This window comes from Hevea brasiliensis, chromosome 3 (assembly GCF_030052815.1).
Source record: "Hevea brasiliensis isolate MT/VB/25A 57/8 chromosome 3, ASM3005281v1, whole genome shotgun sequence".
Lineage (NCBI taxonomy): Eukaryota > Viridiplantae > Streptophyta > Magnoliopsida > Malpighiales > Euphorbiaceae > Hevea > Hevea brasiliensis.
In genome coordinates this window covers 112,815,304-112,867,568 of record NC_079495.1, presented here as the reverse complement: position 1 = coordinate 112,867,568, position 52,265 = coordinate 112,815,304, and the positions used below count along the sequence as shown (strand labels likewise).

Sequence of the window (52,265 nt, the reverse complement as noted above, 5' to 3'; positions counted from 1 at the left end):
CAAATGAACACAAACCTAGAGCTAAACTTTCTATCATCGATATCTGATTGGAAATCAGAATCAGTATAACCATCCAATTACAAGTCACCACCTCCATAAACCAAGAATAAATCCTTAGTTCTTCTCAATTACTTAAGGATGTTCTTGACAGCTATCCAGTGTTCCAAACCTGGATTGGATTGAAACCTGCTAGTCAAACTAACAGCATATGCGATATCCGGCCTAGTACACATCATTGCATACATCAAACTTCTAATAGCCGAAGCATATGGAATCCTTGCCATTTTTTCTCTTTTTTCAGGTGTCTTTGGAGACATCTCTTTAGAAAGGTGGATACCATGTCTCACTGGTAATAATTCTCTCTTGGAATCAAGCATGTTAAACCTCTTTAATACCTTTTTCAAATATAGACTTTAGTATCACGACCCAACCTATGGGCCAGACCGGCACTAGGACCTGGGCCAGCCTAAAGCCCCCGAGGCCCGTAGTAAGCCTAACTATTCCTTAACCCAACTCTAAGGCCCATTTAGGCCCAATTTCAAGAATTCAACCGGACAGAGTCCGGCCATAAAATGGACCTTTCAACGGGGAGTTTTTGACTCACTCGACCTGTAAACACATTATATAATCAATTGGGGAGCTCAGCTCCCTCATCCAGTCCATCAACATGCATAAAATAATAAGTTTACAGGTCTAAAATAACAATATATATTACAGACCCAATTTAAATAAATATTTCTAACACATGCGAAAATTCTAAGAGTTAACAGGTTTATAGAAAAATAAATAAACGACCTGCGAGGGAGAAAAGCAGGTTAACCTCAAAAATATCCTCCTGTGGCCTGAAAAAATATTGAACAGAAGTGAGCGTTCGACTCAGAGAGTAATATATCAATTTTAACCATAATCTCTATAACTATCAAAAGCTAATGCACCCTGTAGAGTGAAATGCAACATTAGCAATAATTTCACATCATAATAGCAAAAAGGTAATTTGGAGCACTCACACACCCAACAATGTCAAACAATACATATATGAGAGCTAATCCCCTATACAGCTCTCTTAATCCAACCTGTGCCAGCGAAGAACTCAGCTCGGACTTCCACTTAATAATCGTATCGAGGTCCCAGCGAAGAACTCAAGCCGTGTCTACCCCAAAGGATCGAGTCCCAGCGAAGATCTCAAGCCGTGTCTGCCCGTCCTATCCATAGTCAACACCACATCTCACGTACACCAACGCACGCACACTACTCCAAATTACCACAATAACATCCATGGCACTTTAACAGTTATGAATGCAACATAAAACATGCCTAGAGTTTAACTACATAGATACAAACATATAAGTGATGCATGGGCATGCTTAAACATATAATAATATCGAAATTACAATTAAAATTAATATTTTACTCACGGACTTGATAGCAATCACTGTGGCAGTTGGGCAGAGGAAGAAGGCTGTCCTGGCTCACCTAATAATTTTATTACAATTATTTAATAAATTTGACTCAATACAAACTAAGAAAAGACTAAATATGTCCTAAGTCATGTCGAAAATCCGGCAGAGTCTCCCCTATACCTAGGACCTATCCAACCTGCAAAAGGGCTCAAAACGCACTTCTATATTCACCAACCATACACCCACAACTCAATCATATCACACAGCCCCTCTTGGGCCCATCCAAACAGTCGTCAATTACAATATGTAAATTTACAGTTTAGTCTTTATAATTGATCATTTTTGCAAAAACTACCCAAATAAGCTCTAAAAATTCTAAAACTTTGCCCCGCGGTCCTTTGTAATATTATTAGGCTATTGCAAAAAGAATCATAATTTTCTGAGCTACCACGAATATTTTATGGATTTTTAATCCCATTTAAGTACTAGAAAATTACGAAAAAGTAAGATTCGGGTTTACCTATGCCCATTCCAACTTCAGGGATGCGCTCGGGACGTCTGACAATGGTAGGGTAGCCAAAACCTCGATCCAATTCAGAGACTTTTTCGGTAGCCGGTCTGGCTGGCCGGAAATTCACAGATCCGGACAACTGTCGAATTTCTGCGAATTGAAGATACCTACACGAAGCCCACAACACGGGGGTTAGTACATAAATTTTACAGAATTTTCTAAGCTCATTTAATGCTCGGAAAAATACTACGAAGTTCCGTGGGACCCACTGAAAACGATGTAGGAAAAATTTGAAATTTATTTCGCCGTGAAGCTCTTTACGAGTGGAGCACTCTGGTACTCTCAGTTTTCTCGTGGGGTTCACTGTTTGCGAGAAATCTAGCCCAAAAGTCAAAATGGGCTAAAAATTTCCAGGCAAAAATTGGACAAACCGCTCGATGGATTTCGATGTTCTTGGTGTCTATGGAAAGCTCTCGATGAGTAGATGGGTTTAGACACAAGACCCGGCACAATCGGTGGCCGGATCGACCAAATTTCGATCGGGAATACGAAGCGTCGCCCGCTGCGCGTCGCGTCGCTTCGAGCGACGTTTGCCGATGTTCCAAGCGGTGGCCGACGAGCTGGGGTGGCTGGGGAGGCGTGCCAACGGGCTGGGATGGCTGGGGAGGCAGCTAGCCAGTGAGGGGAGGTGGGAGGAGAGAGAAAATGGGAGAGAGAGAGAGAGAGAGAGAGAGAGAGAGAGAGGAAGGAGAACGCACGTGGGAAGAGGAGAGGAAGAAGAAAAGGAGCCGGCCCGATTCGGCCGATCCAATCCGGTCCAGTCCGATTCGGCCGGTTCAATTCAAGATACAAAATTTTAAATTTTTACTCTGCCTTAGAACCGAAAATGAGGTCCAAAAATTCTTAAAAAATTCTAGAAAACTCAGAAAAATTTATAGACTCCAAATATATTTTTAGTTTTACCACGTGGTCTTTAAATTAAATTTTAAAAATCATCAAAGTTTTTATTTTCGAAAAATCAAACCCGATTTCTAAAATCCAAAAAAATTTCAAATAATTTCCTAAAATTCAAATAAACCCCGAACTGTGATCACTGTTGGATCCATACCCTGGTCTGAATCCTCGAGATTTGTGTCTAAAACCACTCCTCTTATTCCTGCTTCTTCCTCTGTAATTAGTTTGGCCACCACTATCCGTAGTACCCATGTGGGGAACACCTGAGGAACCCTCTGCTCTATTTTTCTTTGCCCTTCCGCTATCATCCACAGCATAGCTAATCTCAATCTATCTGGCTCGATCAACTACCACATCAAAAGACTGATCAGACATCATGGTCAGGTTTGCATACCTCCTGTCAAGCCCTTTTAAGAACCTCTTCACCTTCATAGTTTCTGTAGCTACTGCTGTAGGGGCATACCTACTCAATTCCAGAAATTCTGTAGCATATTCATCTACAGACCTGCCATTCTGTCTTAAGGCCTCAAAGGCCCACTGCTTTTGATCTCTGAAACTTTCTGGTACAAACCGGTTGATGAACAGGGTGTTCAAGCCATTTTTGGACCATTTTGTCATTGTATTCATAGATGACATTTTGGTATACTCTCGGATCGAGGAAGAACACATGTGGCACTTGAGGATGGCATTGCAGACTTTGAGGGAGCACTAGCTATATGCCAAATTTTCAAAATGTGAATTTTGGCTAAAAAGCATCTCATTCTTAGGACACGTGGTTTCTAGTGAAGCCATTCAAATAGATCCCAAGAAAATTGAAGCAGTAACTGATTGGCTTAGGCCTACAACAGTCACTGAGGTGCGAAGTTTTCTGGGCCTAGCTGGCTACTATAGGCGTTTTGTGCAGGATTTTTCTAGGATAGTGGCTCCCCTAACTAAGTTGACTCGGAAGAATGTTCCATTCATTTGGACAGATGACTGTGAGGAGAGTTTCCACAAGCTTAGGGAGTGTCTAACCACCGCCCCGGTGTTGACACTACCGATGAGTGGTGAAGGATATACCGTGTATTGTGATGCCTCCAGAGTTGGCTTAGGGTGTGTTTTGATGCAGAATGGAAAAGTAGTGGCTTATGCTTCAAAGCAGCTGAAGAGGCATGAGTAGAACTACCCCACCTATGATTTGGAAATGGCGGCTGTAGTCTTTGCACTAAAAATCTGGAGACACTACCTGTATGGTGAAGTGTGCGAGATATACACCGACCACAAGAGTTTGAAGTGCATCTTCCAATAGAGGGATTTAAACTTGAGACAGAGGAGATGGATGGAGCTTCTAAAAGACTATGATTGCACTATCCAGTACCACCCTGGGAAGGCCAATGTAGTAGCAGATACTTTGAACAGAAAATCTTCTAGCAGCTTGGCGCATATTTCAGCAGAGAAGAGACTGTTGATTCAGGAAGTTCATGAGTTGATGGATCAAAGTTTAATCCTAGATCTTTCAGATGAGGGGGTATTGTTGGCTCATTTTTCAGTAAGGCCAGACTTGCGAGATAGAGTTAGAGTTTCCCAGCACAGAGACCAACAATTGATGAAGATCATAGAAAGAGTACAGCAGGGTGAAGGTGGTGTGTTTGGATTTGCCAATGATGGCGCCCTTATGCAAGGTTCTAGGATATATGTGCCCGATGTGGACAATCTCAGAAATGAAATCATGTGAGAGGCACACTGTACACTGTACAATGTCCACCCAGGTTCCACCAAGATGTACCATGATGTGAAAGATAGCTATTGGTGGAATGGCATGAAGAGAGACATAGCAAACTTTGTGTCCAAGTGCTTGACTTGTCAAAAGGTGAAGTTTGAACACCAGAGACCGTCAAGGAAGCTGCAAGAGCTCTCTATCCCAAAATGGAAGTGGGAAATGATTACTATGGATTTTGTGACTGGGTTGCCTCGTACCACGCGAGGATATGATTCGATAAGGGTAATTGTAGACCGCCTAACTAAATCAGCTCATTTTTTGCCTGTGAAGACTACATATTCTGTTGCACAGTACGCCCGGCTTTACATTCGAGAGATAGTCAAGTTGCATGGAGTTCCTGCTTCCATAATATCTAACAGAGGGCCCCAGTTCACTTCTCGGTTTTGGAGGAAGTTGCAGGAGGCACTTGGCACATAGTTGAACTTTAGTACTGCTTTTCACCCTCAGACAGACGGACAGTCCGAAAGGACAATCTAAACACTGGAAGACATGCTTCGCATGAGTGTTTTGGATTTTGGAGGTCAATGGGATGATCAGTTAGGCTTACTACGGGCCTCGAGGGCTTTAGGCTGGCCCAGGTCCTAGTGCTGGTCTGGCCCATAGGTTGGGTCGTGACATTTGGGATAAACTAATTATTCTTTTCGCTCTATCTCTATACATGCGAATTTTAAGAATATAGGTTGCCTCCCCTAAGTCTTTCATGGAGAATGTATTTGACAACCATACCTTTACAGCTGTCAACATACCTATGTTATTACCTATCAACAGAATATCATCCATATATAAGACAAGGAAAGTGACAACACTATCACTAACCTTCTTATATACACATGGCTCATCCTCATTTTTTATAAAACCAAATGACTTAATGGCTTTATCAAAATGGATGTTCTAACTCCTTGAAGCTTGTTTCAACCCATAAATGGATTGCTTTAGCTTGCATACTTTGGAACCATCTTGGGATTCAAAACTCCTAGGTTATTCCATGAAAATATTTTCTTCAATGTATCCATTGAGAAAAGCTGTTTTGACATCAATTTATCAAATCTCATAATCATAGTATGCAGCTATAGCTAATAGAATCCTAATTGATTTAAGCATGGTAACAGGCAAGAAAGTCTCCTCATAGTCAATTCCTTACCTTTGGCAAAACCCTTTTGCTACTAGCCTTGCTTTATAAGTCTCTACCTTTCCATCAGAATCAATTTTTTTCTTGAAAATCCATTTATTCCCTATAGGTACAATACCTTCAGGTGGGTCAATAAGATCCCAAACTTGATTCTTATACATAGAATCAATTTCAGATTTCATAGCTTCAATCCATTTTGAAGAGTCTATATCTGATATAGCTTCTTCATAGGTAAGTGGATCATCTCCATGATCTACTTCTTCATGAGTAAACAACTCTTGTTCTTCTTCATGAAGAAAACCATATATTACTGGTGGGTGAGATATGGTTTTCTTCATGAAGAAGAACAAGAGTTGTTTACTAATGGTGAGATATCCTGGTTGATCTGCGAGAAATTACTGTAGATGTCTCATCAATAGGTGTAGGTTGACTAGATGAATCTATATCCATTTGATCTATTGATTGGTCAGAATTCTCCAATTCTAACTCTATTTGCCTTCCTTTGCCTCCTTCTTGAATAAACTATTGTTCAAGAAATGTGGCATCTCCACTTACCACAACCTTTTGTGATGTAGGCAAATAAAAACAATATATAAAATTCTCTTTTGCATATCTAACAAATCGATTCCTTTTTTATCTAGTTTCCAATTTATCAGTGTTCAGCTTTTTGATATAAGCTGGACAACCCCAAATCTTAACATGGTTAAGACTTGATTTTCTTTCATGTCATATCTCATAAGGTGTGGAAGATACTAATTTTGATGGAATCCTATTCATAATATGCAAAGCTGATTCTAATGCAAATCCTAAAAGGAGATTGGCATATCAGTATAGCTCATCATACTACGTACCATATTTAATAGGGTATGATTTCTCCTTTCAGATACACCATTCAGCTGTGGCATTCCTGGAGGAGTCAGTTGGGAAACAATGCCATGCTCTTTCAAGTATTCATCAAATTCAGTACTCAAGTATTTACCTCCACGATCTGATCGATGAGCTTTAATATTTTAGATTGTTTAATTTTCTACTTCAGATTTAAATTCTTTGAACTTTTCAAAGGATTCATATTTGTATTTCATCTAATACAAATACCCAAACCTTGATTTATCATCAGTAAAGGTAATAAAGTAATGAAAACCGCCTTTAGCCATTTCTTTAAATGGATCACATACATCACTATGTATTAGCTTCAAAATATTTTAAGCTCTTAGTCCTTGTCCAAAAAAGGGTGATCAAGTCATTTTGACTTGAAGGGGATTCACAAGTTGGAGTAGGTTCAGAATCCAATGAAGATAAAATCCTCATTTTCTCCAGTTTTACAATCCTATATTCTGCAACATGACCTAACCTTAAGTGCCAAATATATTTTGAACTTGAGTTGATTTTCATCATGGCATTGCATTCATTTAGATCGCTTGTATTCAATTTGTGTTTATTATTATTATCTAAATAATAAAGACCATCATACATATAACCCGACCAATATATTTATTTCCAAAATAAATATTGCAAACATCATTTGTGAACTGAAATTCATAGCCATTTCTAGTCAAACTAGATATAGAAATAATGTTTTTAAAAGCATCAGGTACATACAAAATATTATTCAAAACACAAAACATGTTCACACATGCAAAAAGATTTAGATCCTATGGCTAAAGCTTTAACAGTTGAGCCATTGCTAACTCGGAGTCTAATATCTCATTACTGCAAGCTGCTACTACTTTCTATACTCTAGGCTGTTCCTATTCTAGTGCACATCCTTCTGGCAGTGGAAACACTTTCCTTTGCCTCCATCAGCTTTGGTCTTCCCTTTTTGTTTGGCTATCTTCTTAGAAGGTCCTGGAACTTGAGGTTTCTTTTTCTCATTGCTCTTCTTCTTGTTGGACTTTCCAGCAGAAGAAGATGTAATCAAAGCTACCTCTTTTTCTTTATTGCCCGGCATATTCTTTTGGGCAACAACAAGCATGTTAAGTAAATCAGCCAAAGTGTATTCCTGTTTAGTCATATGAAAATTTGTCACAAAATTCTCAAATGACTCAGGTAGAGACCGAAGGATCAAATTCGTCTATAGTTGGAAATCCATATTAAAGTCAAGATGTTCCAACTGCTCTATAAGCCAAATCATCTTGTGGACATGATCTCTAACATTTTATCCCTCAGGCATCCTCATGCGAAATAGCTGCCTAGATATCTCATACCTAGCATTCCTACTATGCTCACCATACAACTCTTGTAGGTGAAAGAGGATCTCATTTACACTTTGCATGTTCTCATGCTGCTTCTGTAACTCATTACTCATAGAAGCAAGCATGTAACACTTGGCTCTCATATCATGCTCCTTTCACTTGTCCAAAGTGTCATGTTCCTCTTGAGTGGCCTCTTGAGGTAAGGGACTAGGAACCTTTGAGTCTAGAACATATCCAATACGTTCTAGGTTCAGGTAAAGTTTTAAATTTCTTAGCCAATCTGAAAGATTAGGTTCCATCAACCTATTATGATCAAGTATGCTCACAAGGATATTGGATGGTGGTGGTTGTTGTGTGCTCATTATTATCAGAAGAAAAACTACATAAAATAACTAGATTAATTAGTAAATGTATCAAGTAATTAACCAAAATAATTATGATCTTTTAATCAAATTGGTCCTCCCACTAACTTAGCGAATCCTACACTTCCAAAGTAGGAAACGAAAATCCTAGTTGGATAGATTTCTAGCGGGTGATTGAATTCTTATAGTCTTATTGATCATCCTCAGACACATCCATTATTGGAATTACAATAAACTGTAAGTGAGCAACTCCTTGCCCATCATATCTCATGTGACGTTCAATCATTTACCTAGCCCCTAATGCTCAAAATCTCAGGCACATCCATTATTGACTTATCTTGCATTAGTTAAGTTGATCCCATTGAGCTAGTAAACACTCAAATAATTTTAATGTCCTCAGGCACATCCATTATTGGCCACCAAACCATTTACATATTTACAACATCTCATGCTTAATAATTATTCTTAAGAAAATCTCTTAAATTAATTGCATCATATGTAAGTATTTAAAATTTCTTAAAATGATTACCTCAATGGAGGGCCCATGATATATTTACCTTAATTATACCATTTTCAACTTAATCATTTGTTTGGAAGATTTAGTGATCAGCTTAATTACTATTATGGTCTCACTTTGCACATTATCCAATTAGCATGCATATATCATATACTTGCATATATTCCCATACATCTCATGCATACATGGATAAATATATAATATGGTATGATTATGGACTTTCTAAGGGATTCAATTCTGAGCCACCAAGAATTGAATCAGGGCATTCCTAGGTGCATTTCATTCATTCATTTTACAAGAGTTGCTGAAGGAGTACAAAATCAACACTTGATCTTGAATTCCTCCCACTGATCCCACCAATGCTCTTGATCTTCTTGCAATCTAATTACATTATAATCCTTGGCATACCAAAGCGAATTTACAAGAACATGGACTTTAAAGTCCTCAAATAAATGAAATTACAACCCAAAAATATTAAAACAATTATAATACAATGCCACCAAAATAAAATTATTTTACAACCCAAAGAAAAATAAAAGAAATAAATCTAATCACATTAGTCTTTTATTATCCATGATCATCCATCATGTATATTAAAATTTTAACAACTAAATAAAATATACATTCTAAGAAATTAAATTGAATATCTCATATTCAACTAAAAAATTCAGATTTGAATCTCATTCAACTAAATTTAAAAATTCAGATTTGAATCTCATTCAAATAAATTTAAAAATTCATATTTGAATCTTATTTAAACAAATTTAAAAATTCATATTTGAATCTCATTCAACCAAATTTAAAAATTCATATTTGAATCTCATTCAAACAAATTAAATTTAGAAACTCTTTCCAAATTTAATACCTTGAAAATAATTTTGAAAATTTAATTGTGTGATTAAAATTACTAATTAAACATTTTAATTAGGTATGGGCCTAATTATGGACCTTAAAAAACAAGCCCATACATCAAATACACCCTTAGGGTGTGATTCATAATCAAACCGCCACCTATAGTGGGCATGAACACTCATGCCGCCACCTATGGTGGTCATATACACTCATGCCGCCACATATTGAAGCTCAACCAGCAATGAATCAATCAACTTTTGATTAAATCACACAATTAAATCTCATATTAAATAATCTAAATGGCAAATATAGTGGCTCTGATATCAATTTAAGGAGCGGAAATATGTAAATTGACAGATTAGAACATTGAATACAAATTTTTTTTCTTCTAGGGTTTCATGCACATGCCACATCCATTATGTGCCTAATTGATTTCAATGTTCAGTTGCATATTAAAACACTTTTAATATGTATTAGAATCTACATTTGCCATTTAAGATTTTTGAATTAACAAATTAATTCATTAGAACCCTAAATTAAAAAAATAATATGTGCACTAACCTTTTGATGCATTGTAAATGTAATTGGTACCTTTGTGAAGCACCTAGGACCCCAAGAGTTGTCCCTCTAGCTTGTCCACACTAAGACCACCAATGGCAGCCCCTAAACCAGCTTCTCAAGCCTTGCCAATCAATTAGAAATTAGGGATTTGCCTTTAGAGAGGTTGTAGATGTGTATAGGATACTAGAAACAATTTTTAGCAATTTTAATTCAAAAGAATTTGGGCAATTCTCTTTGAATTGATGAGAGTAGAAGAAGATGAGAGGAGAGAACTATAGGTGGCAGCACCAATTGGAGAATAAAAGAATGTGTTTATTTTTCTTTCTTTTTCCTTTTATAATTAGGTCATCACTTAAAACCCTTGTCGCATGTCATTACCTGATTGCATCTTAATTTTAATTGACCTAATTACATTAAGCCAAGTATCAAGACTAGATTTAATCATGACTTTGATCACCTTGTATGATAGGAAGACAAATGGCAAACTTATATGGTGCCACATGTCACCCTGTGAAATGACCAAATTACCCTTGTGTTTTAATTTTGAGTTCTCAACCCAAAATAATTATTTCTCCTCTTCTAATCAATTTATATCAAATATAAATAAATTAATTAATATCTATTAATTAATTTTTCATAATTAAATTCATATTTAAACACTTTAAATATAAATTTAACTTATACTATACATCCAATAACTTAGATTTGGTTTCAAGTCATGCTAGGGACTTTGCAATCTTATTGCAAACCAAACCTATTTAATTAATCAATTAAACTCTTTAATTAATCAATTAAATCACATTTTACTTGGTGATTAACTTGTATATGTGTATGACTTACTAGGCTCATCACTAATTCGCAATGAGATATGATATTAACTCTTAATATCATCAGAATTCTTTCTTGCCATAAATGATTTCTCTAAATCATTTTAGGCATCTCATCGACCATGGTTAACACCTAGCATAGCATGCCATGGCCACCCAATTAGTAACAAGGAATATCTTAAATGAACCTTTAATCATATGTTACCATTCACTAGAATCTCTCTGTTACAAAATCTCAATTCGAGCTGGAGTCATGGTTTATGTCAAACCCCATTTGCTATGAATGTTATGTTCTCTTTTAATTCCAGTTCTTGATTAATTAGATTTTCTTATCAGAAACTCTTTTCTAACTAAATCTGTCTGTCCTAGCCGGGAACTTGAAACATCAAGAACAATTAAATGAACATAGGACTTTATCCCTATTTACTTAGGGTAACATATTCTATCTTAATCAACACTTACCTCTATATATAATTAGTAGGAGCCAACACATGCCTATATACCCATACACAGTGCAAGTATAAAAACAGTATCAAACTCAAACCAACTATATACAAGATAACTGTGTTATCTCAGGTCCAAAGATTATATGCATTGATATGATATATGACAATACATTGACAAGAGTAAACTTCATGTGCTTGTCATATGCGTCACTGGTTCGGCCTACTTATCATGTATAAGTGCCTATCATGTTTGTTATATGGCATGAGACTCACCATTCCATCTTATTTATATCTCATATAAATACCTTGGGAACAAACATGATTACAATCTTTCTGGATAAGTCATGTCCTTATTGTGAAGTATCCTCGATTGTGAATCAATTTATGGTACTTTGTGCTAGAAATACTGTCACTCATATACTTAACAACTTAAGAATAGAATTTCTAACAAAATATTAATGGAATTTTTCTATTACACATAAATATATTATGTAAATGAAAAAGTGAAATTGCCTTTTATTAATAAAATATGTACAAGATACATACTAAATGATATGCTTTAGGGCATACTACTAACAGAAATAATTTCGGATTCTGAGTTGTTTCATCAATGTGACAACAAAGGCAAACTTGGGCATGCTTGCTGATTAGTTTGATGGGCAAATGAAGTTTTTGTATTAGATTCTTGAATTATATACTTCATAATTCAGTTTTTTCAACCACTGGAATATATACTATTAAGCCCATCAGAATTTGTAGATTCAAAGACTTTATTCTTCTTTCGCTTGATGCAGTCAATTGATGTATCAAAAAATAAAATTTGTTTTAATGTCAAGGGCAAATAAAAATGAAAGGTCTGCATGCTCAAAAATGAAATTTTCTATCACCTTTTTTTTAATTAATTGTTTTCTTAAAATGGTTTGTCATGCTTAAAGAAACAAACTTGTTTTATTAATGAAGAGAATGCCGAGTTTTGATACAAATATGTCAAGAGAAAATAAGGAGTATTTTGTTTGACTTATAAGTCAATCAAATCTACTTACAATTAGAAACTTAAGTAAATTAATATTTGATTTGATTTATAAGTTAAAAAAATTATTTAAAATAAGTCAAAAATTGTATGGATATTTTACTTATAACTTATATACTTATTTTAAAATTATCATTTGACCAAGCAATTTTTCAAAAATATGAACATTAACCTCATTTTAACAACTATAATACTTAATTATATATCCTTTTAGTAGATTTAATCAATTAAATTACTTTTAAATATTTTTTAACAAAACACTAAAACTATATAAAAGTTATTTTTAAGTAATTTTATCAAATAATTAACTGTTTATTTTTAATTTGACTAATAAATTAAAAATAAATTTTAAGTCAAATGTTAAAAGTAAACTAGTGACATCGACACAATGCTTTGGGAGAACATTTTTTTAATATGAATTTAAAAAATAAAAAAATTGAATAATATATTTTTTTGTAATAATATACTAATAATGATATTAATTTTAATTTGTATCTAGTGTCTTATTTTTAATCCTTGAACTGTTAAGTCCTCTAGCTATCCTAAACTAAAATATTTTCTTAACTCAACTATTTAGTTCTTATAATTTTAAATTTATTAATTATTCAATCTTGGTGATTTAAATAATACAATTATTTCCTCTCCCGCTTGATTAATAAAAAATTATTTTAAAATAATGAGAGTAAATAGTTATGAATAAAAAAAATAAAAGAATTAAATAATATATTTTTTTATTTTATAAATTAAATAATTAATTTCATCAAATTGCATAAACTAAATAATAATTTTTCTTAAATTTATTCTTGTCTTAAGTGTTGTAGTTACCACTTTTGCAATGATAAATTTGTTTCCAATGTTGATAGATGCGCTCAAACTTCATATCCAGTTCACTGGAACTCAATCTAGGAGTTTAGCAATGGATTAAATCAATAAAATTTATTAGGTTAATTATTGATTGATTTAAAAAATAGCTTTAAAACCAAATATCTGGAAAGGTACAAATTTCTTTTTAAAGGATTTATAATACTTTGCAATGAGGTAAATCAATAAAATTTAATAGGTAAATTATTAATATATTTAATTACTCCATATAGCTTATCAATATAAAAAAAAACGATAAAAGGAACAACACAAATAAATAATAATAATTTTTTAAAAAGAAAAGCATTACAAAAGAATATAGAAATATAAATAATAATATAAAAAGCATTTTAAAAACCGATTATCTTGAAAGAAAGAGGCGTTTTTTAAAAAGATTTATAATACTTAGCAATGGGCTAAATTAATAAAATTTATTAAGTTAATTATTAATTGATTTAAAAAATAGATCAAAAATCAATTATCTGGAAAGGTAGAGATTTTTTTTTTTTTGAAAGGATTTATAATACTTTGCAATGGGGTAAATCAATAAAATTTATTAGGTAATTATTAATTCATTTAATCACTACATGCAGCTCATCAATATAAAAAACTACGGTAAGAAGATTGGGACTTGGATTTGCGCAGCTTTAACCTTGAATATCCAGGAAATAGAATGAGATTTAGTATGACAACCGATGGATGCTTCTTTTAAGCCATAACTGGTAGGCAGTCATGTAAAAGGAATCATAGCCTTTTGGTATTGTATGCCACTCGAAGTGCCTCCTAATTTTGCATAGATTACGGTACATAATCAGGTATGTTTGTGGCGTTATAGCTAGCAATCTCATTTTTAAGAACGCAACATCTTGGTGGCTAATGATAACTGAAAACTTGCTCCAGTCCAAGACATTGGCAAATGGAAGGTCATAATAATTGGAAATTATAACAGGAACGCACCCATAATGTATAGCATCACTGATTCTCGCAGTGTTCACTTCATAACCTTTAACATGGAGGCAAAACTTACTCCTCCTGAAGCCTTCATCATAGGGGAAAGATGGACTCCCATTAAATATGTCCATTTGAGTATCGTTTCCCCATAAATTTAACAGGTCCTGACGAACTTGTGAATTTTGAGCACGTCCAGCAAAGTAGAGAAGTCTATGCCTGCACAAGATGGTTTTTGCAAGAGGAATTAAAACCTCAAAACATGTTCCCAGTTTGCAGAAAAAAATGAAGAAAATGAAATGAAATTGAATTTATTTCCTTTGTTTTTGGGATTAAAAGAGGAAGGAAACAAAAGTAAGAAAAAAAAGGTGAAATTTCTAATAGACTACTTTATTTCGATCTTTAACTTAGCAAGGGAAATGGAAAGAAATTAATTAGTGAAAATAAAAAGAAATAAAAGAAAGAAAATTTAATTTACTTTAGGTTGTTATCATTAAAATATAAGAGAAGTGCATTTTAAGTTAATCACATCGAGTTGAGAAATGAAATTCTCCTTTTTCACTTCTTTTCTTGTTCAAACAAAAGAATTCAGAGATCTTTTTCCTAAAATTCGTTTTGATCATTTATACCTTCTTCTAATGAATATTCTCTCTATATTATCTTGATTATTTTGTTCATTCTCCGCATTTTCGAAGTATTTTTCTGAACCCCATTTTTGTTAAGACATTCAAGACCAGATAATTAATTTCTATTCTTCTCTACCTCTTTTTTTTTTTTTTTCATTTTAATTTCTCATTTTCTCTTCCATTATGCAACCCGAAAGTATAATTCTCATATCAGTTGTATAACTAATAAAAATCTACAAGTTTTAGGCGACCATGAAATTGAAATGCGATGATAACTAAAATTCGAATGATTCAGGGGAATTAAGCAGTGATGCTTAGTTGGGAGGTCACCTGGCATGTGGGGGATTCAAGGTACTATGAGGGCGAGGCCAAACTTGGGGAAGCCCCACATCTTTGTGGGAAACAAAAAACCGCTGGAAGTAGCTGGAAGAACAAGTAAGCTGAATGGCATTATTGTGCAAAAAAGGATGCCCGGAGGCCGCCTGGCGCCCAACCGAATGACAGCACACATAGAAATGATCGACACCTGCAGAGGCGTTCCAGAATCTGAAGCGGTGGCTGATGTTAGCGGTGTATTCGGCGACGAATTCTGAGATGGATGCCTCGGAATGGAAGCGAGGGTCGTTTCTGAGGTTGTTGATAGAGAATGGGAGGAAAAAGAATTGGGCTTGTTCAGGGAAAGGAGTAAGCAGGGAACTGCCAAGAAGGGCCACCTTGAACATGTGTTCGCTGAAGTAATTGCCTAGTTTTGGGTGATTAAAAGGGTTTTGAAGGGGAAGGAAAATGTTCGCGAAAGGGTTACTTTTGTTGAAAACATCGGGATAAACAAAGATCTTCAAATGTTGCATCATCTCCTGAAAATCCACAGCAAAAAGCTTCCAATTGTGATAGGGGCCACTTTCCCATTTCGAGTGTACAGAAGTGGTGGTTGCAGTGGACTTTGCTGCTGGTGGCGACGCCTTATGCGAACCATTATAAAGATGATGCAGTTTTGGATGGAATGTGCTCCTTTCTGAGGGGTATTTATACCCAAAAAACGCAATACTTGAGGAAAGAGACACAGCCAACACAAGCACTAGTAGTAGTGGCTGATGATGAAGTTGTTTGGGCGGCCTTTTCATCTTCATCGGCTTTCAGTTCCTCCTGCTCTTTTGGGGAGAAGATAAAATAACGGGATTCGAACGGCAAGGATGGATAGAAGATAAAAGAAGACAAATATATATTTCAGATGGAACTGAGCGCAATATTAACACTACTAATATATAAAATGTGTTGGAAATCGCTATGCCCACAGTAGCGTCTTGTGATGATGCCGGTTGCCGAAGCGACTTGGGATTTCATCTGAGAAGAAAATTTTATTTTTTTTAATATTAAACAATTTTTTTCTTTGTATTCCATATTAGTAATTGTTAGATTTTAAAACAAATAAAACCGAACTGCTGAGCTCCGCTCTCTGCTTATTTTTGGCATATTGATCAGCTATAAATATGGGAAAAAAAAAAAAAGGAATTCTCAGCTATATATACTCTTCACTTGATGCAGTTTCAACTGCTTATTCTATATTCATGGAATTCTAAACAGGTGATTCCTGTCCAATTTGCAAGCATTCGGTATCACTGACCACTGCCCCAACCATGCGTGTACATGCGTTTTGTACATGTTTCACTTGCATTTTGGGCACTTCTAAATGTACCATGATCAGACCTTTTCATAGACTGATCTTGGAAAATTATTCCAAGCTCCAATAGCAGAAGGTTGTTCTCGCTATTGACAAATTTATGTTAATAATCACGTATTTTATTTCAATTATTTTATTGAAAAATATTGCTTCCCATCTTATAATCGACTAAGAAACTCTTTTCTTCTTCGACCAAAAAGAAACTCTTTCTTCGCAAGTGAAACAAACCCAAACTGGATTATGCAGGATATTTACACTAGTTTGAAGGGTGGACATTAAATACAATCTTCTAATATCTCAAAAGAGCAATAACTAGAAATGCTGAATGTCCCCTCCTTGCAGTCTATAGCATTTATTCATCATGATATAAATACAAGCCAAGACCAAACCGGGCACATGCACTGCAAAACGCTAATTCCTCTGCTGCAGCAACAGGATCTACCAGGGGTGCATCACTGGATGAAACTGTCCCAGTTGACTCGCGGTATGCCTGTATCCGCAAGCAGCAAAGCACTACAAGTAAGTCGCAGAATGGAACCAAAATGGATGTCTATAGCCCACACAAATTAAAGCAACTCAAAAATGCACAAACAATAAAAGAAGACAATATTTTTCCTCCTCAATGAACATTATAAGGTAAGAGTTTAGAAAAGTACATTGTGATTAATAATTAGGTTTGTTACATGAATAACCATATGGCATTAAATTAATGCTGTGTTCATGACTACTTTATTTCTACAATAGAACTTTATTATGGAGAAAAATAAGTGAAATATGCATACAATAGTATTGTTGTTCTCAAGAATATTAAAAATATCATTAATAAAGCAGCATAAAATAATTTATTTCATTCCATAAGAATACTATTTAAACATAAATTCAATGGTATTAATCAAAATTATACAAAAATCACAACAATGATTTCTCATACTACTAAAACGACACATAATACAGTTCAAAATAAATCAACTGTCAAAGGAATTTCATGACTATTTTATTTCTATAATAGAACTTTATGGAGAAAAATAAGTGAAACATGCATAAAATAGTATTGTTGTTCTCAAATATATTACAAATATCATTAATAAAGCAGCATATAATAATTTATTTCTTTCCATAAGAATCCAATTTAAACATAAATTCAATGTTATTAATCAAAATTATACAAAAATCACAACAAATGATTTCTCATACTACTAAAAGTCACACATGATGCATTTCAAAATAAATCAACTGTCAAAGGAATATACACAAGATGCATTTCTAAACTTTTCCCAAAATATTGTTTCAATCTTCCTCATTTTAGTCCCCATCTTGAACTGAAACATTAACGCTTTGTTTGATTTTAGGGAAGTGAGAAATTGTAAAGAAACGAACAGAAATACATTTTTGCCCTTTATTTGGGTATTAAATATAGGAAAGAAGTAAGGGAAATTAGACTTCCAATTTTCCTCCCAACTCCACTTTTTATTTCCTTTCATTTTGGTAGAAAATCAAGGGAAATGGAAGGAAATAGCTGAAGTAAACTTTAAATTACAGATATATACCAACAAAAAAAAAGTCATTTAATAAGGACATAACAATGAATTTAAGTTGAAATTCTTCGCTTCTTTGCAAGAAATCAAAATAACATGAGGAAAATTTAAATTTACTTCTTTTCTCTTTCTTTTCTTTCCCTTCATATAATTTCCTTGCAGTTTTTAATATACAAACAAATCATAAATCTCACAGATACTCCACTAAAGAAACTAGTGTCAAAAATTCTAAGCATGGTTAATGAAACTAGAACAAATATGATACATAAATTAACCAAAACGAGAGAGGGATAGGAGAGAAGATATTCACTATAAATCAAACAGAAAGTTTAAAGACCAAAAATGTTGCAGGCAGCTATCAACTGAATATGGTTTTATATGTGAAGGATTGATACCCAAAGTTGCATATGCTTAAATCCATACAAAGTGAATCCTACTTAACTAGGAGTAAGTTCTAACACGAGTATGACAAGACACTAGTAAAGAAAATAATTATTAAATAAGATATTGTTAGGGTTTAGGAAACCCTAATAGAGAAGAAATAGGGTAGAAGAAGAATAGAAGAGAGAGATAATAAAATAGAGAAATAGAGAGAGAAAAGAGAAAGAAATTGTTTTTTTTTTTTTTCATAGTTCATGGATGAGAATTACAAGGTAACTGCTGAGATTTTATAGCTATAGCTGCTATAACTGCCTAATTCCTTAGTTGTCACTATAACAATCTCTAGCAATATCAGTTACAACAGAATTACCAACTGCTATTGCTTTTCTTGCTCATAACCTCCTCTAGAACATCTACAAACAACTATACTCATCTACATTACTTCCTATCTTTATTCCTATGCCTCTTTCTATAGTATGCAACAATACCCCCTTCTGGAGCACTTTCTTGTCCCCAAGAAAGTGAACAATCTGGAAATTAAGCAGTGATGAAACTTTTATCTTCCCAAGCAGCATCCTCAAGTGGAAGATTAACTCATTTAATGAGGCTTTGTTCAACCTGTTGATCACCTCTCAAAACAACTCTGGTTTGTAACCCCTCTTCAGGAGCAACAACCAACTGATCTTCATGGTAATGAGGCAGCTCTCTGTAAAGTGACAGGTCTGAATCAATCTTAGGGAAGGGGATTGAAACAGAATTCTCAGAGAACTTCAGAGAAACAGTGAGATTAGGTGAGAAAAGAATAGAACAAGATGAGAAGAGAAAAAAAGCACAGAGATGAGAGAAATTATTATTGAATAGCATTCTTTGAATGAGTTGATATAGGTATGACTCTTCCTTTTATACACAGCAGTAACTGCTTCCTAACAACTCCTTAACAATCTCCAGACAACCAGAACTACCTCTAACTACTTGAGGCCTTTTGGTCCAAAAATTGTTACAGGAGTTTTCCTCCTATTCTAACCACCCGACCCCTGCCACTATCTATTCTTTTTCCTTCTTCTATAATATGTAACAATACCCTCCCCAAGAGAATCTTCTTGTCCCCAAGAAGATAAAAATTCTGTAAATTGAGCCAGGAAGAATGATTGATCCCCAAATTAGCTTCTTCTGCTGGAAGTTGAAGCCACTTAGAAGGCCATGAAGAACTTGCAAGTTATCCCTGGTAAATCAGTTGAAGCAAAAGTGGATGTAGCAAAATTGTGACCAGAACTACTACTGAACTGGGGAAGTTGTACACAAATTATCTCTCATCCATTGACTAGATTGTATTTTCTTCCTCTGTCTCCTCCAAATTTCAAATTCCTTTTCTTTGAGCAGTAAATGATTGTGGTATCTTAAAAGACACATTTTCTTCCTCTTTCTACTCCAAATTTCAAATTCATTCTCTTTGAGGATTATATGACTACATGATGTCAACTCATTTTTACTATCCCAAAAATTGCGATGCTCCTTTCCACATGTCTCTTCTTCATAATATCCAGCTGCATATTCCCCTAGAAAAATCTTGCTAGAACTAAAAGGGAATCGGTGGTCTAGCTTCACAAAAAAGACATGTTCAAGAGATTCTGAATTCTTTTTCTTCAAAATTCACTTCAGATTACCTCCTATTTTCTCCACTACAAACTCTGGTTGTCCGTCATCCTCTTCCCCATCATTTTCCTCCTTAGAATCTTCATTCATACCAAATATATCAGCAAGAAAATCCTGCTCCTGCTCCTGCTCAGAGCCCTTGTCATTCTTATTGAAACTTCACTGCAAGCATTGTGGTCTTCATTTGATTTGTCATAATTTCCAAGAAGTTGATCTTCATCAATTATATGTTCATCTTCATTCTCAACTGCTGATCCATTGCTAACAATTCCTCCTTGCTGCTGGTTGACTTTCTCCTTCGGATTAGGGAGAATACCCTTACTCCCAAGGACAGCAACAGAGTTTCCCACTTCTTCATTTACTCCAGAACCACTTCCTTTACTTTTATCAGGCAAAGAATCCCCAAAAATGGCTCGCAACTACTCTCTGATCATCCTTCTAATCTCTATCGCACTCTGCAAGGTATGCTGCTTCATTTCCTCCCTCAAATCATCCCTATCCTTCTTGGATTCTGCCTGCAAAACCCTAACTAATTCCTCCAACTTAGAGATCCTTGAGTCTTGAGTAACTATCCCAGATCTAGTCATTCTTGTGATACCAGTGGAATGGATTGGAAGCAAAACTCACACGTAAAGAACTTCAAGAAGCAAAGAAAATCAGGAAAAGGTAGAAATTTGATTATAGGGAAACAGAATAAGAAATCAAGGAAAGGAAATTTTGAGGGAAAATAAAAAAAATGGGAAGAAGAAATTAGGGAAAAAGTGGAGGAAGAAACATGTTTCTTGAAATGCAAGAAGTGAAAAATTAAAGAAGAAAAATAGAAGAAAGAAATTTCATTCAAGAATTTCAAGAAAGAAAGAAGAACAGAAAAGAAATTTGAATAGAGGAAATGGAAGAGAAATAGAAGAAAGGAGGAGAGGAAGAAGAAGAAGAGGAAGAGAGTGAGAAGAAAGAAAGAATTTCAGGGAAGGAGAAAGAATAGAGGGAAAAACCTGGAATTGAGGAGACTCCCATTTATCTTCTTATAATTGCGACTTCAGTAAGAAAGTTTGGAAGCAATTCCACCTCAGAACCAAGCTCTGATACCAAATATAAAGCGACAGGTCTGAATCAATCTCAGGGAAGGGGATTGAAACAGAATTCTCAGAGAACTTAAGAGAAACAGTGAGATTAGGTGAGAAAAGAATAGAACAAGATGAGAAGAGAAAAAAAAGCATAGAGATGAGAGAAATTATTATTGAATAGCATTCTTTGAATGAGTTGATATAGGTATGACTTCTTCCTTTTATACACAGCAGTAACTGCTTCCTAACAACTCCTTAACAATCTCCAGACAACCAGAACTACCTCTAACTACTTGAGGCCTTTCCCTCCCAAAGTTGTTACAGGAGTTTCCCTCCTATTCTAACCACCCGACCCCTGCCACTATCTATTCTTTTTCCTTCTTCTATAATATGTAACACTCTCTAACAAGAGTAACGCCAACTCCCAATTTCTTTTTGAGCATAGAAACATGGAAGACAATGATGGATAGATGAAGATGCAGGTAAGGCCAACTTATAAGCTACCTTTCCAAACTTTGCTATTTCTTCAAAGGACCATAATACCAAGCAGATAGCTTAAGAAATTGTCTCATAGCCACTGAAGCTTGCTTATAAGGCTGAAGCTTCATATAAACCCAATCTCCTACCGCAAATTCTGTCTTTGTTTTGTAAAAGTTTAGAGAAAGAAAGGGAAGATTTTGGAAATGAATTTCTTGATTATTCCCCCAAGCAATGGATTTACTATATAGTTGTGAAAATACATCAATTTAGGTAATACAATCAATATCCCTATAATTAATCCTACAATCAATATCATGACTTACAAAATCAATCTATTCACACAAAGTCAACATTCTAATACCCCCCCTCAAGCTAGAGCAAATATAGTCAATTCAAGGTCCTTTAAGCGATTTAGTAAAGATGTCCGCCAATTGGTCATTTGAATTGACAAAACTAATAGCAATACATCTTGAATCAATTTTTTGCTTGATGAAATGACAATCCACCTCTGTGTGTTTTGTCCTTTCATGAAAAACAGGATTGGAGGCAATATGTAACGTTTGTAGATTATCACAAACCAATTTCATCTGTTGAAAGTCCCCACACTTAAATTCTTGGAGAAGTTATTTTAACCAGACTAGCTCACAAGTGGCTAAAGCCATGGCTCGGTATTTTGCCTCTGTGCTTACCTAGCCACAACATCTTGCTTTTTACTTTTCCAAGATATTAGATTTCCTCCAATTAGGACACAATACCCTGAATTACACCGTCTATCTAAGGGAGAACCTACCCAATCTACATCAAAATATCTCATAATTTGATTACACCCTTTGTTTTCATACAACAGTCCTTGTCCTAGGGCTCCTTTGATGTATCTAAGGATGCGAATTGCTACATTCCAATGACTATCACAAGGAGCTTAAAGAAATTGACCAACCACACTTACAACAAAAGAAATATCTGGTCATGTGATTGTGAGATAGTTAAGCCTACCAACTAGTCTCCAATAGTTACCAGGATCTTTTAGTGGCTCCCCTTATCCAGGAACAAGTTTAACATTTGGATCCATGAGAGCATCCACATGTTTTCAATCTAACATGCCAATCTCTTCTAGTATGTCCAAAGTATATTTTCTTTGTGAAATAGCAATACCTATCTTGGACGGTGCCACTTCGATCTCTAGAAAATACTTTTAACTTCCCCAAAACTTTAGTCTAAAAGTGACTAAACAAATTCTACTTACGTTGAGAAATCCTTTCATGATCATTATCACTTATAAGAATATCATCAACATAAACTACTAAATAAAAGCATTTACCACTATCATTATGACGATAAAACACTAAATGATCAACTTCACTTCGAAGTATCCAAACTTTTTGATAACAGCACTGAATTGGCCAAACCATGCACTTAGGGATTGCTTTAAGCCATATAAAGATCGTTGTAGTCAACACACTAAGCTAGAATCCCCCTGAGCAACAAATCCTAGTGGTTGATCCATATACACTTCCTCAGCCAATTCCCCATGCAAGAAAGCATTTTTAAAATCCAATTGATAAAAAGTCCAATGATTCATGGAAGCAAGAGAAATAAGAAGTCGAACATACGCAATTTTTACCACCGGGGAAAAAGTATCACTATAGTCAAGACCAAAGATCTGAGTGTATCCTTTAGCTACAAGGCAAGCCTCAAGCCAATCAATTTTGCCATTAGGACCAATTTTGACTGTATAGTCCCAACGACAACCAACAGTGGATTTGCCCCATGGCAACAAAACCAACTCCCAAGTACCATTATTATGGAGAGCAGATATCTCCTCTATCATTGCATTACGCCACCCTGAATGTGATAATGCTTCCTTAACATTCTTTGGGATAGGAACATTAGACAAAGTAGAAACAAAGGCAAAATGAGAAAGGGATAAATGATCATAACCTAGAAAATGATAAATAGGGTGAGGGTTGCCAAATGAACAAATAACTTTTCGAAGAGCAATGGGGGAAGTAGTTGCTTCTGCTTGTGGCATGACCGATGTATGAGATGGTAGTGGTGCAAGAGATAAGTCACTTGGATTTGGTTGCGTACCTGTATCATCGAGAGGAATAGTATGTGGGTTAGCAGAAATATTGGGGGGGGGGGGGGGGAGGTCGTCGTGTGTAGACCTAAAGAGGAGGTGGGGTGACGTTTGGAGTAGGAACACTGCAAACTGGTAAAGCCTAAAAAATAGTGCTCTGGTGTATTGTATTTTGTGAGAAGTATGGTGAATCTTCAAAGAATGTTACATCTGCAGAGATGAAATGTTTGTTTGTAGTTGGGTCATAACATTTGTAATTTTTTTGTAGATAAGAGTATCCCACGAAGATACATTTAATAGATTTTGGTTGAAGTTTGTCTTTTCCCTGGTTAAGATTATGCACAAAACAGATACAACCAAACACATGAGGAGAAAGAGGGTAAGGAGTTTGATCTGGAAACAAAATGGAATGAGGACTCTAATTTGTAATACAAAAGAAGACATACGATTAATTAAGTAACAAATAGTAAAAATAGCATCCTCCCGAAAACAAAGTGGAATGTGATAGTGTATGAGTAAGGTACATGCGGTTTCAATAAGATGCCTGTTCTTACGCTCTGCTACATTTTGTTGAGGAGTATGAGCAAAAGATTGATGAATACTCCCTTGAAACGACATGAAGGTTTGAAAGGGAAGAGAAAAATATTCTCGTGCATTGTCACTACGTAACACTTTAATGGAAACACCAAATTGATTGCGTATCTCAACACAAAAATTTTGAAAGACGGAAAACAATTCAGAACAATTTTTCATCAAAAATAATCAGGTGCAACTAGAATAATTATCAACAAAGGTAACAAAGTAATGAAAACTCAAAGTTGAACTAACACGACTCGGACCCCAAATATCTGAATGAACAATATCAAACATGAATGCAACTCGATTGTTAAGTCTTCTAGGAAAAGCAGAAAGGGTTTGCTTTCTAAGTTGACATGACACACAATTTAAAGAAGATAAGTGAGAGAGATGGAACAGATTTCAGAGTTTGGTGATACTGTGATGGCCCAAATGGCTATGGAGAAGATTAAGAGAAGCATTTGAAGTAAAGGCAACTGAGGATTCTGGTCTGGAAAGATAATACAATCCTTATGACTCACATCCTTTGCCAATCACCTTCCCCGTACATCGGTCCTACATAAGAACAGCGTTAGCTAAAAATGTGACAGAGCAATTAAGTTGTTTGGTTAACTTACTTATGGAGATAAAGATTATATGGACACTCAGGAACAAATATATTGAGGTTAAAGGAATAGACGGAAGAGGATTTGTTCCCCGACTCCATTAATCACAGTTTTTGATCAATTGGCCAAAGTAATAGTAGACATGGTAGAAGAAGAGATAAGAGTAAAGAAAAGATTTTTAATACTCGAAATGTGGTCAGAAGCACCGAAATCAAGAATCCATGGTTCAAAAGAGGATTGAGTCGTACAAGAAAAAAGATTACCAGACTAGGAGGCACATGTAAGAGAAGAGTAATCGCTGTTTGGTGTATTAGTACCGTAAATATTTTTCACATTCAGCTTAATGAGGGTGACAGCCTTATCATTCGTCATCATTAAAAAAAAAAAAAAAAAAGCTTAGCTAAGATACTGTGATACTGTGTTGCAGTAAAAGAGGATCAAAATAAGAGATCTAGATGCAAGGGATAGCCTAGAAAAGGTCGTTGGAGTCTGGCGAGAAGGCTGGCGCAAGTTTTGGCAAGCAAGGGTTACTAGAGAAGCCTCACATGCCGACATGTGAACAGTAGCGCAGATGCTTGCGGTAGTGCATGGAAAGGAATCCAGCAACGCGACTCCGAAGGTAGGGTCACTGGCGACCGCCGTTGTTGATGGTAGTGGTGGTGAGACTATGAGACACAAACCTGCTTTGCTCCTGAGGCAAAGAGGAAAAAGAAAAAAAAAAAAAAAATAGGGCTGTCACCCTCATTAAGCTCTAATACCATGTAAAAGTTTAGAGAAAGAAAAGGAAGATTTCGAGAATGAACTTATTGATTATTACCTCAAGCAATGGGTTTAATATATAGTTGTGAAAGTACATCAATTTAGATAATACAATCATTATCCTTATAATCAATCCTACAATCAATATTATGACTTGCAAAATCAATCTATTCACACACAGTCAATATTCCAATATGTTCTGCTCTTGTTAGTCTGTTGTCTCATTTTATTCTGAGCTTTCTGCAAATTTTTCTTAAAAAGATGGCTAAGGTGTCATCTATCTTGAAGAAATTGGTCCATAGCTACCACAGATGATTCTTCGGCAATTCCAGAGGGAAAAAGTGGTGGAACATAACCATAAAGTGCCTCAAATGGGGACATCTTAATGGCACTATGAAAGGAGGAATTGTACCACCATTTTGCTAATGATAACCAAATAGCCTAATTAGATGACCATAAATGGATCATGCACCTCAAATATCCATTTAAGTATTGATTCACTCTCTCATTTTGGCCATCCGATTAAGGGTGATAAGCAAAATTGAAAGCAAGCTTCACACCCATTTTCTTGAATAATTCTTGCCAAAAATCACTAGTAAAAATTATGTCCTTATCCGAAACAATATTTGAGGAACTCCATGTAACTTGAAAACATTATCCAAGAAAAGTTGAGCTACTATTGTAGTAGAATAAGGATGAGCCAAAGCAAGAAATGTGAAAATTTGGTAAATCTACACACCACAACTAAAATGACATCGTTGCCTTTTGACTTGGAAAGTCTCTCAATAAAATCCATAGAAATCTGCTACCATACTTGAGAAGGAATGGCTAATGGCTATAACAACCCTAGATAAGCACAATGTTCTGCTTTACACCTTGCACAAGTCTCACATTCTCTCACCTATTTCATCACATCTTACAGCATTCCAGGACAGAAAAAATTTCTTTTTTAACTTCATATTGGTGGCATGAACACCTAAATAACCTTCCATAGGAGAGTCATGATATGACTGCAGTAAAACAGCTTTTGAAGTAGGAGAAGAACCCACATAAATTCTATCTTTGCAATACAGAATTCCACTTTTCAATTGATAACCAGGAATAGCATTACTATCCAAAGAAAGTTGTTGAATCAATCCACTAACCCTCTCATCTCCATCATAACTCTGCACCACATTTTGCATCCAAACAGGTACTACTACCGAATGCGTAACAATACAATAATGGCTTGAATACTCATCCTCAGGCCTCCTTAATAATGCATCTGCCACTTTATTTTCAATGCCCTTCCTATACAAAATTCTTTAGTCCAAACCAAGCAATTTAGAAACATCCCTTTGCTACAAATTAGTATGCAACCTTTGCTCTAGAAGATGCTTAATACTCTTGTTGTCAGTTTTAATGAAAAATTAACCCTACTCAAGGTAATGTCTCCACTTCCCAACAGCAAAAGTAATGGCCAAAAGTTCCTTCTCATAAACTGATAAGGCTTGACTTCTAGGGCCAAATGCTTTAGAAATATAAGCTATTGGATGCCCTTGTTGTTGTAAAATAGCCCCCATGCCCCAATTGCTAGCATCTGTCTCAATTATAAATGGTTTAATAAAGTTTGGTAAGGCAAGGACTAGTGCCTCAAACATGAGCTTTCTCAGTCTATCAAAAGCCTGCTGAGCTGCCTCACCCCATTGAAATTATCCTTCCTCAAAAGGTTAGTTAAAGGCTTGCACATTATACCATAGTGTCTTGCAAACTTTCTATAGCATCCTGTCAAACCAAGGAAACTCCTGAGATCTTTAACCAAAACTAGAGCTAGCCAATTAATCATGACAGCAACCTTTTTGGGATTAGTAGCTACACCCTGCCCTAAAATTATATGCCCAAGATACTCTACTTCAGTCTCCCCAAAGAAACATTTAGATCACTTGGCATAAAGTTGTTGCCATTGTAAAAACTTCTTCTAAATGGTGTAAATGAGAATGTATATCCTTGCTATACATCAAGATGTCATCAAAGAAAACCAAAACAAACTTTCTTAAGAAGGGTTGAAAGATATGATTCATCAGTGCCTGAAATGCGGTAAGAGAATTGGTGAGCCTAAATGGCATTACCTTAAACTCAAAGTGCCCATGGCGAGTTCTAAAAGCAGTCTTTGAAATATCCTGTAGCAACATCCTGATTTGGTGTAATTAACCCTCAACTTTATCTTCGAAAAGATTTTGGGCCCATTTAATTCATTCATTAGGTCTTCAATAATGGGGATAAGGAATTTGTCTTTCATAATTTACTCATTAAGCCTCTTGTAACCTATACAAAACCTCCAAGTCCCATCTTTCTTTTTGACCAAAGAACAAGAGAAGAGCATGAACTAGTGCTAGGCTGAATTATTAAAGATTGAAGCATATCATCTACTACCAGATTGCAATAATCCAGACTGTAAGAATCCCTCACCAATTCCTTTCAGTGACATTGTACTTCCATTCCTTGTAATAACAATTTTAGAAGTCTCAAAATCAAACAAAATAGGATTATGATTTCTCAACCAATCCACCCCTAGAATTATATCAAATCCCCTTAGTTTCAAAATTCTAAATCAAATGCAAACTCCAATTCCTGCATTTTCCATCTAAAATTATGGCTCGTGTCACAAAAATTTGATTTCAAGTCCAAAGCCATTCTTTTATCAAGGACACAAATAGTGCTACCACAATCAATTAATACCACCAGCTACCTATTCTTATGAATCCCCAACATCCTTCTACCATGACTCCCTTCCAAACCATGTGTTATGGAAAGTCAATCACTATATTATTTCTCTGTATATTCTGTATTCTGTATTCCTATTTAGGATTTCTTATTTAGGATTTCTTCCTAATTAGTAGAACACAACTATAGAAATCAATTGTATATATATACCCATGTACAGATTAATTGAAATTAAGGAGAATCATCTATTTCTACATGGTATCAGAGCAGGTCATCTATCTAGGGTGACTACTTGTTCTCACCACTCAGCTCAGGAAAGACCTTGGCCGCCGACCGGCCGTCCCCTCTGATCCGATCGCTGGAATCCAAGCGCGTAAGGCTCACGCGCCCAACTCAAGTTCTCGCCGTTTCTTCACTCGCTAGAGCGTAGAGGCGCGTCCGCCGGCCGTTTCGACTCCGATCAGCATCTCCGGCGTTGCCTCAACCCCCTCATTCCACCACTGTGTGCTGTAGCCTGATCCAGTACACCATTAAAGGACTTCTGAGGTTTGGCTCTCAGATCCTATTTCGGTATTTGCTTGATTTGTGATTTTAGGTAATTTTGCAGCTATAAGCACTTTGGATTAGCATTTCAGTTAGTTTTCTTTGTCTCAACAAATGGCAGACAATAAGAATGTTATTTCTGATGTGATTCCGGTGATGACTAAGATCATGGAACACAAACTTAATGGCTGGAATTGCCTAAAGTGGAGTAAGACTGTTAGGGTTTATTTGCGTAGCATTGATAAGGATGATCACCTTACTAAAGACCCACCTACTGATGATACACGGCAAACTTGGCTAAGGGAGGATGCTCGATTGTTTTTGCAGCTTCGGAACTCGATTCACAATGAGGTAATTAGTTTAATTAATTATTGTGAATTTGTTAAGAAATTGATAGATTACTTAGATTTTTTGTATTCTGGTAAAGAGAATATCTCCCGTATTTATGATGTTTGTAAGGCATTCTACCGTGCTGAAAAAGATGATAAGTCTCTCACGGCTTATTTTATGGATTTTAAATGGTTATATAAGGAACTTAATGTATTGTTTCCTTTTGATTCTGATGTAAAAGTTCAGCAGGCCCAACGGGAGCAATTGGCTGTTATGAGTTTTCTTGCAGGCCTTCTTTCAGAGTATGAGACTACTAAATTTCAAATTCTCTCCAGTTCTGAGATTTCCTCTTTGCATTAAACGTTCACACGGGTCCTTCATACAGAGAGTACTCAATCTTCACAGCCTGCCAGTAATGCTCTTATTAGCCGTAATCCAAATAGACAACAGGGTAATAGAAGAGAAAGTAAAGGAGGAATTACAGACAACAGAAATAATCAGCGTAATGGGGATGCTAGTTCTAATCAGGACTCAAGAGGAGTCATTTGTTATTATTGCCATGAGCCTGGCCATACAAAATATAATTATCCGCAACTTCAGAGGAAAAATCAGTGATCACAGATGGCAATATGGCAGCACAAGATTCTACAGTATTTTCCTCTGAGAAAACTGTTTTGGTATCTACAGAGGATTTTGCACAGTTTTCCCAGTATCAGGCATCTCTAAAGCCTACCAGTTCCCCTGTCACTGCGATCGCTGAGTCAGGTAAATCCACTATATGCCTTGTGTCTTCCTCATACAAATAGGTTATTGATTCTGGTGCGACAGAGCACATGACAGGTAATTCTAGTCTTCTATCTGCTTTTCAGTCTAATCTCACTTCCTCTATTATTACTTTAGCTAATGGTTCTACTTCTTGTGTCATGGGTTCTGGAACTGCGAATCCGACTTCGTCAATTTCTTTGTCATCTGTTTTGTGTCCACCAAAATTCTCTTTTAATCTATTTTTTATTAGTAAACTTACTCGTACCTTAAATTGTTCTGTTTCCTTTTTTTCCTGATTAGTGTTTGTTTTAGGATCTTACAACGAAGCAGATTATTGGTAGAGGACGTGAGTCAGATAGTCTCTACATTCTGGAAAATCATGTACCGCGATCGCTTGTTTGCTCCAGTACCTTAACACCTCTTGAAGCTCATTGTAGATTGGGCCATCCTTCTTTGTCTACCATGAAGAAATTGTGTCCTCAGTTTCAGTCTTTATCAGTACTAGAATGTAAGTCGTGTCAGTTTGCAAAACATCATCGTTTGCCTTCTGTGTCTAGAGTCAATAAACGGGCTTCATCTCCTTTTGAGTTAGTTCATTCTGATGTTTGTAGTCTTTGTTCTGATACTTCTAAAACTGGATTTCGTTATTTTGTTACTTTTGTTGATGATTACTCTCGTGTTACCTAGTTATATTTAATGAAGAATCGTTCTGAGTTGTTTTCTATCTTTTGTGCCTTTTGTAATGAAATCAAAACTCAATTTAATATTTCTGTACTCATATTAAGAAGTGACAATGTCAAAGAATATTTTTCAGCATAATTTCAGTCTTATATGACACAAAATGGCATTCTTCATCAGTCTTCCTGTGTTGATAACCCATTCCAAAATGGCGTGACCGAAAGAAAAAATCGACATCTTCTTGAGGTAACTCTTGCTCATCTTTTTCATATGAAAGTTCCTAAACACTTTTGGGCGGATGCAATTTCTACGGCATGTTTTTTGATCAATCGTATGCCGTCTTCTGTCCTTAATGGAGATATTCCTTATACTGTTTTATTTCCTATAAAATCTTTGTTCCTTGTTGAACCCGTATTTTTTGTCGTACCTGTTTTGTGCATGATGTTCATCCACAGGTTACTAAATTGGATCCCAAGTCTCTCAAATGTGTCTTCCTTGGATACTCACAGCTCCAAAAGGGGTACCGCTGTTTTTCTCCTACTCTTAATCGTTATCTTGTTTCTGCACGTCACATTTTTTGAGTCCACACCATTCTTTCCTCAATTATCTGTGTATGAGAGTCAGGGGGAGGAGGAGGATCTCTTAATATATATTGTCCAACCAATGTCTAGCCCTCTCCCACAGCCTGTTCCTTCTGTCTCTAAACCTACTCGACCTTCCGTTGTTCATGTTTATTCCAGGAGATTGGAGATTCCTGACTCAGATCCTCCACCAACTACTTCGTTGGGAGATCCTGTACCTCAAACTGATCATGATTCTGACCTAGACTTACCCATTGCTCTTCGTAAAGGTACGCGTTCATGTACTTACCCTATCTCTTCTTTTATTTCTTATAATCAATTGTCTTCTTGTTCTCGGTGTTTTGTTACTTCTTTAGACTCTGTTCCTATCCCTAATACTGTTAGTGAGGCATTGTCTCATCCTGGCTGGTGTGCTGCTATGAAAGAGGAAATGAAAACTTTAGATGCTAATGGTACATGGAAACTGCTGCCTTTGCCCACTGGTAAGAAAGCTATTGATTGCAAATGGGTATTTACTGTAAAGGTAAATCCTGATGGTTCTGTGGTTAGGATAAAAGCACGCCTTGCGGCAAAATAATATGCTCAGACATATGGGGTTGATTACTCTAACATTTTTTCTCCTATAGCTAAACTTACTTTTGTTCGCTTGTTTATCTCTTTAGCAGCTACATATGATCTGCCTCTGCACCACTTGGATATCAAGAATGCTTTCCTTCATGGTGATCTTCAGGAGAAGGTGTATATAGAGCAACCACCTGGGTTTGTTGCTTAAGGGGAGTTGAGTAAAGTTTATAGGCCTCGAAAGTCTCTTTATGGCTTGAAACAAAGTCCTAGGGCCTGATTTGAGAGATTTAGTGAAGCAGTGCAGGAATTTTGTATGCAAAAGAGTAAGTGTGATCACTCAATATTTTATAGGCAATCTGAGGCTGGTCTAATTCTTCTGGTAGTCTATGTGGATGACATTGTCATCAGTGGGAGTGACTCTGCAGGTATTTCATCTCTTAAAACCTTCCTCCAAACCCAGTTTCAGACCAAAGACTTAGGATTGTTAAAGTATTTCTTAGCTATTGAAGTTATGAGCAGTAAGAAGGGTATTTTCTTGTCTCAAAGAAAATATGTCCTCGATCTATTGACAGAGACAGGAAAATTAGGTGCTAAGCCTTGCAGTGCACCAATGACTCCAAATTTACAACTGTTAGAAGGGGATAGTAAGTTGTTTGAAGATCCAGAGAGATATAGGAGATTGGTAGAAAAATTGAACTACCTTACAGTCACTCATCCTGATATTGCTTATACCGTTAGTATGGTAAGTCAGTTTATGTCTTCCCCAACTGTTGCTCATTGGGAAATCTTGGGACAAATCTTGTGTTATGTGAAGGGCGTTCCAGGAAGAGATTTGTTATATGGTAATCATGGGCATTTAAATGTTGAATGTTTTTCAGATGCCGACTGGGCTGGATCTAAGGTTGACAGGAAGTCAACTACTGGATATTGCATTTTTGTTGGAGGAAATTTTGTGTCTTGGAGAAGCAAGAAGCAGAGTTTAGTTTCTCGATCTAGTACTGAATCGGAATACAGAGCCATGGCACAATCAGTATGTGAGGAAATGTGAACACTTCAATTACTAGATGAGACAAGTTTTAAGACCTCCCTGCCTGCAAAATTGTGGTGTGATAATCAAGCTGCTCTCCGTATTGCTTCTAATCCAGTGTTTCATGAGCGGACCAAACAAATTGAGATTGATTGTCACTTTGTTCGTGAAAATATTCAACAACAGATCATCTCAATAGAACACATCAAAACTGGAGAGCAGTTAGGAGATATTTTCACAAAAGCTCTAAATGGAGCTAGGATTGACTATATTTGTAACAAGTTGGGCATGATTAACATCTATGCTCCAACTTGAAGGGGAGTGTTATGGAAAGTCAATCACTATATTATTTCTCTGTATATTCTGTATTCTGTATTCCTATTTAAGATTTCTTATTTATGATTTCTTCACAATTATAGGAATCAATTGTATATATATATACCCATGTACAGATTAATTGAAATTAAGGAGAATCATCTCTTTCTACACCATGCAAGACAAGGTTGTATCTTCCATAATCCCCATTTCTTCCTGTTAAATTCAGAGAGAGTGTCGGTCAAATTATAATCAATTCATTTTAATTCGAGCTTATATAAGTGATTAGATTGCTTTACACATCAAAATGACTAGTCAAGTCAATGTTGCAACCTAACCACTTATATATTGCCCTTTCACTTCATATTATTTCGATGTGGGATTCCAACACTCTCCCCTCAAGTGTAACCACATAGTTTTCACTTGACAATTAATTTGTATTTTTTATTTTTAACCCAACACGGGCCCAATTATACAGCTTTATGGGCGGCTGAAACCCACAACCCAATCCGGACTCTGATACCATGTTAAATTCGGAGAGAGTGTCAGTCAAATTATAATCAATTCATTTTAATTCGGACTTATATAAGTGATTAGATTGCTTTATACATCAAAATAACCAGTCAAGTCAATGTTGCAACCTAACCACCTATATATTGCCCTTTTACTTCATATTGTTTCGATGTGGGATTCCAACCCTTCCAAATCAGCCTTCACATCATCCCACTCTTCATCCCCTAACTCATCTTCTTTACCTTCCACATATATTGTATTTAAGGACTTAGATTTACATTAGTGGCCAAGGAAATACTTCTCCCCACACCTGAAACAAGGTTTAGGTAAATTTCTAGGAGCTGCAGTACCATGATTTCTAGTTTTGGGTGCTGGAGATAAGGTTGTTGTCTGGTTGGAAGAAATGCTACTGCCTGCAGGTTGTGTTTTAACAGTAGTGCTTGGATTAAGTTTGGAATTGGGTGGTCCTGGAGGGCACTAATAAGATTGATATGGTTTCGAGTACTAGAATGGAGAATTTGATGGGTTAGGAGAGGTGGAATTCTTGCTCAAGTTCTCGAAGAATTTGAAAAAATTGGTACTGCCTTTAAGTTTCTTACTACTTTCTAATAGTTGCTCTTATAACCTAGCAATATCCACAGCCTGAGATAAAGAAATAGGTTTCATCATCCTTACCATGAACCTAATCTCATCTTTTAAACCACCCACAAAACAAGGAAGAAAATATGATTCGATTAAATCAGGCATCAATCTTTCTATTCTAATTCTAAGATCTTCAATCTCATCTTGATATTCACCCACAGTTCGTTCTTGCCTCTCATGAATTCCTCCACTACATCCTCCAATCCCTTATCCCCAAACCTACTACAAATAGCTTTCTCAAATTCCTCCCAAAAATGTTTTTTTACTTTTACACCAATTGCGGAACGAAGCATTTGCTCTATCCAGAAGGAAAAGACTTGCCAGTTGCACCTTTTGATCACAAGGCACTCTATATACTTCAAAATACTTTACACATTTTCTCAACCAAGCCCTAGGGTCCTTTCCCCCAAAAGTAGGTAACTCAGTTTTAGGAAAAAACTTAGTCATATCTGGAATATTAGGTATTGGCAACAACCCTCTGTTAACCACAAGAGTAGGTTGATTCATAGACACAAATTGTGACAGAATTGACTGCATTTACAAAGGAATTGATTGGACATGTGTGGACTGAGAGCCTATATTCACGCCTCTATTTCCCCCTTCCTTAGAACTATTGCTTGCCTTATTCTTTTCCCCATGATGGCCAATCATGTAAGCTCACAATTCTTCCAGAATCACATGATTGCTCATGGCAATTTTTTCACCTCTGCTAACTCTTTTTCATTCCTCTGATTTGATTCTTACAGAGTGTTCACTTTCTCAATAGTCTTCTATGACACTTCTTACAAATTCCTCATTTGCTCCTCTAATTCCTCAATTCTCACCATCTCCCAACTGACCACAGTTGATCTAGTCATATTGCGATCCTCAAGAAGCAATTAGCCCACTAGTTTCTCGGATGCAACACTCTGATACCAAATGTTAGGATTTGGGAAACCCTAACAAAGAAGAAATGGGATTGAAGAAGAATAAAAGAGAGAAAGATAATAGAATAGAGAAATAGAGAGAGAAGAGAAAGAAATTGTATTTTTTTGATAGTTCTTGGATGAAAATTACAAGGTAACTGCTGAGATTTTATAGCTCTAGCTACTAAAAATGCCTAATTCCTTAACTGTCACTATAACAATCTCTATCAATATCAGTTACAATAGAATTACTAACTGCTATTGCTTTTCCCACTTATAACCTCCTCTAGAACATCTAAAAGTAGTTATACTCATCTACATTACTTCCTATCTTTATTCCTATACCTCTTTCTATGGTATATAACAGATATATATGAGATCCTAGCCTAAAGTGGTCCCCTTAAATCTAGAATCACTACAATAAAAAATTCTTAAATCAAAGATATCAAAAAGACATGTATTAAACCAGTGTTTTTTAACTAAGTCTAAAATGGTTAAATGTAACATAATAATAGAGACTGTAGATGCAGGGGGTTCTTAGTAATTAAGGGATAAAGGGGGGAGAGGGTTAGTGTTACTAGGATACCTTAGAGAGATGTAGCAGTGAGACTGAGAGGCATTGGAGGAAGGATGGGCACTCCCAGTGGATTTGATGCATGCGACAAATTAGGGATATTAGGTAGGGTAATTGATGCGATTATGGGAGCACCAAACTACAAGTTAATTCTGCAAGCAGTAATTCAAGTAAATTTTGCAAGGAGTAAGCTCTGATGCATAAAACAGCAACTCTTGCCATTTCTCGTGTTGGAAACATTTCCGACAAGGAAACAACAAGACACAGCAGGAAACGCGTTTTGGGCTTGTTTAGAAACGCCTTTCCGATCTGGAATCTATATAAAAAAAAAATTAAGTTAAAACCTAAAAATGCATAATCGCAAGGCCAGCTGCATCAGACCTCTAAAAGAAGAAGAAGAAGAAGAGGATGAGGAGGAGGACGACGACTTACCTGGTGGTGATGGTGGTTGGATCATCGGACGCAGGTGACAACACGCAGATGACTAGATCTCTCATCCCTTCAAGCTTCCCATGCTCTGGTTTTTGTATATTGGGCTTTGAATCTTCATTTCTCATCACCAAATCGAACTGCTATTCATTGGTTTTATAAATTGGAAAACAGAAGACCTCGTACTACACGTAGTTTCCAGTATACATCTAACTGGTATCATTGGGATACATTCAATTGACCCTTTAGAAACCCTATAAAGTTGAGCAATGATTATAAATGAGTTGAGCTTCTGTTTTCTAAAAATCTTCAATTATATTGTTTTTATTTTTTATTTTTTTGAATATATATATGTTTTTATCTGTAGTTATATATTTAACATTTTTATAATAATAGATATAATTATATATCATTTAAATCCATATCATAGGGTGTGACGAAATTTTTACGTTGGTTGTCACCTACCGCAACCCTCCTCCTTTATCCGGGCTTGGGACCGGCTAAGCGCAAACTACTTAGGCGGAGTTTTAGATGAACTGACAAAACATATACAATAGAGTATTCCTTGGTGCATGATGTTTGCGGATGATATTGTTCTGATAGATGAGACACGAGAAGGAGTCAATAGAAAGCTAGAACTTTGGAGAAGTACTCTAGAGTAAAAGGGTTTTAAGTTAAGTAGAACGAAGACAGAATACATGCATTGCAAGTTCAGTGAAGGCCAAACTGGTGATAGGGAAGGAGTTAGTTTGAATGGAGTGATACTGCCCCAAAGTAATCACTTTAAATATCTAGGCTCAGTCCTTCAAGTAGATGGGGAATGTGAGGAGGATATTAGTCATAGGATTAAAGCCGGATGGTTGAAGTGGAGACGTGCCACGAGAGTTTTATGTGATCGTAAGATTCCCAATAAATTGAAAGGAAAATTTTACCGTACAGCCATACGACCGGCTATATTATATAGTAGTGAGTGTTGGGCACTGAAAGAGTCGTATGCATCTAAAATAAGAGTTGCAGAGATGAGAATGTTAAGGTGGATGAGTGGCCATACTAGACTAGATAAAGTCCGTAATGAGAGTACTAGAGAAAAGGTAGGAGTGGTGCCAATTGAAGATAAGTTAAGAGAAGGGAGATTGAGGTGGTTTGGTCATGTGAAGCGTAGACATACGGAGGCTCCAGTTAGACAAGTAGAGCACATTAGGTTAGAGGATAGAAAGAAAAAAAGGGGTAGACCTAAATTGACTTGGAGGAGAATAGTACAACATGACCTAGAAGCATTACACATTTCTGAGGATTTAACCCAAAATCGTTCAGAGTGGAGAAAGCGAATCCATATAGCCGACCCCAAATTTTTGGGATAAAGGCTTAGTTGAATTGAGTTGAGTTGAGATATAATTATACACACACACACACACACACACACACACACACACACACCCCTACATTGTTTATATCTATGCATTTTCCCACATTTCCGTTTCTTACATTTTTTAAAATATTGTTTTCTCATGTTCGATTCCGTGTTTTCTCATGTTCGTGTTTCCATTTCCGTGCCACATAAGGTTGGAGGTGGTAATCAAGCTACTCGCCTTTTCATTCACAAGAGCTAATAAAATCCCAAAACAATTCCATTTACGAAAGGGGATAGAATATCCCATAACTGACCATCAGAGACTCACCACCAACCATGAGACACACTAAAAGCTTCATTTGGGCACACCACCAGCCATAGAATTCTCCCTAGGCACACCACTAGACATGAGACATATTTGAGGCAGCAAAGGAGACCATGAGACGCACCATTGCCCATGGGATGCATGAAGGGTGCACAATTACCCATGAGATGGAAGAATGGTGCATGGTAGGCCATGGGATGAGCTAATAAGCACGCAAGAGGCCATGAGACATTTTTGGGAGCTTATTTGAGCAGCAAATCACATTCAACATAGGTGCACCAATGCTTGTGACATTTGCTATAAGATAAATTTCTTTGGTTATTTTGTAATTTCTTTACATTTTGTTAGGGTTTAATGTTAGGTATTAGGGTTTTAGGCAACCACCATTATAGATGTGTGTTTTTCTTCTTCTTTTAGGCAAATTTAGATTTCAAGTATTATTATCATTTACCGTTGTGGTTTTGGGAGAAAGGATTCTTTTCTTGGTTCTTGCATAAACAAAATTTCAGTCTTCGCAAGGCTAATTCACTTGTTAAGCTTTAATTTGATATTCATAGTTTTATATCACAACATTGGTATTGGGTTATGAATTCTTGATTTCCTATTGATTTATTCTTAATTTTCTATCACTTGTTAATATTGAGCCAAGTTCAGTCATTAAAAGACATCTTGATTTTCTTGGTCTTCCACCACAAGTTGGTGTTGGGTCAAGTGAGTCTTTGCTATTTGAACCTATTTTGGAACAATCTTGGAAATAAACTAAATTGATTGTGGGTTTCAAGCAAAGTCATCTAGAGTTTGCATCAAATTGGTATTAGTGCTTTGGCTCTCCAAAGTCAGGTTTGTCTATCCTTTAAGTTGTTTGTTTTCTTTATTATTTGGATCTTTGTTGAATATGTGTCTCTTGAGTTTTCCTTTTGTGCTTTTCTTTGTTTGGCATTTTCTTTGCTTTCATCTACACAAACTGAGTCTTAATTTCTTTAATCCATTTTGTTTGAGTTTCGTCCATCAAGTTTCTTTTTCGTACTTAATGCTTTCTGCTTATTTTGTTGAACTCTTTTTGTTGTTGGGTGATTGAAGTATACAAAGTGTTTTAGAAAACACTTGTTTGGGAGATTTTCCTTCAAGTGCTACCAAGTGTTTATTATTTTAATTGTTTGAGAGTACAATTGTTATTTAGCTTAGTTTGTGTTATTTGTGATTAAAAAAAAAAAAGAAAAGAAAAGAAAAGAAAAGAATTGAAGAGCTACATTTTTCATTGATGAGTAGCCAAGTTAAAAAAAAATCGAAAGAAAAGAAAATTGAAAGAGTGTTGGAAATTGCATTTGTGGAATTTTCGATTTGGAATTGTTGGGTTATCATTGTATTTGGACATTGGTATTATTGGGTTGTTTTTTGTAGAGATTGCAATTGTTGAAATCTTATCTTGGATGTTAGATTTGAGCGTATTGGTGAGAAGTATTGGAACATATAGCACCAAGTTGTAAAGTGTTTGGATTGAAAATTGTTGAGTGAGTTGATTTTGGAGTTTTCATTTCTTGCTTCTAGAGTCGCATTTCATTTTCTTGCTATTTCATTTTGTTCGTTTTGTTTGTGAGTATCTTGTTGGAGTTTGGCACTAGTTACCTTGTTAATTGAGGGTTGATTAGTTCTTCCAAGGACTAAAGGAAAGTAAAGAGAGGTAGAAGTGAGACCTAAAAAGGAAAAAGCCTGTGTTTGTGTGAAACACGAGGAGAGTGACATCCTCGAGTGTAAAAACATGAGAGAGTGCTATGAGGTATATTTTTCTAATATTTTTATTACAGATTGTGTAAACATGTCTCGTAGAAATTGTGAGGAAGATTAAGAATTTGAGCAAGCAGACAAGATACTTGGTAATTTTGTGAAGAAGTTGGAGCAAAAGACGAGATCTAATGATAGGAGACCACATAGGAGTGTTGTGGTTCTATCCTTAAGAAATTCTGAAAACAAACATCATGTAAGATAGGAAGTTGAGGGAAGGTTTAATGGAAGAAGGAAAGAGTGGTCACTATTATCAATGGAGCGCCTCAAGCGCATGTGGCATTGCCCGAAGGAAGGAAAGGCGCGGCACATCACTGAGGAGCACCGAGGCATGAGGCACAGAAAGACGCACCCCATGGAGCCCACATGCAAGGAAAAAAAAAGTTAGGGTTTTTTTTAAAAGCTAACAACTAGCAATTAGCCACCAAAGAAAGAAAAGTAGAAGAAGAAGAAGAAAAGGAATAGCTCAAACCTGTGATTTCCAGCAACTCCAACTAGGTATGTTCTAAATATGCTTTTTTTTCTTCTTCTTCTCTTCTACTGAGTGCTCTGTCTTCCTCTCTGTTTCGTCCATGGTCCAGTAGCAGCAGCTGCACTTCTTTTTTTTTTTTTTTCTACCATGCTCTCCTCCTACCCATATGCCTCTCTCTCTCTCTCTCTCTCTCTCTCTGTGTGTGTGTGTGTGTGTGTGTGTGTGTGTGTTTCATCCAAGGCCCAGCAGCTGCACTCTCTTTTTTTTTCTTGCCATGCTCTCTTACTACCCATATGCTTTTTTTTTTGTTATTATTGTCTAAATTTCTGATTTTGTTTAATGTGAATCGTGAAAGAATGTTGACATGCTAATTCCATTACTCTAAATTTCTTAATAGCTTTATGGGTTAAATTTCTTATTAGTTATTAGCTTTCAATTTTATGATTGAATTAAATTGGGTTTATTTTCTTGTTGCTAATTGCTATTAGGTTTTGCTATTAGTGTGAAGTTTATTATAAATTATTAGAAATATAACAATTGAGTTTATGTTATCATAAATTATTAATTTCTAAAATTATAATTGGATTATGGTATAAATTGGTTTATATGTTATATTGTTGCCACCTGATATCAGGTGATAGGGTTTATGTTATTATAAATTACTAATTTCCTTGTCTCTATTTTATTTTTTTTTTCTTTTGCAAAGATGGAATCCGAAGAGTCTACTACTGCTACTAAAAATGACAATAGCAACAAAGATCCCGCATGGAAGTTTGTCCATTTGTTGAATCCAAACAATAAAAATGATATTGTTTGTAACTTTTATGGCAAAGTTACAAAAGGAAGGATACACCGAGCTAAGTAGCATTTATTTGGGGGATTTCGAAATGCTACAATGTGTAAGAAGTGTCCAACACATGCACGAAGAGCTACATTAGTATATGCAGCAAAAGGCTATAGCAAAGAACTTAGATAAATTGCCTGATTATGAGGATGTTGAAAGGCTTGGTGATGATGAAGATAAAGATGATGTTGGTGTAATTGTAAGAGGCTCAAAAGAAAGTAGTAAGGTTCAAAATATGAAAAAGAAGCCAAGGAGAAAGGGTCCAATGGATTTATATTTTGCCAAAAGTGCTGAAAAGGTGGTACCAGATAGGAAAAAAATTCAAAGATGAAGTAAAACACTATTAACGAGGCATGTAAAAAGATATTGCAAAAAGAAGCACGTAAGAATATAATTCAGTGGATATATGATGCGGAAATTCCTTTCAATGCCATCAATTATCCAAGTTTTCAAGTTATGGTGGAGTCTATTGGACAATTTGGGATTGGTATGAAAACACCTAGTTTTCATGAGGAGCAGGTTCCCTTTTTGAATGAAGAAGTTGCTAGGGTGTAGAATTCATTTGAAGTCCTATGAGAAAGAATGGGCAAAGTTTGGTTGTTCCATAGTGGTAGATAATTGGACTGACAAGAAACAAATAATTTTGATTAATTTATTGGTGAATTCTCCAAAGGGAATTGTTTTCATAGAATCTATTAATGCATCAGAGTACTCAAAGACTGGTGATAAGATGTATGAGCTGCTTAATAGATTCGTGAAGTATGTTGAAGAGGCTAATGTAGTTCAAGTTGTGACAGATAATGCTAGCAATTATATGCTTGCAAGTAATTAAGAGTTTTTATTCTTATTATTATTAGATAGTTTAATTTCATTTTAAGTAAATAATATATTTAATATTAATGCTATCATATTTGTTTTGCTTTTAGGGAAGTTGTTAGAAACAAAGCGCTCTAATTTGTATTGGACTCCTCGTGCTATCCATTGCATAGATTTAATGCTAGAAGATATTGGGGAAATTCCCAACATTCATAACACAATTAATAGGGTAGTGATATTGAATGGATACATTTACATTTGTCCAGGTGTGGTGAACATGTTACGGCACTTCATTGGTGAAAGAGACCCAATTAGGCTAACTGTCACAAGATTTGCAACTGCTTTTCTCACCCTTCAACACATAAATAAGCACAAGATGAATTTGAGAAAGATGTTTACTTCAGAGGAATAGACTAAAAGTAAGTAGGCAAAAGAATTGTTTACTAAGAAAGCGTGTAGTATTGTCATGATGTCTACTTTTTGGACTAATATTATTTATATCTTAAAGTTTTTGGTCCATTAGCCCGTGTGCTTAGACTAGTTGATGGTGACAAAATGCTTGCAATGGGATATATTTATGAGGTGATAGATAAGGCTAAAAAAGCAATTGCAAAGTCATTTGGTGACAATAAAGAAAAATACAAGGCAATATTTAAGATTATTGATAAACGATGGAAAAGCCAACTCCACCAACCTTTGCGTGCAGCTAGATATTATTTGAATCTTGATTTTTTTTTTTATTTAAATGAGAATATTAATGAAGATATTGAGGTTGTCAATTGCTTATACCAAGTTGTAGCAAGGTTGATTCCAAACAAAGAAAAGCAAGACAAAATCATGGCACAATTACCTTTTTATCAAAATGCTGAAGGCATATTTGGGATGGATATGGCAATTAGGAATTGAAAAAAAGTATCTCCAAGCAACATAATTTTACTCAAAAGCATGTAATTTCATCTTGCAATTTTTTTTAATAATAATTAATATGCATTATTTCTCATTAGCTATATGGTGGCTTACTTATGGAGCTGCAACTCCAAATTTGAGAAATTTTGTTGTAAAAGTGTTTAGCTTCACTTGCAGTGCATCTAATTGTGAGTGTGATTGGAGTATCTTTGAGCATGTAAGTGACAAAACATCTCCCTTTAGAATTATACCTTTAACTTGTTCTTTTAAAAACCATACTTATTAAAATTGTTATATTTTATAGATTCAAAGTAAAAAATAAAAAAAAAAGTTTAGCCCAACATTACTTGAATGATTTGGTGTTTGTCAAATACAATAAGTTATTAAAGCGTCGATATGATACACGTGACCGCATTGACCCCATCTTATTGAAGGACATAGATAATAGTAATGAATGGTTGATGGGTCAAATAGAGGAAGAGATAGATAAAGATGAACTTGTTTTTGAAGATGATGATTTGACATGAAATGTGGTTGCTGAAGCTATTGGAGCTGAAAAGGATGCTAGATCAAGTAAAGGAAAAAATGTTGCATTTACACCTGTTCCAAGATCTACACCATAGCAAAAAAGAAAAGCATCGTCTACTCATACTTCTTCACTTCATGAAGACAAAGAAGAAGATGTTGATTTGGAAGATGAGTACGAGAAGGATATTAAAGTTGATGAAGAAGATGAAAAAGACTTTGATGTTTCTATTGATGTGGATTGAACATTTAGTAGTTTACTAGTTTATTAAACTTTAAGTCTTTAACTTTTAGTAGTTTATTTTTACCTTTTAGTAGTTTATTTTTACCTTTTTTGGATTGCAAAATTATTATTACTTGAATGCTTGTTGGTTATTATTATGTAGTTTTATGTTACTTGAAGTGTGATGGAAAATTTATAATTTTGTTTTTTAATTTTTAATATTTTTTTTATTTTTGCACCTTGAAGAGCAATGATTGTTAGGGATAATGAGAACATAGAGAGTGAGAGCGATGAAGATACTGATTCTATGTTTCCATTAGATGAAGTAAAGTATGATGAAGAGGAGAGTGCCTTAGTCACTATGGAAGCATTGGATATGCAAGTAAAGGATGAGGTTGGAGAAGAGAAAAATGAGATAGTGATTTCCATCTTAGATATAAGAATGAGGTGCTAAGTGATATAGTGGTAACTATGATACCTATGCAAACGCATAAAAATGAAGTGAGGTGTAAAAGAGCAATTGGAGAGAAAAATAAAAGAGTGGCAGAACACAAGTGTAAAAAGAAATGTGTGGAATGTGATGGGAAAAAGGATCAAAGAGAAGAATTTGGATGAACTTGAAAAGGAAGAGTGTTCAGGACAAAAGGAAAGCAAAGAGAGAGAGTGAAAAGAAAAATGCTGAAATTGAAAGAAGTGAGGAGAGTGAAGAAAAACAAGAAGGAGAGCTTGAAAAGAAAGAAATTGAGGGGCAAAAAGAAAGAAGTGAGAAGGAAGTGAAGAGTATGCTTTATGATAATCATGTGAAAAATTATAACTTTGACATTCCTTTGTCTAGTGTTGTTTCTCTTGTGCAGTATATGGAGATGTCATTCAGTACAACCAAGAAAAATAGAACATGGTTGTTGAAGTATCATCTAATAAAGGGAATACTCTTAGCCATATTCTTGAAACTACATTATTGGGATTTGAGTATATTAAAAATCTTTATGCAAATGATGATGACTTTGTTGGTGTGTTTGTTAAATTTGAGAAAAATACATTCCAAGAGATTTATAACAATGATGGATTCTTAATTAGAGAAAATAGAATTTTTGTGCCTAAATGTTCTATGAATGACTTGCTTGTGCATTTTTGTGAGAATTTGAGACACAACATAAAAGTAGATGAAGAATTGAATTATTTGATGTGTGTTAATAATATGTCAAGAAAAGAAGAGTTGAGCTCTTAGTTGAAGAATTGTGTGTCTTGCATAGAAAAGAACATATTTGTTAGACATGCTATAAGTGATAGAGAATGGTCAAATCCAAAATTTGTGTCTAATATGAGTAATGTCTATGGATTGGATAATTGTTATAGAAGTTTGTAAAAGACTTTTGTGCTAAATTTGCAAGTTTGAATATGAAAGTTGAGAAGCATAATGAATTTGTGTGGGAAAAAGAAAAAGAGTATGCCATTCATGTGTTTAAAGAAAAATCTTGTTTTATTCCATTAATAAATATGCTTGATAAACTTTTGAGCTTAAATGTGATGTTTTTAGGTGTGGATATAATTCTATCATTGATTGTGATGTCATTTTAATGGTTTGTAATTCACTTCTTTATTATGATGAAGAGAAAATTCGAGGACGAATTTCTTTGAAAAAGGAGGGATAAAGCGATTATGGGAGCACCAAACTACAAGGAAATTCTCCAAGGAGTGATTCAAGTGAAGATCCTCAAATTTGCCATGCAAAAGAAGATTAAATGATTCATTTTAGTGCAAGTATGCATGGATGAAATTAGTGGAGTTCAATGTTAGACTTTCCATTCTCTAGAGCTAATAAAGCCCCAAAATGATTCCATTTAAAAAAAGGTACAGAATATCCCACAACGTAACATGAGACTCACAACCAATCATGAGACACTAAAGAGCTTCATTTGGGCGCACCATCAGCCATGGGATTCTCCTTAGGCGCACCGCTAGCCATGATACACATTTGAGGCACCAACGGAGACCATTAGGCACATCATTGCCCATGAGACGCATGGAGAGCACACCACTGCCCATGAGATAAAAGAATGGGGCATGTTAGGCTATGGGATAAGCTAATAGGCGCACAAAAGGCCATGAGATATGTTTGGGAGATTAATTGGGTAGCAAATCACATTGGAAGGTGTGCAAACTCAGCATAGGCACACCAATGTTTGTGAGATTTGCTAGAAGACTAATTTCTTTGATTATTTTGTAATTTTTTTACATTTATTAGGGTTTAATATTGCTTAGGCAGCCACCATTATAAATATGTATTTTTCTTCCTCTTTTAGGCAAGTTTAGATTTCAGAGATTATTATTATTTACCCATTGTGGTTTTAGGAGAGAGGATTCTCTTCATGTTTCTTATATGAACTACATTTACACTCTTGCCAAGACTAATCCACTTGTTAAGTTTCAATTTAATATTTATAGTTTTCTACCACAATGTTGGTATTGAGTTATAATTCCTTAATTTCCTATTGATTTATTTTTTATTTTCTATTTTCTATCACTTATTGATACTGGGTCAAGTTTAATAATTAGAAGACATCTTGATTTTGCTCGGTTTTCAACCACAAGTTAGTGTTGGGTTGGGTCAAGTGAGTCTTTAGTGTTTGAACCTATTTTGGAGCAATCTTGAAAATATACTAAATTGATTGTGAGTTTCAAGGCAAAATCATATGGAGTTTGCATCAATAATGATGAAGGAATTTCCCAAAGAATGTCATGATGTGATTGGTATGTATTGGGGATTTTGAGCCAGTGTTATTAAAGGCGTGAGAGGCGCCCAGGCGAGGCGCTAGGCGAGGCGAGGCTCCCCTCCGCCGCCTCGACTGGGTCGCCTCTCTTGGCACCAGAAGAGTCGACGCCTCAGGTTGGCGAGGCGAGGCACGAGGCAGGCGAGAGGCGTCGCCTCTTTCAAGCGCAGAAGAACCCCTTTTTTTTTAAAATAAAAAATATAAAACCCCAAAGATTTACCTGTTGCCAACAAAAAAGAAAATAGAGCTGCATCAACTCCAGGAGCTACGTCTGTCCGATCCACCTGTATGTCTCTCTCTTTCTCTCTCATCTTCTTCTTCCTCCTCTCTGCTTTATTTTCTTCCTACTCTGTTATCTTCTTCCTCCTCTCCCACTCTTTTCTTTGGAACGCAAAGCAGCTTTTCTTTTTCTTCTTTCCTTTTCCTTCTTCTTCTCCTCCTCCTCCTCCTCGGTTGGCTTCTTCCTCCTCTGCTTGCCCTGTTATCTTGTCGCTTTCGATTATAGATTTGCAGCAGTTTTGCTTTTTTTTTTTCCTTTCCTTCTCTTGGTTTGGTACTTTGGTTGTTTGGGTTTTATTAATTAATTAATTATTTGCTATTAATTTAATTGTTTTACCTTTAATTTTTATTAATTATTTAAATTTTATGGATATTATTGAATTAATTATTTTACTTGTTAATTAGTTGATTATTTAACATGGATATTGTTAAATTAATTATTTTACTTATTGATTAGTTGATTATTTAATATAGGTATTGTTAATTTAATGGTAATTAATTTATCTTTTACTTTTTATTTTTTTAGTTTAATTAGTTTTACTTTTAATCTTGTTAATTAGACATTAATTCTCATTAGTTATTTATTTTACATAGTAATTATTATTTTATTGTTAATTTGATAATTTAACTTTTTATTCTTATTAATTAATTAATATAAGTATTGTTAATTTATTTGTAATTAGTTTACTTTTTAATTGATATTCTTTTTAATTTAATTAGTTTTGCTTTTTATCTTGTTAATTAGTTATTTATTTTACATAGGAATTATTAATTTACTGTTATTTATCATCTATTTAAAAGTATGAATTTTTATTTTATAATTACACACACACACATATATATAATTTAGGCAATTAAGGATATGGCGCCTCGCTTCAAAAAGGCCCTCGCCTCGCCTCTCGCCTCTCGCCTAAGGCCATAGGGCACTCTATCGCCTTAGTGTCGCCTTTCGCCTTAATAACACTGTTTTGAGCTATAGAAAGGGAGAGTTACAGAGAGAGAAAGTGGAACTCAGGTGTGGAACTCAGGGATAGTTATAGATTTATATGGGCACTCAGCATGTATTGAAAATGCAGTCTATTACAAACTCAGGTATGGAAGTCTAGAAAAAAGATGCATCAAGTCAAAGTCATTGAGGTGCAAGATATGGAAGACAAAATTCTTGGGAGGGGAAATCTGAATATCATCTCCAAAGCCATTGATAATTTTCAGGTCTATATGAATAGGCAATCCACATTATGGGGTCTGATACAGTAGCTAACCACCAAGGACATTTTTTCTTTGCAAAACACCCTCTTCTTGGTATAGGACAAATGACTTTAATTAAACTAGATTTTCAATTCAGTGATGTCCTTTCTAACCATGCAATAGATTCATCATTAGTTTTCTTCTCAATCAAGTCAAGGTGACAGATGAAAGTACTTGTGTACATATTGCATAAAACAAACTTAGGCATCAATCATGGATAGAGGTTGACATTCAGTTGGTTTGTTTAAACTGAACCAAAATTTAGGAGTAACTATTATCACTGCAGACTCAGTCAAACCCAAATATGGCTACAGTAACTTCAGTTGTTGGTGGCTTTTAAATAAGCCATTTTTCATATTAGACCTTTTCAAAAGGTCCCTAGGACCCATATAGAATATGGGAAGAAAAACAAAAACAAAGACAACCAATCCAAAAATACAGACCAAATAAGGCCCTAAAAAGCACATGCTCATATTAATTCAAATAAGATGGAAATCTATCTTACAAAAAATAATCTAAACTTTCATGATAATAAACATTTATAAGCATAATAATCTGTTCAAAGACAAAATTAACCATAAAGGTATGTAAACAGCTCATATAAAGGTATTTTTGTGCTCTAGAAATTCATTTTAAATATTATTCAATAAATATTTGGTTAATTTGAAATTTTCCAGTTACAATTTTTTCAAATAATCAAACCAACAACTGATAATTTTTTTTTTCTTTAGAAAGAAAAATAACCAAACCAAGAACCAAAGTAAACGAATTTTTATCGATTTGGTCCAGTTAATAAAACTGAACAATGGTCAGCTTTCATTATGGAAAAACCTAAGCATGGTGTTGATTCAAAGAGCAAGAACCATGGAAATAGCAGCAAAAGTTAAAGGTTTTCGAGAAATTTAATTAACAAAGTAAGTTTAGAAAATAATTAATCTAATGCCATTCAAAGAATTTCAAATTCAGTAAAGCAATAATAAGGTAAATAATCAATAGCAATATTGCAGTACAAGAGCCACACCTCTCCATCTGATCCTCGTATGGTAACACGGTATACCACAGTGACTCTACCATTTTCAGAGAATATAACATCGCGTATCTCTCCACACCATCCTGCCAAAATGGATGTTAACAGCTTAATTGTCTATATCTAATTGAACTACCAGGTGAAACGGATTTCTGCAGAGCTCAGCATAATTGCAAATCCGTTACAAACTAGCTAACGGTAGTTGCATAGTACTTTCAAGTTAAACCTAACAGATGTTAACTATCCTTTAATGCTTGAAATTAGGTCTGAAACTCAAAGTAGATGGGACAATAATTTGGATGCAATATCATTTGATTTAGCAGAACAAGGCATACAAACAAGTTCTGAAAATAAAAAAAAAAAAAGTTAGCATCAAAACGTACTAGAAAATGATAATGTCAAGAAAACGTGCAAGATTTACAAGATTTTTAAATATAAAAAAAGGTTAACGACGGGGTTAAGAGTGAGATTGTGAGATGGTACAGATGGGAGGTACAACCACAAATATCAGAAATAGAGAAAAAATTTGAAAAATAAGAAAATAAAAGAAGAGAGGAAGAACAAACCAGGGGCATAGAAGCTAAGCATGCGGTTGGCATGGTACCTAGAGAAGAAAATCATCAAAATCAGTAACAGATTTGGCATTTCAAATATATAATTTAATAAAAATAATATATAATGATTGCAGGAGATAATACCAGGGGATGAAGGTGGTTGCGGGGGAAGATGGTTTGATGATGTTGTCGGGAATCCTCTTGTTGAGATCACGCAGGATTTCTGAGAGGGGGCGAGTGATGCAGGATGAGCATGCGGAAGAGAAGGATTTATCCAAGGGCACCACATAATTCGAATTTGGCACCGCTTTCTTCCTACTACCATCGCTGCTGCTGCTACTATTGCTATTACCACTAGTATTGGTGCGACCAACCGCACATACAAGGCGCAACTTTGATCGCCCAGCTTCCATCCTCCTACTCCGTCTGGGCTTGAAGTCAATACTGCCGCCACTCATTCCACATGATGACAATGGGAAGACCGCAGACGGCGCTGATTTTGCGATGAAGATGCTGCTGCTGTTGGGCACTGCCATTTTCGTAGCCGACGTCGACGACGCGAGGCTCTAATTTCCCCAATCCCGACTGGCAGAGATGATATCGAATGACCAATTTTTTTGTCAAAATATCAAATGACCAACTACTAGTATTTTGTGTGCTTTGCATACGCTAGCATAACGAGTGTTAACTTTGTAATTCGGTTAGTATTTAAAAAGTTATTTAAATAATTTTATCAAACAGCTAATTCATTATTTTTAATTTGACTTATAACTTAAAAATATTTTTAAGCTAATAAGTGATTAAATCAAACACTTTTTTCAGAACACGTAATTTAAAATGTTTTAAATAAATTTTGAATTTCATTAATTAGTGTGACAATTTAAAATATATCATTTAGTTAATTGCATATAATTCATGTTTAATGTAATTCAAAAATAAAATTCATTTGTTCTCAATTTTTTGAATTACCTAGAGAAAATTAAAAAATTATAATTTTTTTATAAAATTCAATAAAATCTTATACATGATAAGTTTATAACAATTAATGAACATATTAGCCAATTAATAATATAATAATAAATATGAAATAAGTTCACATTTTCATAATGTAGATCTACATAACAAAGGCAGTGTCATTCGTAAATATATGATATAAAATGTCTTATATAATAATAAATATAAAAAAAACATTTTTGAAGAAAAAATTGTGTAAGGTCCAAGATCGTTTTAAGGAAGAATTTAAGGATGATATTAAAAGCATTTAGTTTTTTTTTTCTTGAAAATTTAGATCAATTTTAATTTTTTTTAATTAATTAATAATATTGATTACATTAGTGACCAAAGTTTCAAAGTGAGTAATTTTAACACGTGGATATATAAACAGATAAATGATTTAAAGAAAATTCTTTTAAAAGGGCATTTTAATAAAACAATTATTACATAGGTTTGGTGAAATTCATTTTAAATTTCATTAAATTTTATAGTATTTATTTTAATTATAATCAATTTTTAGAATTGAATTCTAAGTTTTTTTTTTTTTAATCAAACCAAATAGACTTTTTTTTAAGATTTTACTTGATACACCAATGTTATGAAGAAAATGAACGAAAACTATAACATAGAGGTAGACTTCATCGCCAAAAATACTAATTACTGAACAACTCCAAGCAAAATAGTATCAAGTAAATATTTCTTATGCCGCAATTCCATGGAAAACCATCAAGAACACTTATAGTCATCTAAAACCAAAATGCTATAAAATGGGAATATCTCAATTATCAACTCTGCATCCAAAAACTACCATTGTCGTCTTCAATTCATCTCCCATTTTAGAAAAAGAACTTAAAAATTACTTAGCACATATAAAGGGATTCCAGATTCATTCAAAACCCATTTCTCTTTCAACTGCAATACTATCCTGAACCACCAACCTTGTAGCCACCATGTTTCCTCTACAAAGTGATGCTCTCCGGCAACTTGAAACCCCACTAGCTGAATGGCCATAAACACCAAAAACAGGAAAAACCAGGAAATGATAAATATCTAAGACAATATAATTTGAGCTAAAATGAGTGATTAAGAGGAGAAGGAAAGAAGTGAAAGTAGATAGTGGCTACGAGCTTCACGAGAACGCTGTAGGTGATTGAACCAACAGCAAGGGGAGTGAAAACAAAGATAAAGGGAGAGAATAGGAGAGAAGTAACTTGGTGTCACTGCCGTCATTGATGTGGCCGCGGAGAAAAGGATCGAATGGTTTGCTATGAAAGTCGGGGAGAATTTGTGTGGGTTTGTAATGAAGTAACAAATGTAAGGATATGGGCCTACGAGATGGGAAGAGGGATTTTGATTTGAGCAAGTGGGTTTGACTAGTGTGTTGAGGATTTTGATTTGAGTAATGCAGGAGATGCCAGCGTAAATGAACCACCAAACGAAACCAAAAGAAATCCCTTCTTCGACGCTGTTCGATTGGCCAAGCATCGTGACCATGCTGGTGGCGGTGACTGCACTTTTTCAGATGCATCTTGTAGAAGCGAATCAGGGATGATGGAAATTTGAGGCTTTGGATCTCAAGTGAATGCAGTTTTATTATTCTCCAGCGAATATGTAGGAGGATTTTGATTTGAGTGAGTGAGTTTGGCGTAAATATACTAAATTACATTTTCTGTTTGGTTACCAGGAAAATGGATGGGAGAAATGAAAATTTGGTTGAAAAAATATTATTAAGGATATCTTGGTCATTTAGGGATTTTGATTTGAGCAAGTGGGTTTGACTAGTGTATTGAGGATTTT

General features: G+C 35.2%; 2 protein-coding genes across 2 annotated transcripts; both read right to left on the bottom strand.

Annotated features, from left to right (window-relative positions):
- Nucleotides 1–13,935: 13,935 nt before the first annotated feature.
- Nucleotides 13,936–16,223, bottom strand: LOC110633130 (probable glycosyltransferase At5g03795). Its single transcript, XM_021781608.2, has 2 exons — nt 15,306–16,223; nt 13,936–14,568 (listed from the first exon to the last, which is right to left on the bottom strand). The coding sequence occupies exons 1-2, from the start codon at nt 16,100–16,102 to the stop codon at nt 14,082–14,084; spliced, it is 1,284 nt and encodes a 427-aa protein (XP_021637300.2). The 5' UTR covers nt 16,103–16,223; the 3' UTR covers nt 13,936–14,081.
- A 648-nt stretch (nt 16,224–16,871) lies between these two features.
- Nucleotides 16,872–50,142, bottom strand: LOC110633141 (DNA repair RAD52-like protein 2, chloroplastic). Its single transcript, XM_021781641.2, has 4 exons — nt 49,620–50,142; nt 49,488–49,525; nt 48,916–49,007; nt 16,872–17,143 (listed from the first exon to the last, which is right to left on the bottom strand). Exons 1-4 carry the CDS (start codon nt 50,009–50,011, stop codon nt 17,006–17,008), a joined length of 660 nt encoding a protein of 219 aa, XP_021637333.2. The 5' UTR covers nt 50,012–50,142; the 3' UTR covers nt 16,872–17,005.
- Nucleotides 50,143–52,265: the final 2,123 nt, after the last annotated feature.

Coding starts and splice junctions, on each gene's coding strand:
- LOC110633141 (XM_021781641.2), bottom strand. CDS start 50,011: ATGGCAGTGCCCAACAGCAGCAGCATCTTCATCGCAAAATCAGCGCCG. Junction 49,526..49,619: donor GCAACCACCTTCATCCCCTG/GTATTATCTCCT, acceptor TTTCTTCTCTAG/GTACCATGCCAACCGCATGC. Junction 49,008..49,487: donor GCTTAGCTTCTATGCCCCTG/GTTTGTTCTTCC, acceptor CCATTTTGGCAG/GATGGTGTGGAGAGATACGC.
- LOC110633130 (XM_021781608.2), bottom strand. CDS start 16,102: ATGAAGATGAAAAGGCCGCCCAAACAACTTCATCATCAGCCACTACTA. Junction 14,569..15,305: donor TTGAATCCCCCACATGCCAG/GTGACCTCCCAA, acceptor CATCTTGTGCAG/GCATAGACTTCTCTACTTTG.